General features: G+C 35.5%; 1 protein-coding gene across 1 annotated transcript; it reads left to right on the top strand.

The window, feature by feature from the left end:
• Positions 1-28,802: 28,802 nt before the first annotated feature.
• LOC141446746 (uncharacterized) lies at positions 28,803-32,542 on the top strand. Its single transcript, XM_074113462.1, has 2 exons — positions 28,803-29,002; positions 31,369-32,542. The coding sequence occupies exons 1-2, from the start codon at positions 28,991-28,993 to the stop codon at positions 32,389-32,391; spliced, it is 1,035 nt and encodes a 344-aa protein (XP_073969563.1). The 5' UTR covers positions 28,803-28,990; the 3' UTR covers positions 32,392-32,542.
• Positions 32,543-72,089: the final 39,547 nt, after the last annotated feature.

Genomic DNA, 72,089 nt, shown 5'->3' on the forward strand with positions numbered 1-72,089 from the left:
ACATAAAAGATTTTTTGAGAAGACTAGAAAGTTATTAAATCTATCTATAATCTAATCGTAACAAATCTACATGATATTTTCTCATGTAGCCAATATGTTTATTTATGTACATATGTTCGTGTTAACATGACAGCAATTTAAAATACACAACAATATATGTACCATGGAAATTCTCTTATTTATCAGTTGAATAAATAATACGTTGTTAAAAGAAAATGGTAAAGTAGCCAATCACTTTTATTCCTCGATCAGCTGTTTTAAAGCTTGGAGAAAATCGCAGAAAAAAAAAATAAGATGAAAATTCCTTTTTCAGAGAAAAATGTCACTTCCGGTTGAAAAGTTTTCTTTAAAAAACATTAATATCAGCCATGCAACTAATGCACTTTAGCGACAGGACTGCACTTTGCACTAGAAATGTACCCTTTAAAAGGGGTCATTAATTGGATTTTCCATGAAAATAATGTTTTAACATAATTATCGATGTTTTCCATGATCGGAAACTAACAAATAATTTTAAGAAAATTATTTGATGCTGTTATTTTTTTTCTTTTTAGAAACAATATCCTAAAGAGGGAAGAACTTTTCTATCCCGTGGGATAGCGCAATTTGATTCCCCCAGCCAACCTTTGATTACTTTTTAGCTAAATATTTATTTTATTTTATTTATTTATTTATTTGTTAAGTTACACCAGCGCTAGATACACTATTGGTAACAATGACAATAACTGACACTAATTGAGGGGAGAAGTTACCCAGTGATAACACTCCCTATAGTCGTCTCCCAGGATTAGCTACTCTCTTCAGAAGAGAGAAAATCGCGAGGCCACAGGCTGAATTTTATTGGTCTGGGAGGATGATCTGGATGGTGATGAGATGATCAAAATGGCGGACAAAGAGGATTGAAATGAGAGTGATGAAGTTCTGATGAAAACTTTTATAGGCGAGTTCGAGGCAACCTGGGGACCTACAAACGGAATTTCCAGGTCTACGGTGGATAGATAGATTTGAAACGTAAAATGGAGCTGTTTAACGATAGTGCGGAGAATTTTTAGACTGAAGAGATTGAATTCTGTGAAGATTGAAGCGTTTCGTTGAACCCCACAGTTCAATATCGTGCAGTCCAGGCGTGGTTTTTAGTATAGAATTGTAAATCAGTCGTTTGTTATTAAGTGAAAGTTTTGAACGTTGGTCTAGTAGTCTTTTAAGTAGTCGATAACGTCTGTTAACTTCAGTTCGTTTAAGTCTAGTGTGCGGGTGCTAGTAATCGTATAACGAAATTTTAATTATCTAAATTTCTTGGAATTATTTGCGGAAAAAAATGTTTTTGTTGAAATAATTGAACGATTTAATCATCATTCAAGGTAGGTGGTTATAATATCGTTCAGATGATTATTGTATAAACAGTTCTGAAAAAATAACAGTTTGCCGAATTTTTTCAAATAAAAAAATTATTGGTGGCAAGTTAACAAGGTATTCCTCTAAATCTTTATTGACACCTGTGGGCTATATATTTAAATTAGCCGAGGGGTGGCCCTAGTTATGCATAATTTCAGCTCATTATGCGTATTTATGTATTTTTATTTTTTAACGGATTTTTTTTTTCTTTTTTAATATTTTTTGAGCGCAATAATTTAGAGTTATCTGATTGTGCAATCTGGGTTCTTCCAGTATTCAGTTAAAAAGCCATAATTTCATGTGGAAACTCCCCCTTTTAATTTTTGCTTAACTGAAATCGCTATTCAGGGACTAATGGTTGAATTTGGAATGACCCCGCCCTCTTAAAAATAAAACTAAATTGAAAAAATAATGTTCAAATTTCTTTTAGTAATTCACGTATTTTTTCTTTAACTTAGAATTTTACTCAAAAGATAATTGGGTCAGTCCATGTCAAATCAACACGGGGTCTGAACCTCACCATCTTGGATTTTCTTGAAATTTGGCACATGTCTACTATTGGTATAGACTTGGAAAAATATGAAATTTTACTGTGATATGTCAACTGGTTTATGAGTTACAGGGCTGTAAAGTTGCCAAAAATGGGCTGAAAAACAGGGAACCCCGTGTTTTTGAATTACTGTGGAAGCTTTCCTAATTGAGCCACAGACTTGGGATTGGTGTCATTTTATAGCATATATAATGCCCTTTCCTGTGATATGCGACACCATATGGGTTAGGATAAATAAAGTTTGTTAAATTTAAATTTTAAATTTAAATTTTAAATTTTTTAAAAAGTACATATTTTAAAATTTTAAAATTAATTCCATGAATAGCTAGTTAGTGTTATGAATCACTGGGCAAAATATTAATTTGGGACGACAATGGCTTCATTGTTAAAAAAATTTAAGACTAAAGCTCCAATCCGATTAATTCAACTCTGAATTCATGTTAATACAATAATGCTAATAATAATTCCACTAATAAGTCCAAAGTTAAACATACTGTTAAGTAATAGGATCTCTTTATTATTTTAAGCTTGAAAAGGCTTCATTTGTTTGACATGCGTCACTTTCTAGTAGGACATATGTAAGTTCTTCCAGTCAGAGTCACAGGATCAATTTTTATCGAAACATCCACTACTGAGACCTACAAAGAATATCGGCATTTCTAAGATGCGAGATGATTTAGAGGGTCCAGCTGGATGAAGAAAAGTTACTTTTACTTCATCAAGTTCTTCATTTTTATCTTAAACATATCCAAGCCACCAGTTTGAATTTTGAATTCAACGTTGTCATAAAAACGGTCCAATGTTTCTATTGAAGTAAGAATTACATCATAGTTCTCCTAGAATCTTACTTCTTTTTTTTTCCTATCCCGCGACAGAGGCGTTAGGCCATTTTTTTTGTCTGGCAGCCCAATATTTTTCATATGGCGTATTCATGCCCTATTATGCCGGGCACTCGTCCAAATGCTTAAAAATCATTACGCCGTCATTGCACAATGGGCAAAATCGGGGAGTCCCTAATACCTATTTTGTGGGAGGGGTGCTTGCCGGTAATCGTGTCCCTCGGAAGAGCACGATAGACTCTTTTCTTGGGAGGACGGCAGGTATCCTGTCTTCTACTTCCGCTTTCCAGCGGCCATGCTCCTGAATTCCGCGTGTAATTTACCCCTTTATGTGTGGTGGTCGGGGCTTCGCAAGGTTATCCGGCTCCTGCTAGCTCCCTGGTAATCCACAATCTATGCTTGAATCCACTGGAAAGCCAGGTGATTCCCTTCTGTAAGTACCTTGTCAACACGCTCTTACAACAGCGGAAATTCCACTCTGAGCTCCCGTTTCGGCTATTAACGCAGCTTGCGAGTCACTGAGGGACAGTTATGACGTCACCCTGCCTTTCGCCGGAAATAAAAGAGAATGTACCTTTCTCTTGAAGATACGATATCTATTGCAAAGCTATCATTGTAAATATGTAACAATAAGTTAGATCTATGGGAATATGAACTATTTAAGATTATTGGTATTTATGCGATACTCAATGTAAACTGTAATTAATATATAAGGACATGCAATTATGAATATAGAGATTAGTAAACGTTTAGTCAGAAAGCAGTCAAGATTAGTCGAAGATTATTAGTATTATACGTTACTAGAAGTTAGCCTGTATATAAATGTTCTCAGTTTGTGTGTAACATATCAATAAAAGTTTTATTTGTGATTCTGCTAGTCGCGATTCTTTAATTGACCCTAGAATCTTACTGAAATAAACATTTATCTAGATAAAGACACTGACTAAAATGAAAAGCGTAAAATATTTTATATAAGTTCAAATTAAAAACAGTTTGGTTACATCCTAGGAAAATCACGGAAAAGCTAAAAAAAGAAATTGTCAATAGTCAGACTGGTGGATCGATTTTCTATCAAGTAAGAATTTTCCTCATAAATTTTATAGAAGCATTAGAACCCGTACAATGTACTGATTGAGCTTTTTAAAGTAGAGCTTAAATTGTTAAATGGAAAATTATTTTTATGAAAAGACAATTTAAAGATCAAACTTTTGAGATTTTCTCCATTTTTCTTTTTTAAGGTATAATGCAGACCAAAAATTGACAATAGATTTAAATGAACTCCTCCAAGGATTTCAAATCCAGTAACAGTTACAGGGAGCTTAAAAAAAAAAAGACTAAAGGCACCCTGGTGTGTCCCCTAAACAATAATGGGTCCCAATTAGTCAACCAAATATAAAAATCTGAATTACATAATCGATTGAATTGGTATTGTTCTCGAACAAAAGATTTCCAGCCTACGCTAAAATATTCAACCATAACTTTTGGTCTACTGTTTTATTAACACAAAATATAGCAAATCTAAATATTTAGATTATAAAAAAAAACCTTTATTTAATGGTTAATATGAGAAATTTATAGTAAAGTTTATTTGGTGGTAATAGGCTAGACCCGCAAAGCTAAGATGTATTGTTGGTTTAGTGGGTTCGATTCCCTATCTCTAAGTCTTGGATTTTATTTAATGGTTAATATGAGAAATTTGTAGTAAAGTATATTAGGCGGTTGTAGACTAGACCCGCAAAGCTAAGATGTATTGTTGGTTTAGTAGGTTCGATTCCCTATCTCTAAGTCTTGTATTTTATTTAATAGTTAATATGAGAAATTTATAGTAATGTTTATTTGGAGGTAATATGCTAGACCCACAATGCTGAGATGTATTGTTGGTTTAGTGGGTTCGATTCCCTATCTCTAAGTCTTGTATTTTATTTAATAGTTAATATGAGAAATTTATAGTAAAGTTTATTTGGTGGTAATAGGCTAGACCCGCAATGCTAAGATGTATTGTTGGTTTAGTGGGTTCGATTCCCCTGGTCTAGGCCTTGGATTTTATTTAATGGTTAATATGAGAAATTTACAGTAAAGTATGTTAGGCGGTTATAGACTAGACCCGCAATGCTAAGATGTATTGTTGGTTTAGTGGGTTCGATTCCCCTGGTCTAGGCCTTGGATTTTATTTAATGGTTAATGTGAGAAATTTATAGTAATCTATGTGAATCGATTGTAAAGCTACAATTACTATGATGACGTAATTAATGAAGCACCCATAAATGTTGGTTTTGTTTATGCTAGATCGTCCTTGTAAAAAATACTTTAACTGTGATTTTATTTTAATTTTATTTATTTTTTTATTGTTAAATTATAAGAGGCGTGGTCCATAATCTTGGAGTCTGTGGTTCAGGCTCTTCATTGAGTCGCCACTATTATTAACACGTGAACATCATTCTCGACTATGAAGTGACCTTGGGCAATCTTAACTGGACCAAAAACAAAAGCAGATTTAAAAAAATTAAAATGGAAATTAAAGAATATTGATTGTGGGAGGTTCTATTTAGGCCACATGACTAGATTATTGGCCAGAATTTATTGATTAATCTTTGAATACATTATTTTACGTATTTTTAATTAAAATTTATCGTCTCCCACCGGAAACCTGTAAAGGTTTTTAATTTTTAAATTAATGACTCTATTATATTAGTCGCAATATCGATTTGATTTGCATTTCTGTTCTGTTTTAAAAGAAACATCTGGACGACTACTCCTCGCACGACTTCCTTCGAACACCGAACGTTCGGATCTAATTCTTATCACGAATAGAAGGAAATCTACCCAACCTTCCTCACAGAATTATCCTTAAAAAGAGTTTTTAGCTACTAAGATTTAAAATAGTTTTTTTAATGAGAAGAAAAAATAAATAAATTGTCAATTAATGTTTGCAATAGTTTTTCTTGCAAACAGTAAAAGAAACTATTTTGAGTGGATTGCATATGCGTCATAATCAGGAAATGGCCATTAGTATGCAATCGCAGTTTTTTAGGAGAAACCCCATGTAGATTTTCACCCGCAAGGACTTAGCGAGTACTGCGGATAAAGTTACTATGACCAGCAATATCACTTTGAGAGGCTTCCCCGGGAGCCTGGAGGCAGTTGAACGTAATTACGCAAAACCAAGAGCGCGCGGAAGATGTGGCTTCCCTGTTGTATCTCCCCTAGTACTGGGTACCGGAGTTCATGTATCATCTAAAACTTTCAGCCATATGCATGTGTGTGGTGGTAATATTCACTGGGTATTATATAAGCACGCTCACATGCAGCGAGAGAGAGTGTGTCTGTCTGTACAGAACCCATGGGTTACGTAAACATTATATTAAGACCAATCTGTATTTATTAGCGACATTAGCGGGCAAGGCCAAGGATTACGACCTGGGACAATCTAGATATCCACACAAATCCCTTTGTTCCTGTTATTCTAAAGTTATTTTAAGTACAGCCACTTTACCCTGTTAAATTTTAAGCCAATTATTTGGTATTATTCAGAACTAACAATCACAATTGTTCAGTTAAATTAATTGTTAAATTCTAACTATAAAGTGTTATTGTGAACAAACAAATAATCTGGCGCGCACACTCATAGGACTTCCTTTTATTCAACTTCCCTTAAATTTATAATTTGTACTAAAAAGTAGTTGACTTCAAAACTATAAATTTTCACTTTAAATCCAATCCACCAGTTCAACTGAACGGTGTAACGATTCCTCCAGCTGACGTAGTACGATACTTAGGACTGTACATTGACAAGAGTCTCACTAGGAACCCACATACTCGACTGAAACGACAAGTCGTGAACAGACGCTACAAGCTACTTAGTAGACTACTTGAACTGCAGATCCAAACTCGACTTGAATCACAAACTGACAATCTACAAGACACTGTTAAGACCCATATGGACATACGGAGCAGAAGTGTGGAGCTCAACCTAACCCTCGTAACTCCAAAACGCCTGCAGACACTACATAGTCTAAAATCCTACAGGAAAATCCTGAATGCTCCATACTACATTTCTAACCTTACCTTCACATCCCTTTTGTCCCTGATCTAATAAAGTCTCGCTACCGCAACTTTCACAGCCTCCTAGCTCTCTCCATCCTAATCCTCTCGTCCAACATTTCTCCTCTCCTCACCTTCCCGACAATCCTCCAAAGTCGCTTGAAGCGGAAGTGGCCTAGGGACCTACTGATGTAAGTGTAATATCCACTGAGAAAAAGTAGCATCAATGGGTGGTTGCACTTACATGACATTCATGAGAACTTAACCCCAGTTTCATCAAATTTACTTGATGCATCATTTGTTGCAGTTGTAAATCTACTAATAAAGTGAAAAAAAATCCAACAATTACTAAAAAAAAGGTGCAAAAATCTATTCAATAAATGACACTTCGTATTAGACCCCCCTACGCGGAGATCATGAGTTCAAATCCAGCTGCTGGCCACCTTAGATTTTCTCTTTCTAGGAGCTTCTTACAGCTCACTTTTTTGGTGATGGGACAGTGTTGCCTGTAACGAGAGAACACTATCCGGTGGCCGTCAGTGCACTGGAAAAAGCTCTGGGCGCCCAATAACCTCTGATGTTGGTGCGCCTTCAATTTAAACAAATAAATAAATGGCGCTTCCGGTCGGCTGATTTCGTTTTTTATCGGCTTATTGTCGGTTCCGGTAATGGCAATTAAAGTAGGCATCAAGTTGAACTATTCAGACGGGTACACACTACCAAAAACCACACTGTTTTAGACGCGAATGAACCTGAATACCGTTACTTCCGGTGGTGCACGATTACATTACTTTCTCTGATCCTAGAAACAGGAAGTAAAGAAAAAGCATCATAATTATAATGGTACTTCTATTGATTGATTGATTTTTGGCCAAAATTTTATTTTTTCTTTGGAAATGAAATTTTTAGACTTAAACTTTTCACGATTTTCCGCTTTTCCGTTTAGCCGTTATGTTCAGCCCCCCCCCCCAAGAAAGAGGTGATTTAAGTAGCTACTTAAGCACAAGCAGATAATTGGAGGCGATGTTTACGTTCATGAAGAGAATGCAAGAATGAATCCTCAGTGAGCGATAGCTATGCAGTTTGGCGTCCTCATATATACTCCTCGGATGCATGCTGCAGCTTCTATTGCCCTGTACCAAACTGGCCACTAACCCTTTTTAAAAACTCTTCACAGCCAGTTTTTGTTATCTTTTGGAATTTTGGATTATTCAGAATAAAGATAAATCACAAGAATAATTTGGAACTGGGTAAAAATGAAGTGCCTTTTTAATACTAACTATGATGATGATATACATCTTTTATTATTCTAACAGAAAAATATTTATAGGTGATAAAAGGCCAGCACAAGGGTCTGGTGACATCTAATACATTCTAAAAAATTACTGAAAAGTAAGAATGAAATGTTAGGTACTTGCAGATTTGTGTACCTTTTGGCGTTTAATCAACCCTTATACTTCATTTTTTAAACTGTAAGTTTTTGTTAAGGAGACAGTAGAGTATGTTAAGCGGTTATAGACTAGACCCGCAATGCTAAGATGTATTGTTGGTTTAGTGGGTTCGATTCCCTATCTCTAAGTCTTTGATTTTATTTAATGGTTAATATGAAGAATTTATAGTAAAGTATGTTAGGCGGTTATAGGCTAGACCCGCAAAGCTAAGATGTATTGTTGGTTTAGTGGGTTCGATTCCCTATCTCTAAGTCTTTGATTTTATTTAATGGTTAATATGAAGAATTTATAGTAAAGTATGTCAGGCGGTTATAAGCTAGACCCGCAATGCTAAGATGTATTGTTGGTTTAGTGGGTTCGATTCCCCTGGTTTTAGGTCTTGTATTTTATTTAATGGTTAATATGAAGAATTTATAGTAAAGTATGTCAGGCGGTTATAGGCTAGACCCGCAATGCTAAGATATATAACTGGTTTAGTGGGTTCGATTCCCTATCTCTAAGTCTTTAATTTTATTTAATGGTTAATATGAAGAATTTATAGTAAAGTATGTCAGGCGGTTATAGGCTAGACCCGCAATGCTAAGATATATAACTGGTTTAGTGGGTTCGATTCCCTATCTCTAAGTCTTTGATTTTATTTAATGGTTAATATGAAGAATTTATAGTAAAGTATGTCAGGCGGTTATAGGGTAGACCCGCAAAGCTAAGATGTATTGTTGGTTAGTGGGTTCGATTCTCGGTGTCTAGGCCTTGTATTTTATTTAATGGTTAATAACACCGGACCAAACTAATAACATAGATAGTGGATTTGTAAAAAAATCACTTTTTCAAACTCCGTGGGTCTACAACACGTGCAATGGTCCAATGAACTCTCAGAATCTAAAAATCTACACGATCTATAATGCACTCTTTTGCCGGAGATGTAAAAAAAAAAATTAAAGGGATAAATATTTATAGACACCAAAGAATCTAACACCTGGTTAAGCGATGTTTATTCAACTCATTAAATCGAAAATATTGTAGTTAATTTTATAGTAAATTTTTTTAATTAATTTGATTTATTTTTTTTCTAAAAGCCCAGCTGTAATCATGTTTAAATTAAAAATAGAATTAACACCCACCCTTATTTACATAACTTTTGTTAAATAATTAGCCGAGTGAAAAATAACTTAATGTTATCTCATAACCATTGTTTACGAACTGGTTAAATAAGTGTTGTTTAACCAGCAAACTCAAAACTGTTTTTTGTACTTTTTAAACTAATTAAGTTTACAAAGGGCTTTGCAAAGTCCTCAGGCTGTACTGTACAAAAAAAAAAATGGCGGTTTTAAAAGTTTTACTTCATTTTATATAATCTTCTTCTTCTTTTTTTTTTGTTTTGGTCAAACAGGAAATATTGTTTTTCTTTTTAAAGAGTAAATATTGCGTAAAAGATATATCCGGAAGTGTGGTGTAATACCACTTTTAGGGAGAACGAATCAAAAGCTAAAAATAAGAAAACTTTATTCAAAAATTGTGATGAAAAAAAAATAAATGCCAATTTCAGTCATTTATTGTGTCGGAGCTTTCGACCTAGGGACTTAGGGTCTTCTTCTGGAGCATATTGTCTACAGACATGACCAGAGGATGCACCCAACTTAACAATAACCATATAGAAATATCATACAGACAATAAGCCCTGAAGATGATCTAGTTCCTAGGGACGAAAGCTCCGGCACAATAAATGACTGAAAAAGTAAAATAAAGTAATCGCCTATTTTTTCAGGCGGGGCTTAACGTCCAACTACCAAATTAGGTGTCATGGACGGAGGCGACTAGCAAACGTACTTTACTGCAAATTCCTCATATTAACCATTAAATAAAATCCAAGACCTAGAGACCGGGAATGGAACCCACTAAACCAACAATACATCTCAGCTTTGCGGGTCTAGTCTATAACCGCCTAACATACTTTACTATGAAGTTCTCATACTAAACATTAAATAAAATCCAAGACTTAGTGATAGAGAATAGAACCCACTAAACCAACAATACATCTTAGCATTGCGGGTCTAGCCTATATCCTCCTAACATACTTTACTGTAATGTTCTCATATTAAACATTAAATAAAATCCAAGACTTAGAGATAGGGAATCGAACCCACTAAACCAACAGTACATCTTAGCATTGCGGGACTTGCCTATAACCGCTCGGCTACCGTGGCGCCCAAATGACTGAAATTGGCATTTATTTTTTTCATCCTACTGAAATTATCAATCAGGCACCAAAAAAAAATGTATTAATTAATAATAAATTCATTTAAAATAATGTATTTCGATTAAAATTCTATTTATAGAGATTGATACGTTGTAGTAAACTTTGGGAAACGAAGCGGCAGATTTACTGGCCCGGGAAAGCTCTGCGAGACACTTCGTTGGCCCGTAACCCTGCTTTGGGGTTCCGAAGTGTGTGAAGTCTGCGGCCATTAACTTATGGGTGCAGAGTAGGTCTCAAGAGTGGTGGCTGGTCACCACTGGGCAGAGACAGACGAAGGAGTTCATTAAATTTTCCGTTTTTATGTTGCGGTGAATAAGGAGAGACAGATACACGGACCGTTTTCTTTAAAAAAAAAAACTAAAAAAAAACATCTTTTTGGATTCAAGGGACATCATAACGGACTTTGCCTATGAAAAATGAAGATGAAAAATCTGCACGCGATCGCAGCATCTTCTCTTATTACGGAGCAGAAAGAGAGAGACAGTAAAATAAAAACATATTCATAAAGTTTTTATGACAAAATATTTTTATTGCATACACACACACAGAGATGAGGTTTACATACTGCGGATTGCTGGGATAACTATGGGCGGAATGCTGTTCCCCTGAACACTTGGGATGCCATTCCTTGGCCATCTCATGCCGGCGCATAACTTTGTAATAAAAACCAGGAAAAATTAAATATTACATCTGTTATTAACTACTTATTTATTCTGAAATTGACAAATTAAAACTAATTTCACCCTGTCATCTACAATTGTAAGGTTATATCTATACCTAGTAATTAGTGAAACCGTCCAAGGATGAATTCTTTAAATTGCATTTCAGTTTGGCACGGTTTTTATTATTAATTCAAAATATTAATATTAATATCTGGCGCCACAATAGCCGAGCGGTTAAGAGGCTAGACCCGCTAAGCTAAGATGTATTGTTGGTTTAGTGGGTTCGATTCCCTATCTCTAAGTCTTGGATTTTATTTAATGTTTAATATAAGAAATTTATAGTAAAGTATGTTAGGCGGTTATAGGCTAGACCCGCAAAGCGAAGATGTATTGTTGGTTTAGTGGGTTCGATTGTTCGATTCCCGGGATAGCAAACCTATTACACGTTTAGTGACTGTAATTTCGCTATTTTTTATTCAATTAATAATAATAATATTATTATAATAATGTAAGTTATTAATAGAAATACAATATTTATAAATCTATAAACCCGTTGTGCACCTAATTACGTGTCTACCAGCGTTTTTCCTGGTCCATAAACGTTGACAAGTTTTATTGGTGTAAAATAATGGACTTGATAATTTAGCCGGCTATTATTGGCTAGCTTCATCAACGTGAATATCTGGTTTATTCCAGTGATTACATTATTAGTTAATTGCAATTTTACCACACAGTTCGATTATTGTGTATTATTATGGTCGTGGGTATGCTTTAATTATATTTTATAATAAATATTATTAATAGTAAAAAAAGAGATATTGAATAAAATGGCACTCCGATAAGCATCAATTCGGCGTCCTCTGTTTGTGCCTTAGTGAAATAGTCAAATTTGACTTTTGGTGATTTTTCAGGTTTTGAGTTAAGCCTGGACCTTCAGACCCAAAGAGCTTCTCTTTTTTTTCTTATAAACCACTTTTTCATGTTCATACATGCGCAACTCAAAAAATCTTGTATTTCTGGTGGGACCGTAAACCTTTACAAGGCAAAGGGAGAGATAACAATCCAGGTTATTCCTGTTTTTAATTAAATAAATAAATATGAAAGAGATTTATTGATTTCGAACTCTGATAGTTGCCCCCCGAGTAGGTGTCTATCTAAATTAGCTATGATCTCAAAGTAGTTAATTCCTCCACAGGGGGGTTGCAAGTTTCCTGATTGGTTCGCTAACAAGCTAAACTATGGTCCAACTTTGGTCCAGCTAATATAGATTGTTCAAATTAGAATCCCTCTAATAAATCAATTGTTAATCAATAAGAATATCACTTCTTGGCAGCTTTAGGATACAATTTTCCGGCGCCCAAGGAAAAAAGAAGAGTATAGTCTCTACTTCCATCTTCAGGTGACTCTGGGTTACTTAAGACCTCCTGCTCCAGCTGTACGAACGGAGAACTCTCAAATAGGGGAACAAAGTCTTCTTTTTTTTCCAGGCCTCCAACTACCAACTAGGGGTGTTGTAAACGAGAGCGGAAGTACATACTTTACTATAAACATTTTTTTTTTTTTCTGAGGATCTTCCTACTTACAAATCCATGCTACATAACCACTACACCTAAGTTGGTGAAACTACTGTTTCCGTATTTAAGGGGGGAAGTCCTCAAAAACGGGTATTTCCGGTGGACACTTAAAGTGGGAAATTAGCACGATTACAGTACACCTTCACGTGATAGCTAAGAGGAAGTTAAAGTACCATAACATCTAAGTTTAGTTATATATTTGATTTTTTTGTCTATACTTAGTATTTAATAAAAAAAAAGGTAAAGATGAACATTAAATTATAAAAATATTTGGCCCTCGAAAATATGCAAATAACAGACTCCAAGCGGTCTATCAGTGCCCACTTGATCTCCTATATAATTATACAGAACGCTGAAAAAAAAAATCCTAAATTATTTTTATCTTTATTCTATGCTATTATTATTTTATTTTATTTTTTTAAATTTTTTAACAAAAATTTATACTTTTTTTTTTAATATTAATAAATATTATCTTTATTTTCCATATAATTTTACACCTGTGCTATTAATAAATTACCTGTGTAATGAGCAAACATTTCCTCATTGCTCTACGGGTCATAATTAAATTGTCCACGATGTGTCGCTTCAGGTGTTTAAATAAAAAAATCGGACTGTTAAATCTATAAATTTTGCGATTAAAATTACTCGTGAAATATTTAAAAAAATACAAGTTGTTTGCGATAATTTTGTGTAACAAATTTTAAAAAAAAATAAATAAAATTAAGAACAAATAAAAATAACAAATAAATGATTTAAAAGTTATGATTTAGTCACTCTTGACTGTTGCAATTAAATTTTTACGGATGTATAGTGTTTATAACAGTCAGTGTGAAAGTTCAAGGTGTTCCGTCCGGCCACTCCTCCTAACACCGTGGGGGGGGTGTGCAATATGGGGTTATTATTTTTAAATAACACACATTCAACAAGTGTCTCTAATAACCCAAACTCTGCTCAAATAAATACGTATTAATAAAAACATTCTTTTCAAAAAATAAATTGCTCGCTTTTAGTCATTATTTATCGTAAGGCTGATAAAAACATGTGGTGTTCTCTCGTAACAGACACACAGGATAGTTTTGATTGTAAGAAGCTCCTAGCAAGGGAAAAAATCCAAGAGGCCAGCCGCTGGATTCGAACCTGTGACCTCTGTAATGAAATGCAGCATTCGCTAACCACTCGGCTATTTCGTTCCCTCCGTATACTACGTAGCAATAATCTTATTTTGTATTTATTGAGATATTAACTTGCAGTTTTTTTTAACATTATCAATACATTATTCAGATATAATTTCTTTTTTTATTACTATACATTTTGTCCTTGTTAACCATTTATTTATGTAATAAAAAGGAATGTAATAAAAATGATAATGATAAAATTGTTATTTTGGAATAATGCCAAAAATAAATGTATGTTAATGTATATTTACTGATTGTTGCTTGTTATTTTGAATACATTACGTACCATTATAAATGATGTAATCTTTGAAAAAATACAGTAGCAGTATATTTTCTTTTTTATCATTACGTAAAATAATTGTAAAAATCTAAATATAAAAGAGGCAAAAGTGTAAATGAGTTGGAATGGGAATCTTTCAATTTTAATGGGAATTCAGATTCTTTTTTATAATTATCGTTATATTCTTAAAGAAGTGAAGGGCAAAAACATAAAATATCAGATGTTGGTGTTTCAAAACTTATCTTCTTCGATTTTATGGCGCAAGATTTTGGGCCCTCCTCCAGTGTGGGTTAGTTTACTTTTTTAGATTCAAGAGAGGCTTTTATGATTATGTGGAGATTACACTCAGTTATGATTACAAGTATGGCGGCCTGTTTTGCCTCTGCTTTCTTGATTATGAGCTTTGATTATGTGATAATAAGTTTGGATATGGAGGGGGGGTCAGTTCTCCTTCGGGTTTGAATCAGCTGACCCTTTAGACTTTTCTTTTCCTTAGGAGCTTCTAGGACAGCACACTGTCCGACCGTCCGGTGATGGTGATGTGATTAACAAATATACAGGGTGTTCATTTTAAGACGGCTCAAATGCATTTCATGCTTAAACGGTTAATCTGAGCGAAAAATGATAAAGGAAAAAATTTGCTGCCAGTCACCTCTAGTTTCAGAATATGTGACTTGATTTTAGATTCCTGATCGCAAACGCGGTGAGAGTATGCAGTTAAACCCCATTTTCATATACACAGTTTTAAAGAGTATAAAAAGTTATGAAAAAAACCGGAAACCGCAATTCGATATCTTCAAAATTAAAGGTGCTAGGCCATTTCAAAATCTGGTATTTATTATTCATATTTCCATTTTTTTTAACTTGTTATCGAGGAGAAAGAAGATCACGCGATAGGTCATTTTTATGTATTTTTTCATCCCCTTTCTATTAAAAATATTGCCAAGGCAATAAAGCTAGTATTTTTCTTATTTATCAGGAAATAAGTCGTTTTCCGAGTGATTTTTTAAGCAATAATCAAATGTTAAGAGCTTTAGATTTTCTCAAGCTTACACAAAATGGCTAAAAATTAATTTTACATCTGTTACAAAAACAAGAAGGTTTAATAATTATTTGGTAATTTTGGGAGAGTTGCATTTTAATTACCAAAAAAAATTGGAAACCTGCCACCATATTTAAGTGATCAATATCTTTCATGTAAAGGATCAAACTTATTCCTAAATTTATCACAAATAATGCACTTTACTCAACTTGTGCAGCGTGTAGTGTGCCTTTAAAGGTGCCTCCTCAAATACAGAGAGCAGTTGATAACCTCCTGGCTAACCTGACTTGCGAGCCAGAACTGATTTTTTTTTTTTGTATTGAAGGGTTGCGGATTTAGTTTAATTTGGATTCAGTGGGCCCCTCCCACACCTAACATTAAAAAGAAAGAAACTGCAAAAGCTCTTTTCGGGTTAAATAGTATTGGGTCTAGAGCTGGGCTAGTGTGCTCTATGTCCATAGGTGAGAAGTACAAAGGGGAACCGGAAGAACAAAGTGAAAAAGAAATACCAACATTGGCCAAGAAGCAGATTTCTCTGGCTCCAGGGTGTAATTAAATTTAAAAAAAAAAGAAAAAGAAAAAACTTAAATGTAATTAAATTAAACACGCGCACGCGCAGAAGACCCTAATAAAATGCATTCCAGCATTCCAGGCAGAACCTTGGCTATTGTTTTAAAAAGGCAGCAAAAAAAAAGAAAAAAAAATATTAATTGTTCTTAGACCACACCTAATTTCTTCAATGTTAACGACCCAACAAAAAAAAAGAAAAAAAGATTGTCCACGGCGAAAGATCTCACAGGATTCTGTATTCGAGCTGACACACCTCTAAGAGGTCGTCACAGGAATGGGGATCTGAAGAGAGATACCGTCAAGATCCCTAAGTAAGAGGCGGAGCAAAGACCCGGATCCTAGACAGTTCCTCGTTAACCAGATCGGTCTTGGTTGTTTATTGAATCTCATGAATACATAAATATATAATATTTACATAATATTTTTAATTTACTTCTAATAATAAACACTAGCGTGTTTAATAGCTCTATCATAACTAGCTCTACTGAAAATGCAATCCTGATTTCAAGAACACATTGTAATTTATTTATATCACTTTTTCTTAATACAAAACAAAATTTAAGACTTATTGAAGTGAATTAATACAATTTAGATTGGTCAATTATTTTTTTACAAAATAATTGGGTATTAAAGGCTACGTTATCTTAAAAAGCCAAATCGTTCAGCTGTTGATTTCACGTTTTTAACGAAGTATCAAGGGACACACAGCCCTTGGGGGTCAAAGGGACTGGTAAGACCCTTCTACTCACAATTCCTTTTTCTTTTTTTTAACCAACACTGGTTCAGCTAGAAATTTGTACAGTATTTAGCTCCTAGAAGTTTTATAGATTTCTCTAGCATCTGCTTTGAATTGAAGGCAAATTGGTAAGTTGAAGGTATATGGACCTAGACCAGCGTTTCCCAACCTTTTTTGGCTAACCGTACCACTTGGTAGTACATCATGCTAAATTGTACCACCTTGGTAAAAATGATTGTATTTCGTGAAATTTGTTATTCCGAGCATTATTATTATCTTTATTTGTTTAGAGATAAAATGTATCTGTAACAAAGGAGTCCAAAGTTCATGTTCACTTTATAAACTTTGTAAAGTGTAAGATCTTAGTTTTAAAACGTTTTTAAATAATTAAAAATTGCGTACATATTTTTCTATTCAAACTTATTAATTAATTTACAAAGTTCTTCCTTTAGGATTATTATATTTGAGCCCAAATCTTCTAAAATAATTTCTTTTAGGCATTCCAACTACCTCAGTAAGAACCAATTAAATTTAATGTTGCTTCGATAGAGCTTACTCCATTACAATCCAGTCACTTTAAGCAGATCTTTACCTAGTTATCATTTATGGTTCTGTCACATGATAATTCTATTAAATTTTCTTTATCTTTTATTGGATAACGGCGTAGCTTTTCCTAAATTTTCTTAATAGAAGGGGGTTTGAAATCCGAATTATCATTTTTTGTTTTCGGGTTTTGGGGAAAATACTCCCATGAAAGACAATTTTAATCCCGTTAAATGTGCTACTATATTTTCTCGTATATCTTGAGACAGACCAACCTTATTACTGTGCATATTAACAACTTTACTGTATAATATTATTAATTAAAATAATTTTTATGTATTCTAGGAAAAACCATTTCTATGATATTTTTATGATTTAATTTTTTTAAATTTTTTTATGTCCGCCATTATTGTTTATTTTTCGCGTACCACCAACAGGATGGGAAACGCTGGTTTGAGTTATCATCGCCTTGGGTGCTTATTTATTTTAAGGGCAAAAACCTCTTTCCCCTTAAGTTAGATCATTCTGGAATCTAAAATCTTGAACCATGATCCTGAACCCACTTTTATGTACTACTTTTCATCCATAAATCCAAAGCAAAATTCTTCCTCCTAAATAGAAACATTTTTGTAACTATCCTCTCTCTTGGCCCTCAAGTTTTCTTTTTAAAGGATGCAAATTGACCCACACTTCCGGGACCCCGGAACTTTACAGTTCACTTGGTTTCCGCCCCCCCCCCCCGCTTTCTTACTAGGGTGATGTTAAGTGTGGCTTACTTTCAGCGCTTGGTTAAGGCCAAGGAATGGAAGTCATGCAAAGACTTTGCTCATTATAGATTCAGTTTCTAAGACAATAGTACGGGGTCTCCCCGGCACGTTGTCTAGCATACGCAACTTGCTTGTCAAAGCTGTATTGTGCTTGGCAACTCCTTCTGTACACTTTACTTAACCAACTGTTAACAATGATCTGATTTAATAAAGTGCTTCGTCTGTTTTATTTTATGCCTCCAAATAGTACAATATATATATCTCTCTCTCTCCACCGGAAGTAGTACTTTATGGAACAGATTTTCGCCGGAAATGGCTGCCATGATTTTCATTAAGCTTAGTACACGTTTTCCCAGGAAAATTTGGAAAAGTGTACTCTTTGACTCACCGGAAGTGCGCCATTTAGTGAATAGTTTTTTTTCGTACAATAATTTTCCCCAAAATAGTTATTTTTGAAGTGAAAAAGCACAATATTGAAGTCAACTAGTTTTTCTCAAAAAAAACAAAAAAAAACTGAAGCTTTTTGAAAACTTAATTACGGAAAACTATGGCAAGAGAAAGAGTCGTGTGAGTGCCCACAAATTGCAAAAATTTCCCAAATAATATCTTTATTTTTATTTTTTTAATTAGTCTAATTAAAAAAAAGTAGAGTACCATAATTTTATCTAATAGTATCATAAAATTTGATAAAGCCATCTTGCTAGCAATTAGCCAATAAAGTTAAGACAGCCTTTCTAATTATTTCAAGTGTGGAGGGGGTTTGGGCAATCCATTTCTCTGGTTTTCCTTAGTCAAGAATTATGAATGACGCAGCATTTTCTCGCTTTGCAGCTTCATTATTTAGCTTAATAATAATTTCCTTTATTGTTTATATGTGTCTTATTATGTTGAATTTTCCAGCTCTAAGTTTTTTCCCCTCTAAATTCAGAGTCTTTCACCAATTTTTCCAAGTATTAAACACAATTTTCATTATCCATAATGTCTTTCTACAGTTTACAAAATTGTTACAAAAAAATTTTAACATCAAATTACCTTAAAGTTTTCTCTGCATTTTCCACTACCCCCCCACACTCCTGGAAATTCCATTCTTTGATGTTTGAATCGTTCCTCCGCCCCACCCCCAAAAAACGGGGTTGGGAACGGAAACGACAAATAAAAGAATGAAGTGTTCATGTTAACAAAAGTAAATTCATTACGTGATACAGTTTTCTTTATTTTAAGTACATTTTCCTTAGAAAAGCGTTAATTTAAATAAGTTGTGAAAACAATTTCTTCTGGAATGACATCGCGAGTTGTTTTTCCCCCGAGAAACAGGATGTTTTCTTTGTTGATTCTCCTAAATTTTGTTATTATTTTAATTATCTTAATTATTTATTAATTATTTTGAATTACTTTAAATTTGATATTTATTTATTAACTTTCAGATCTCTAAATTGGGCACACTAATAAAAGTTAATTTGTTAGGTACAAATATTTATTTATTTTTAAACCACAAAATTGCAGGCGTTCACGGTAGCCGAGTGGTTAAGATACTAGACCCGCAATGCTAATATGTATTGTTGGTTTAGTGGGTTCGATTCCCCGGTCTCTAGGCCTTGGATATTATTTAATGGTTAATTGTGAAGAATTGTTTGATAATAAAACTAATAAATCTTTCGATGAATGTTACTATTAAACTACAAGCAATAAATTTAACGACCCCCCATAATAAAATTGGAATAAAAATACAGTAGAAATAAATCTTGAAATTAAAAGAAAAAAATAAATATGGCCACACCCTCTAATTTATATCCCTCTTATTTTTAGGGACTTAATAGAAATATTTTAAACAAATTGTTGACAATAAATTAATATAAATATTACAGGAATATTCCAGAAAGTATTTCCATCAACAATTTTATTGATTAATGAACTGGAATAATAAATTAATTTTTGGGAGAATTTTAATCCGTATAAAATAGTAATAGTATTTTTATTTATTTATTTATTTATTTTTTAAACATTTTTTCGATCTAGAAAGTCCTTCAAGTTTTGAAAGTTCAATAATAAATTTGGTAAGCATTAGTTAAGGTATAAAGCCCTAATTGGCATTCCTGGTACGCTTATCAGTTTAACTTTAATACCCTTCTCTTTATTTAAAGCCCAGCTTTATCGATTGTGATCGACTTTAATCGACCATAAAGCTGTGAATACAAATCTCTTTCTGATAATCTGTTCTCCCTCTCACAGACTTATAAAGAGTAAATAACTTAATCTGCTTTGTAAACTCATACGACCTTCCTCGTGTCTCCGCAAGTAATTTTTTTTTTTTTTAAACTATTTTTTGAAAAGAAAAAAGAATGGTTGAATTTCATATTATAATGGCCATTTTAAGAAAAATGGCATCACAGTTGTTCACCATTACACTATGTTATGCAAGTAAAGTAATCGCCTATTTTTTCAGGCAGGCTTTACGTCCAACTACCAAATTAGGTGTCGTGGACGGAGGCGACTAACAAACATACTTTACTATGAATTCCTCATATTAACCATTAAATAAAATCCAAGACTTAGAGATAGGGAATCGGAACCCACTAAACCAACAATACATCTTAGCTTTGCGGGTCTAGCCTATAGCCACCTAACATACTTTACTATAAATTTATTTTTATTAACCATTAAATAAAATCCAAGACTTAGGGATTGGGAATCGAACCCACTAAACCAACAATACAACTTAGCTTCGCAGGTCCATTACACTATGTTCTATGCTTTATAGTTTCAAACCTGACTGATAAAACGCGCTAAAACACGAGAAAGTTGGGGAACTGTCCAGAAAAAAAAAAACCACACACACACACACACACATTTAGTTTACAAAAAATTGTAACATTTAGAGTGTAGCTTCACTAAATCTTCGACGGAGAATCATGCACACATTATGCATTGTTCTGCTGGAAAACGTGTTTTAGTACGACATTATTTGTAAGACACGTTTTAAGAAAATCGTAGGAGCCGTTCTTGGAAAAAAAAAAAACATGAAAAACTGCAACTTCCGGTTCGCAAAAAAAGCTTTTTAGTGAATCCGGAAAATCAAAATTAGAACTTCCTGCGACTTTATTTTTTTTTTTTGGAGTTCGACAGACAGACACAATACCCAAACATAAACAGATATATTTCCGGTGGAAACTGAAATGCGATCACAATACTTCCTTAATTTAAAATATAGTAAAAAAAAAATTAATAAATAAATAAAATGGCATAGCTTGTTTTGATGGAATTTTTGATAAGAATAATTAGACTAGAACCGACTGAATGTGGCTATTCAACCGGAATGATTGAATTTCCTGTAAAATTTTGAATCACTCACCATATTTTTTTTTGTTTTTGTTTAAAAGAGTGAGCTTTTAAAAGCTTTTTGTAGGAAATAATTTTATTTACCAATTTTTTTATTCTGTCAGTTTCATTACCTATGTAGTAAGCTTCTTGTTTATTTTAATGAGTGAAAAACAGAACAAAAGCCTAACTTTGTCTGTATTATTGTTCCGGTGGTCATTTTGATTGTTCTACGAAGTAATAACAAAAGAAACACAATCAAAACTTTCAAGCTGATATTTTTATAAGCTTTTGAGTACACATTTGTTGAATATTATATGTAGTATAAACTGGATGGTAATTTAGTTAGAGTTTTGATTATAAAGAGACATTAATTCGATTAAAAAATTTTGAACTTTAAGGGGTGCATGATTGAACTTGTAGATATAAAAGGGTTTTAACCGTTTTGTTTCAGCCCTTTTTCAATAAACGGAAGGTTAGGGCATAAGATTAGCATATTTTATTTTTACTAAAAAGGGCTGATACGGATCACAGCAGTTGTAAAGAGAAGAGAAAAAAAGGTAAGGATTCAATGTTGCCCTTAAAAAAAAAAATAGAAGGGTTGTTTTAATTTAATTTGGTGATTTTAAAGCTTTTTCTTCTTTTTAAGTTGATCTATTCATTTAGGGACGCTTTCCCGGAATATGGCGGGTTATTCAAGCGTGAGTTTTTCTTTAGAGTTTGGAAGTTTTCCTTTTTCTTTTTTTAGGGCAATTAAATGGTGGGAAATCTTGAACGACTGAATCTTTCCTTCTTCCTCTTACTGCACATGGGGGGCTATTTCCCGGTTCAGAACGGAAACATGTCTGTGTGGACACCAATTCAAGAAGCTCAACAACGTGTATCTAATCTTGGCGGTACCTGCTTGAAAATTCAGTGGATTGTCGATGCAAAAATCGATTTTTTTTTTTTTTTTTTTTTTTTTACATTGATCAAGGGTCAATCAACTGACCAATGATCCAGTGATTGCCAATCCATTTCTGCTATTGTTATCCAGATCATTGAACTGCAGATTACCCGGAAATTATTTTTTTAAATCCTCCTCATAATAGCCCATAACAGATCTTTGTAGTAAACTTATTTTGAAATAAAAATTACAGACCTACGTACTTACTAAGTCAGAGATGGCGAACCTTTTTGAGACTTATTTTCAAATGGGTCAAATTTTGTTCATTTTTTTTAGTACTAGCTCTTGGGTCACTAATGCCCATTTGCACAAGAGTTAAGTTTAAAAATTTTAAACTGAATATTTTCAAAACTAAACATCTTTAAAATTCTAGTTGGCTTAACGGTTAAAACGGGACGAAACAAGTGGCTATGTCTTTTTTTTGACAAACATAACTGAACAAAACCTGAACAAAAGAGTGTTTTATCTTAAGAAAAAAATCTAAATATGGTTATTTGCTTTGGGTTGTCGATTTTTTTTGTAACAAACATAATATGAGTAAAATTATACATCTTAGTAGTATGTAGTTGGGCGTTCTGGGTCCTTTTTTGCGCCGGAAGTGATGACGTCACATTACGTCATAATGACGTCACAAGACATACCCCTCATCCTAGAGGATAGGGGCGTGACGTCACCACTACGTCACAATACGTCACGATGACGATTTTTGTTATTTTGTAAACACTTGCTTTATTTCAAATACTACAAAAGCATTTGTTTGTAATGATCAAACTAAAGGTTATAGATAGCATTTAACCTGCTTTTGTGTCAATGCGTAGAATAAAAAATGCAGATAGAATAAAAGTAAAAGTAAAGTAAAGTAATCGTCTATTTTTTCAGGCGGGGCTTAACGTCCAACTACCATTTACTAGTTGTCGTGGACGGAGGCGAATTGCAGATAGAATATAAATTTTATCCACACAATTAATTAGAAAATCTAAATCAACCCTCGTAAACAAACAAATGGTTGCCTAGCAATTGTGGGTCAGTGAAAAAGCTTGCGTGGGTCAGTGTCTGACCCGCGGGTCATAGGTTCGCCATTACTGTACTAAGTTATTAGAAAGACTAAGGACCTGAGTGAAACTACATTAATCTTTCCCAACTTAGAAAGCCCACATGAAAATTTTTCCAAGCTTTATAAGCAAAAAAAAATCCCTGAAAGCTTTGAATATTTCTGCAGTAAGAGTTGACGAAGAAATTCCCCCTTTTTTTTTTATAAAAAGGGATAAAATGATGATGAAAAAAGGAGTGCGTAGGTTGACCTTTCTCCTCGACCCTGGGAAAAAAGAAGATTCTTCACTTTAAAAAAAAGGATGCTGTATCCCAGAGTGGATGAAGCAGAGTAATTCACTAAGCTTATTATGAATAGATGGTGGGTGGTTTAAAGATGATATAGCCGGTGTTAATAAACATCATTTTGCTTATTATATATTTAGTAAACGTGGACTATTTTAGAGTGGTCCATCCGAGCAGTTTTTGGTTTTCACCTTTTTAGCTAAGAGTAAAAGCTCTAGTCAGGTACAAGGGTGCCGTAAGATTAGTTGTCCAGCGAGCTGTTCTGCTATAAAATCTGCCATAAGATTGTACAACATGGAATGGCGAGTTTATTGTTGGTTACTTCTTAAAAGGTTTTATTTATTTTTATTTTTTATTTTTAGAAGGATTGGGACAAACATTCGGATCCAACTACCTCTGCAGGAATTGGGCTTCACTAGAATCTTGCCCAGAGGCGGTCAAATATACCCTAATTCCCAGAACATCTGGGATGAAGTTGTTAGATTAGATTAGGGCGGCCTCAAGACCTACACGCCACTGCAACCCCTTTGGATCTATTGTGGCTCCGCCCACTCTGAAGCTCGCCCTCCCAGACCCGTCCCCGTTTAATCAGACTCTCAATTCTGGCGAGCGACTCTTGGGTAAAGGCTCTCAAGGCCTTGGTTTTTCCTCCCCGGAGGAGTAATATCCTTAGCCATACGATGAAGTTGTTTAAGGTAAAGAAAAGGCGAACATCCGAAGCTACTTAGCGAGATATCCCAGACGGATGTTCCTCTTTCTTCCCAGTTATTCCATTGCTTTTTCCCAAGGTGTCACTATCTCTGAATCACAAATCACCTCCTAGAACTTCCCAAGGGTGCCTGGAGGATTTGCTATAAACACTCCGGGGGATGCTGCAATGTACTCGTATCTAATGAAACATATAGATCAATATCTTTTATTTGGACAGATTGACTAGGAAATTATGTTTTCTACAACATTTTGAGGATTTTTTACAGACATTTGAAGCTATTTGTACAGTTTTATTTCGTACATAATTTCACTAATTAGATTTGATTAAAAATATTCTCGAGTTTGTGATAAAAATGGATAAATTAGAGAGTCTAGAGAGTCGCAGTAAGAGAAAAATCAGGTGATTGCTTGCTGTCTTCAGATTTTTAATTAGGTACAGGTAAGAGCAAGCTGATGACGTAGCGCTGGGACAGGAAGTCAGTACGGTAGTGTATTACACTGACAAACAAAGTAACAGATTGTGTGAGTATATTTTACAAAATTTAATGTGCTGCCGGTTTAAGTAGATGTGGAGGTGGGGGGTAATTTAATTAACTAAAGGAAGTAGGACAGATGTAGCACGAAGCGTGGCAGGAAAATGTTTGACGTCAGTATGTGTGTATGACGATTTAATAATTTTCTCTTTCCCTCTCTCTCTGACAAAAGCACACCCTCACAGACGGAAGTCCTCTGGGGAAAACAACCACCAATATTCACTAATATCTCACGAAGTTCCGACATCGAGGTAGCACACATCGATTTCTCCATTCAATGTGCAGATCGCCGCAAAAGATAAGCAGAATCATTGTAATAGTAGAGATGACAGTCTGCAATCAGTCTAATTTCCCATTTTACCCGCTATGTTCATCGATTGGTTCTCCCTTTTTAGTGTTGTTAAAAACAACGATTTGTCCGTTGTTTGTAGACGAATTGAAGTAGACCCCCGATCACTCTAGTCAATAGAGGTCGCCAAAGTGGTCTACATAAGACCCCCAGGGGTCTATTTAACAAAATTAGGGGGGTCGATCTGAACCTGGGGGGGTCGAAGGAAAAACAATGTTGAACCCAATATAGTTCCTTGCAAAGAAACACCAGGCACACCCATCTCATTGATTAAGAAACAATACTGTAGTTACTTTCCTTATTATAAGGTATTTAAATTTCAACACTAAGATATTTTTCATAAAACTATTTGTAACACAACGTAAAATTACTTTAATAAATGTTTAAAATCATAAAATAAATTGTACAAAACACCAGTACCTAATAGATAGTTTTATTTTTAATTAACTGAAAATTACATTTATGGGGGGGTCGTCCTTGATCAAAAAAAAAAGTTTGGCGACCCCCTGCATTACTGGAGTGCAGACAAAGACAAACGTCGGTGCTTGCAAGTGAAGATGGGTAAAAAAAAAAAACTATAGAAGGCATTGAGCAAGCTTTCTTTTTCCGGCGGAAGATGGATTTTATTGAGCAGCAATCATATAGTCACTTCCGGAGTTTTAGCATTTAAACAATAAGGTTTTACTGTTTATTATTTTTGGTGACTGAATCATAGTTTCAATAGGATGAAAAATTAATGCCAGTTTCGGTCATGATATATTTCTTTATTATGCCAGGCTTTCGAACAGACAAGACAAGAAGACACAGCAACCCTTTAATGATGTAAATTAGCCCTGAAGATGGACCTAGTCCCTAGGGTCGAAAGCTCGCGGCATAATAAATGAATATTATGGCAGTTATTTTTTCATCCTATTAAGGAATTAGTTCGAAAATTCCACCAAGTAAAAGTTTGCCTCAAAGATCATGGAACACGACAGTTTATAGGGATGCTGGGGGAAGATATTCCTGTTACAGATCTAGGAGGGAGTAGCAAAATTAGACCCGGAAGTGAACAGTATGAGATTCTAAGTTAGGAAAATAACGGAAATTTTTCAGCCGGTAGTACCAGCTTACCTGGTAAGAGGAAGTAAACCAACATCCGGTCAGACATCGATCTATTCAAGCGGAAGAGCCAAAATACATGCAGACACAAAATGATGGTAAAGCTTGAACGAAATTTAATGTTTTAGAGCTTTTTCATGAATTATTATAATTTGTTTTTAATTATTAAATCCTTAGCTAGAAACTTTAGCTTTTTAAATTAAAAGACCTCGTTAAGACTGAGCTTAAAATAGGTCCGGTCTTAACGAGAAGGACAGAACTAAAAGAATTTAATGAAAGATACAGACTCTGGTAGTGTTTATATCAAAAGAATCTTCAAGGATGTTTAGTTCTAAAAATAGCTACTCAGCTACACAACAATTATGGCTGAGATGTAGCGGACTTTTTTAAAGAGTGAACCGTCCTGGAGAAGTACCTGTTCTGTGTTTTTCTAATTATCTTATTTTCTTGTACTTTCGACGAAGTGGAAAACTAGATGAAGTCTGAAGAACTAATTGGACGAAAAATGAACACTTTGCCTGGAAGTTGCCGAATCGAATTACCTGTTAGAAAATGTTTAAAGTAGAAGTTCAATAGAACTATTTTTGAGCAATATGGATGGCCCCCCCCGGTTTAAGAGGAAATTCTAGTAAACTGATAGTAAAATGGATTCATTTCGTGTAAAATATGTGGATAACTAATTTTTCGTACAAGATTTTGGCGCTAAATAGATTAAAGCGAAAAATCAGCTAGACTATGACATTTTTCTTTGACGAATGAGTAGGAAAAAGTGAAAATTCTAATTCTCTGTACGATTTTCTACGGCTGAAATTTCCCCAGTGGGAAATCTGTACGGAAAAGTGGCACTACTGAGCTTTAGGACTAGTTTCAGGAAGATTCATGGCTATAGTCGGAAGTGATTTAAGCTTGGAACTTGATTCGCTTCTAAAATGGTTATTTCCGTTTTTTGTAAAAGATATTGGCGCTGAAAAGATTAAAGCGAAAAATCAGCTAGACTATGACATTTTTCTTTAAAGAGTGTGTAGGAAAAAGTGAAAATTCTAATTCTCATGTGTGGCTAAGGATTTTACTTCTCGGGGAGGAAAAACCAAGGCCTATGAGCTTTACCCAAGAGTCGCTCTCCGGAATTAAGAGTCTGATTAAACGCGCAGGTCTGGTGCCACAATAGATCCAAAGGGAATCGCAGTGGCGTAGGCCTTGAGGCCGCCCTAGTTTAATCTAATCTAATTCTCTGTACGATTTTCTCCGGCTAAAATTTCCCCAGTGGGAAATCTGTTTTCGGAAAAGTGGTACTACTTAGCTTTAGGACTAGTTTTCAGGGGAAGGTTCAAGTCGGAAGTGGTTCAATCAGGACTAGTTTCATTGCGGGTCTAGCCTCTAACTGCCTAACATACTTTACTATAAATTTCTCATATTAACCATTAAATAAGATCCAAGACCTAGAGTTAGGGAATCGAACCCATTAAACCAACAATACACCTTAGCATTGCGGGTCTAACCTATAACCGCCTCACATACTTTACTATAAATTTCTCATATTAACCATTAAATAAAATCCAAGACTTAGAGATAGGGAATCGAACCCACTAAACCAACAATACACCTTAGCATTGCGGGTCTAGCCTCTTAACCGCTCAGCTATCGTGGTGCCTAACAGAACACTATTTTAAACACTTTCACTTTAATGAAAATCAGAAAACTATAGCCACGGAAGAGTGGTTCAAGCTTGGAACTTGAATGCCTTATAAAAATGGTTATTTCCTTTTAAAACCGGATATAAATGTGGACATTTAAAAAAATAAAATCTAACAACTATTCTGAATTCTGTAGTAGCAAAATTAATAAACGAAGAGTACATAAATAATTTTTGTATGTAACCCTAGTCTTTAAGTTTAGTTATAGAGTGTGTAATGTACGAGTATGTGCGTATCTTAAGGAGGTGTGTCTGTCAGTCGTAAATTTAAGGTACGTAGGTTGTATTTTATTTAGCGTTTTATCAGAACAAAATTTCACGTTATTTTCAGTTCTGTAAATCAGTCGTATTTCAGCCAATAGAAAAGGTGTGATTTTTTGGTTTACTTAAAAAATTAAAAAAAAGAAGCTTAAAGCTAATTTGGTGCATCCCTATTGAAGCTCCTCCCCTCTATTCCCGCCCAATTACGGAAAAAGAAAATCATAATAATTTTCTTACCTTTGGCAAGACACGATTTCCCAAAATGCCAATATTTTTTAGTTTTCATCTTACTATTGATTGGAGTAAAAAAAAATAGTATTCTAAGTTGAACAACTATTCAGCAAAATATGAAGGAGGCGTTTAACAACTGCGATTTGAATTATGCAATCCCGTTGTAACATTGAAAAATAAAAAATTAAAAACCCGCACGCCCCGCCAATCAACTTTTTAGCATCATCTCCCGCCAGTCGATTTCAGCTGCAGGTGTGTCAATGAGTGTGTGTGAGGTAGGGAATAGAAAAAAAGCACATTACCCAGGAACGTAGTGTGGTTCCCCCTCTTCCAGAGATCTATCAAAGAGCGCCTCCCCAACTAAAAAAAAAACAAAAAGCCCCACTGAAGGCGGGGAGTTGTACTCAAAGTCTAGGCTGGGTGTATATATAAAAGCCAAAGTAGTCCCCCAGACACTAAATCATATCGTGAATCCCAGTACTTCGTTTTTCCCATTTCTGCGCGGGTCAATTCCGCCCTAGTTGTGAAAAAAAAGAAGGGAGCTTTGATTAAATCTTTACTTTTTTTTTAGGGGAAGATTCTGTGTGTGATTTTTTTTAATTTTTTTGGTTTAAACTTGCACAAAGAAGAAAAATGAAAATTCTAGTAAGTATTCTCTAAATACTTTTTTTTTTGGTGAAAATTTTTTTTCTTTAATTTTTCCTTAAAGTGAAAGTGTTTAAATAGTGTTCTGTTAAGCGCCACGATAGCCGAGCGGTTAAGAGGCGAGACCCGCATAGCTAAGATGTATTGTTGGTTTAGTGGGTTCGATTCCCCTGGTCTAGGTCTTGCATTTTATTTAATGGTTAATATGAGAAATTTACAATAAAGTATGTCAGGCGGTTATAGGCTAGACCCGCAATGCTAAGATGTATTGTTGGTTTAATGGGTTCGATTCCCTATCTCTAAGTCTTGGATTTTATTTAATGGTTAATATGAGGAATTTATAGTAAAGTATGTTAGGCGATTATAGACTAGACCCGCATAGCTAAGATGTATTGTTGGTTTAGTTGGTTCGATTCCCCGGTCTTAGGCCTTGGCTTTTATTTAATGGTTAATATGAGGAATTTATAGTAAAGTATGTTTGCTAGTCGCCTCCGTCCTCGGCACCTAATTCGGTAGTTGGACTTAAAGCCCGCCTGAAAAAATAGACAATTACTTTAATTTACTTTAGTGTCCTGTTTGAACTTATGACGTGTAATTGTTTACCCAAAGCCATCTGAAATTTTATTATTAGCATTAAGTTGACACTGAAAATACAAATTTTTTTTTTGAGATCAATTTGAGTACGAAAAAGTGTGTGTGTGTGTTTTTAGGGGGTGGGGGTAAATGTCTCAAACAGGAAGTGCATCATTTTGGCCCAACAGTAAACTTTGGGACCACAAATACTTAGACCGGATGTAGGCGCCACGGTAGTCGAGCGGTTAGAGGCAAGACCTGCGAAGCTAATATGTATTGTGGTATTGGGTTCGATTCCCAGTCTTAGGCCTTGGATTTTATTTAATGATTAATAAAAGAAATTTATAGTAAAGTATGTTTGCTAGTCGCCTCCGTCCACGACACCTAATTGGTAGTTGGACGTTAAGCCCCGCCTGAAAAAATAGGCGATTACTTTACTTTACTTACTTAGACCGGATGTACCACTTTACAGGAACAATTTTTTTTCAATGTTTTGAGCTTTTTGGGAAGAGTTTTCACCCTGATGTCCCATTTCAGTATAATTTGAGTTTCGAGCGCTTGTGTACTGTTAAGTAGGGCTGAATTTGGTACTTGAAAATCCTGAATTGGAAGTTAATTCTTAAACTGGAAGAACTATGTTATTTAATTTTTTTTGTGGGGGGTTTGTTTGAAATGAAGTTTGAACTGTTTTCTTTCTAGCAGCAGTTATGTGGAAAGTAGATTGCTCTCTAACGTGCCATTTTCTTAATTATGGCAGTCCTACCACATGTATTATCAAAGGTTAAAAGATGTGTTTTTCAGGAAAACGTCTGGCCAGATGTGCGAATTTTCTGTAAAAAAGGTTTATAAGTTATACGCGATTGTTCTGTTTAAATATACTGTTTACCATTCGGGCGAGTTAGTGTAAGTTAAATGGTTGATTCAATTTATGTTAGGGGAGTGTGTTTTGAAATTCCCGTTGTGGAAGAGGGAACGAAGGAACTTAGCGATTCTGTTCCGGTAATAAATTCTTTCTTCCTCTTTAATTTAAAATTTGTAACTGAATATTGTGCGATTACAAAGCCAGATAACGGTGGGCTGGAGAAATAAACATTGGCAATAATCCAGCATGGAAATTGCCTAAAATTGAAGAAAGCCCTTACTTAAGATAAGAACAATGCAATCCTCGCAGTCAGCCAGGCTCTTCTAAAAAAATTAAGTGCTACTTATGGTCCTTCGTCTGGAAGCTAAACGAGATTACCCTAGGTGCAATGTTGTTCCCGTTGAAAGGTTAGACCTTAGAAGTGGTGCCGGGTCATGTTAGCTTCAAGAGTAGGGCCAGAACCTTGTCTGTAAGGGCTGCGTTCCTCCTCAAGGTCCTGTATTATCCTGGAGCTGTTGTGCTGTATAAGCCAGAAGCAGCAGGAAACAAATTAACAGATCTGTTGCGGTAACATGTGATCTTTGGCTATTTGAGTCCTGTGGGTCCCCAGATCTTGAAGGGACATTGCTGGAATGAAGAGGAGAAACCCAAAAGGAGCAGTTCTAGGGGTTGAGCACCCATTCCAAGGTTGAATCTTAGTCTTAGGTATAATTGAATGTATAAGTAAAAACAGAATGTGCTCTTAAAAAATCTGGGTTTGAAGCAATTTAATGGTAAAGAAGGTATCAAAACAGCTTTTAACATGGAAAATTTTGGGTTTAAAACCTCAAGATCTCCTCAAAGCTGTAGCTTTTACGTAACTACTCAATATCACGTTGAAGCCAACTTTAAGTAAAGCTTGGCTAATATTTTGTTTTCTTAATTGTTTCAGATCTTACTCGGATTGGTAGCTGCATCACAAGCAGTTTCACCGTGGTGGCCATTCGCCCACGTCTACGGAACTGCCCCACTGAATCCTGACGGTACAGTAGCTGAAACGCCGGAAGTGTTACAAGCCAAAGCTGTTCATTACGCTGCCCATTTACAAGCTCGTGCCCAAGCCGGCGTACCCTCTGTACACCCGACTGGCTATTGGGGACCACTGTTTGGTGCCCCACTGAATCCTGATGGTACAGTGGCCGAAACGCCGGAAGTACGTGCCGCAAAAGCTGTTCACTTGGCCGCCCATGCTCAAGCATTGTCCAGACATGTCCGTCAAGCGCCATTGAATCCAGATGGTACTGTGGCCGACACGCCGGAAGTGGCCGCCGCTAAAGTCGCCCATTACAGTGAAGTGGCTAAAGCTCGCGGTCTGCCATTCGTGTACTCACCGTACTGGTACTCCGGACTGTACGCACCCTTGAATCTTGACGGTACTGTGGCCGACACACCGGAAGTGCGTGCCGCTAAAGCTGTACACTTTGCCGCCCATGCTCAAGCTCGTGGATACCCATTGTTTGGCGCGCCAGGCGTGCTAGAGACACCGGAAGTGGTGGCTGCTAAAGTGGCACATTTCGCCGCACATCAACAAGCCTTGACCAGACAGAAGAGATGGGCGCCGCTGAATCCTGACGGTACAGTGGCTGAAACGCCGGAAGTGCGTGCCGCTAAAGCTGCCCATTTTGCTGCTCATGCCCAAGCTAGAGGCGGAGTTCCGTTGGTCTACGCTCCTTACTGGTACGGAACAGCGCCTCTAAACGCTGACGGAACTGTGGCCGATACACCGGAAGTGCGCGCCGCCAAAGCTGTACATTTTGCTGCTCATGCCCAGGCTAGATCTGGCCTGCCGGTCACACCATACCTTGGATACTATCCGTACTCGCCGTTGAATCCCGTTGCAGATACACCGGAAGTGGCGGCCAAGAAACTGGAACATTTCGCTGCTTACGGTGAAGCTCTCGCCAGACAAGGATAGAAAAGACTTGATATTGTTTAATTTTAAGAGTTACCCTCAATTTGGTGCCAATAAATACCCTCCCTCCTCATGTTTTAATTTTTTTGTTTTCACAAAACTTTTTTTACTTTGTTATTACGTTGCTCAAATAAATGTTTTTTTAAAAAATGCATTTTCAACTGATTTATTCTTTAAGGATCCCAAATTCAACCCAGAACTTGATTCGCAATATCTCGTCTTGTAATGTTGCGAAATCTATGGATGGAGTTTTCTCAATTGAAGGCAACAACAAGCTGTACTAATTGTGAATATATATATTGGTTTCGTGACCGAAAATTATTAAACTAAGGATTCAAAATTGGCGAGGAATCGGTCAAAGAAAAACAACAACTTGTCTTTTTTTTTTTGGCCAACGTTTCGACAAAATATATTGTCTTCTTCAGGGCGTGGCTATGCAGGTTGTTTGAGTTACAGTAAACTGTTTTCTGTAACTGTGTTACAGTTTTTCTGTAACTCGACCAACCCGCACAGCCACGTCCTGAAGAAGGCAAAAAGACGAGTTGTTTTTTTTCTCGGCGCATCGACAGCTTGGTCATCAGCGCCGTCTCATCACTTCAAAGCCCCTCGTACTCGGATGGCACCTCCTCCTCCTCCCTCGTTACATCCTTTACTGCTTCCATCGGGAAGCAGTTTGTAGCCGAGGGACACTGGAGCACATCTTCCCTCCTTCAACCCTTTGACCATCGACTCCAGTCGACGGAGGGGAGAGAGTTGCTGATACGTTGGCAGCATCCTCTCTTTTCTTATATACAAGACGAGTTGTTTGTTTTTTATTTGACATTCCTCGCCAATTTTGAATACTTAATCTATTAATTGTGTAAAATTTTGTCCTAAAAGATTCAATAAGGGTGGAGATATAGCATGTTGAAATTTAAGAATCTTACATTCCATGCAAAATTTTGAGTTTCTTTATATCGTTTCATTAGACGGTTAGTACCACTCTCTTCTCTTGAGAGGAAATCACAAGGCCACACTGTCTTTTAAGACGTCTTGTCCGGGTTATCAGAAAGAGTTCTTGAAGAAAGATTTTGTGAGCTAGACAGGATTTATATGAGATTGCAGGCTGAAGTGGAGTTTTCTGTATCGTGTTTTCAGCGACTTGGGTGACAAAAGGAATGTTAAGGTCAGTGTGTATAGTCCAGGTTGGGAGACATAAAATGGAGCATTTACGATAGTTCGAAGTTTCTTAGATTGTAGCGATTGAATCCTTTGGAGATTGGAGCGTTTGATTTGAACCCCACAGCTCTATTCCATAAGCCCAGATGGGTTTTCAAAATAGAAGTATAAATCAGTCTTTTTGTAGTCCAGAGAGAGTTTTGATCTATCGTCTACGAGTCTTTTAAGTAGTCGATAGCGTCTGTTCAGTTCTGTTCTTTTAAGTCTAGTGTAGGGATTTTGCTCAATTAAAACAGCAACATCATCAATAGGTATATGAAGTTGGAATTGTTTGTGTAGTTTAGCTTGGATGCCCGTAGTAACATTGAGTTCCTTAAACAATGATCTGAACACTATTATATACGTAGGATATGACGTAATTAGGCAAATAGCTATTCAAAGAAAACATTTTAAAACGTTTCATATACTAACGATGTACATACAAAGTTTTGTAGGTCGCCTTGTTCGTACAATATGTACGATTAAATCTGAACAGGATTAAAGTGTTTATACGGATAATGGGATTAAAGTTATGGGGGATACATGAGTTTGGCGTGTGTGCGTGCTCGTGGAAAAGTGGGATCCTCAAAATCTGTCCCTTTCCTTCTCTCTTTCTGGGGTAATTAGGGGAAAACTCTCTGGGTAATTAACATATGAAGTTTTGACATCTTTACTACACTGACGTAGTGAGTTCTTGATTACAGGAAGTACACGGCCACACACACACACACACACACACACACACACACACACACACACACACACACACACTGACAAACTGAGACCCAACCGGAAACTTGTAACTTCCTTTTTCCTCGCCGCCTACAACAGGAAAACACTCAAAAAAAAAAGAACTGCCTCCAAAAAATTTCAATAAACTTATAAGCTTACCTTGGTCATGAAATTGTGCCCGCAACATCATCTCCCGTTAAACCAACATATTGGTATATGTTGTCCTCTTGTACACTATACTTTTCTCAGTATAAAGGCTACAGTATTATTTGAACAGTACTGGATTCGATTCCCTATCTCTAAGTCTTGTATTTTATTTAATGGTTAATATGAGAAATTTACAGTAAAGTATGTTAGGCGGTTATAGGCTAGACCCGCAATGCTAAGGTGTATTGTTGGTTTAGTGGGTTCGATTCCCTACCTCTAAGTCTTGTATTTTATTTAATGTTAATATGAGAAATTTATAGTTAAGTATGTTAGGCGGTTATAGGCTAGACTGGCAAAGCTAAGATGTATTGTTGGTTTATTGGGTTCGATTCCCTATCTCTAAGTCTTGTATTTTATTTAATGGTTAATATGAGAAATTTACAGTAAAGTATGTTAGGCAGTTATATGCTAGACCCGCAAAGCTAAGGTGTATTGCTGGTTTAGTGGGTTCGATTCCCTACCTCTAAGTCTTGTATTTTATTTAATGTTAATATGAGAAATTTATAGTTAAGTATGTTAGGCGGTTATAGGCTAGACCCGCAAAGCTAAGATGTATTGTTGGTTTAGTGGGTTTGATTCTCTATCTCTAGGTCTTGGATTTTATTTAATGGTTAATATGAGCTTATAGTAAAGTATGTTAGGCGGTTATAGGCTAGACCCACAAAGCTAAGATATATTGTTGGTTTAGTGGGTTCGATTCCCTACCTCTAAGTCTTGTATTTTATTTAATGTTAATATGAGAAATTTATAGTTAAGTATGTTAGGCGGTTATAGGCTAGACCCGCAACGCTAAGATGTATTGTTGGTTTAGTGGGTTTGATTCTCTATCTCTAGGTCTTGGATTTTATTTAATGGTTAATATGAGTTTATAGTAAAGTATGTTAGGCGGTTATAGGCTAGACCCGCAAAGCTAAGATATATTGTTGGTTTAGTGGGTTCGATTCCCTACCTCTAAGTCTGGTATTTTATTTAATGTTAATATGAGAAATTTACAGTAATGTATGTTTGCTAGTCGCCTCAGTCCACAACAGCTAATTGGTAGTTGGACGTTAAGCCCGCCTGAAAAAAGTAGGCGAATAGGCGATCATTTCTTTTTGTAACCAACATATTGGTATGAAATTTTTTATTCCTATCTTATCCATTTCCGTTTGCAAAAGTAAATATTACGTAAGAAAAATCTTCTTTTTATTTGTGCCTTTTTTTAGAGATTATTCTCGCAACTTTGATGTACATGTTCGTTTGTTTACATATTAAAAGCTGTGTAAGTACCCAATAAATCTGGGTAAGATTAAAATCAAACGGATATCCACTAGAATTGGTGCTAAATTTAACGGAAATAGACTTTCTAGGTCAAGTTGACTAGCAGAGATCGAAACCATGTTTTTCTATGAATAAACAAAGAAAACTATTTCTACAAAAACTATTAGAAAGTTAAATTTTCTATTAGTTTTTATTTTTAGTTACTAATTTTGATTTGATTAGTAATAAATCTGGTTTAGGTCCCTTTCAAGATCTCTTCACTATTCTCCTGGTTCTATCAATCGCTTTTTCTTCCAACTCAGGACTTGAGATAAATCCTAGTTTTATTCTCCATTTTGTTACAATCTTACCAAAATAAGATCAACCCAAGTTGTACAATATAACCACGGACTTTTTAACAGAATTGAGAAACAGAAAACCTCATTGATTTTGGTAAATTCAATTTTAACCATTTTGTCCCACCGCATTAGTTTAATTATGTCTGCGTTCCTTAACCACCGGATGCGGGACACTGATCTATTGGGTCTTACTTAGGCTTGGATCTGCTATGATCCCAGCTTTAAAGCTTGAAGACTTTAGAAGTTTACGGAAGTAATGTACTCGTAATATGATTAAAATTGCCAATGTTAAACTTTAGACGGAAGGAAATAATTTAGTCTTGGCGTGGTGTAGCGTGTCTAACGCTGCACTTAATGTTACTGTTGTCTGACAACATATTATTAATTTCATGAATGAACGTTTATTGTTATCAATAACACAATTAAGAAAAAAAAAGGATAATCTAATGGATGAGTTAATAGATTCCGTATTGTCTTGACTTCAATACAATACGCGCATGCGTACATCAAGCTAGATGGTAATCCATTATTAACTCCCACCTCACCTGTAGCTGTTATTGTGATAAATTGTGTAGAACGTTTTATTGTTTATTCATTATTATTGAATAAAAACTTTATTATTTAGTGCTGGTAAATTTGGTTGGACTGTTTCCTGGCAAAATGAATTTATCCCTTGCTCTAGTTATCCCAAAAACTGGCATTCTCCTCCGGCTCTAGCCGCGATCGTCCCACATCCTGGACTAGTGTTTCTGGTTGTAATTGCGCAATTGCAGACATTTACAAAATTGAGGCTATACCGGAAATGTCTGTTTTGATGCCCCTTCCAATCGGATAGGAAGGAAGTTCATTTTGGTTTTTCAAATTTTCTCGCAAATGGCGGCTGCGATTTCATTTAAACTTCGTGTAGTGATTACAAATACACAAATCTACCATAAGTTTTAGTGGATACAGTTTAACCTAACCTAACCTAACCTAACCTAACCTAACCTATCCTAACCTAAACTATCCAAACTAACCTAAACTAACCTAACCTAACCTAACCTATCCTAACCTAAACTAACCTAAACTAACCTAAACTAACCTAAACTAACCTAAACTAACCTAAACTAACCTAAACTAACCTAAACTAACCTAAACTAACCTAACCTAACCTAACCTAACCTAACCTAAACTCAACTAACCTAACCTAACCTAACCTAACCTAACCTAACCTAACCTACCCTAACCTAACCTAATCTAACCTAACCTAACCTAATCTAACCTAACCTAACCTAACCTAACCTAACCTAACCTAACCCAACCTAACCCAACCTAACCTAAACTAAACTAAACTACCCTAACCTAACCTAACCTAACCTAACCTTTCGATTAAGGGTACTTCTCTGAGGGGCTCTTTATGAAATGATAAGAATTAAATGTTAAACTCAAACCTTCGGAGTTAGAAGAACGTTTGTTTATTGGGACTTTATAGGTTGGGCTCTGTAGTACCGTATCCAATATAAGGTCTTAAATATATCGTCTTAATTATAGTAAGATATATCAATGCATCGCTACAAAATCGATTTGGAAAATCAATTCTCAAAATTTGAAAATTTTACAGCATAGACCGGTCATTTTTTTTCTGAAGTTTCATCGATAATGAATGACTCCCGTGTTAGATTCGATAATTAAAGAGTCGACGTTTTTATTTTATTTCTAAGTTACATTAACCAAAAAGGGAAAAAAATGGTCGAAATCGTCGATTTCAAATCGAATCAGTGTGTGTATGGTGATCAAGAAATAAGATCGATTTTATAAAGGAGCCAAACTCTGAATAGCAAAAAGAGAAATGCAAGTGAAGTAGTAAATTATTCACAAGCTTGTGACCGTCTCCTTCCGGTCCCCTGTAGATTTTTGTGGGAGGGGGAGCACCAGGGTGCCCCTCACTTAAAAAAAAAAAAACCTTCTACAATTATAATTTTAAATTTATACCCAATACTGTTTGACTTTGCTTTTTCCTCCTCTATCTGTCTCTCTTTCTCGCTTTATTTGATTCTACCAGTGCTTAGTTTGAAATTCAAATCTATAAAAAAATATAGTGAATAATTTAATCTTTATATACATATATTATTATTATTATTTTCCAGTAATAAATATTTTATTGCGTCTAAATAAATAATTTAAAAAGTTTTATATATGTAATATATAATCGTTATATTTATATATACCTGCGAAGCTATTATGTATTGTGATACTGGGTTCGATTCCCTATCTCTAAGTCTTGGATTTTATTTAATGGTTAATATGAGAAATTTACAGTAAAGTATGTTAGGCGGTTATAGGCTAGACCCGCAATGCTAAGATGTATTGTGGGTTTAGTGGGTTCGATTCCCCTGGTCTAGCTCTTGGATTTTATTTAATGGTTAAAATGAGAAATTTACAGTAAAGTATGTTAGGCGGTTATAGGCTAGACCCGCAATGCTAAGATGTATTGTGGGTTTAGTGGGTTCGATTCCCCTGGTCTAGCTCTTGGATTTTATTTAATGGTTAATATGAGAAATTTACAGTAAAGCATGTTTGTTAGTCGCCTCCGTCCACTGTCACCTATTTGGTAGTTGGACGTTAAGCCTCGCCTGAAAAAATAGGCGATTACTTTATTCGTTTTATGTCCACATCGATATGTCATTTCCGGTAAGTTTTAACACTTAAAATAGAAAATCTATATCTCTCATTTTTAGAGGAAATAAGAAAAACTGTAAAATTACATTTAATTTTGTAACTTTTAATTATTTCTCTTGATTTCCTGTAAGCAGTAAAGTGTACTTAACTTAAGTAAAGTGTACTGTGTAATTAACGCCGTTTTGTGACTGAAATATTAAGCACTTCTGCTGTGCAAGTTTGCTGAATGTTGACAGCTGACGAGCTGTCACACGTGACTCTGTACACCCTAACACATCTCTACACACGTGTACGCACAAAAAGTAATACATTACTTCCCGTTAATGAGCAGTAGCACTAAGAGTTTCATTACCAGAAAACCAACCAATGAGAGAGTGTTCCGTTATTTCCGTTCTGTTGATAAATAGTTTAAGGAAAATCTTTTTTTTTTAATTACATCAACAGTTTTTCAAGTAAAAATAGTTTTCTAGATTGTTCTTTTCTTTCCTCTTTCTATTACCGCTTTGTTTTACAAAATCTTCAATTTCCTTATGTTATTTTCTTTTAATGAGGAAGAGTTCTCGGAAAATTCTTAAAACATTTTTCCTTATGAGATTTCTTTGCATATATTTGTTTCTAGCATAGTGTGAGCTTCACTTTTAGAGCTACAACTAAAGACTGACAGATTCACTATACGAACTATCACTTCCTGTGGACTGATTTAGTTCAAACTCAGTGCAGATCTAGTACCCACTAAAATAGTGCAGAATACTGAATTTTATTGATATTGGTCGATTACTTTCGGAGCTATAACTAACTAAAGACTGACAGACTCACTATTCGAACTATAACTTCCAGGGGGCTGATTTAGTTCAAACTTAGTGCAGTTCTAGTACCCACTAAAGTAGTGCAGAATACTGAATTTTATGGATATTGGTCGATTACTTTCGGAGCTATAACTAACTAAAGACTGACAGACTCACTATTCGAACTATAACTTCCAGGGGGCTGATTTAGTTCAAACATAGTGCAGTTTTAATACTCACTAAAATAGTGCAGAATACTGAATTTTATGGATATTGGTCGATTACATTCGGAGCTATAACTAACTAAAGACTGACAGACTCACTATTCGAACTATAACTTCCAGGGGGCTGATTTAGTTCAAACTTAGTGCAGTTCTAGTACTCACCAAAATAGTGCAGAATACTGAATTTTATGGATATTAGTCGATTACTTTTGGAGCTATAACTAAAGACTGACAGACTCACAATTCGAACTATAACTTCCAGGGGGCTGATTTAGTTCAAACTTAGTGCAGTTCTAGTTCCCACTAAAATAGTGCAGAATACTGAATTTTATTGATATTGGTCGATTACTTTCGGAGGTATAACTAACTAAAGACTGACAGACTCACTATTCGAACTATAACTTCCAGGGGGCTGATTTAGTTCAAACTTAGTGCAGTTCTAGTACCCACTAAAGTAGTGCAGAATACTGAATTTTATGGATATTGGTCGATTACTTTCGGAGCTATAACTAACTAAAAACTGACAGACTCACTATTCGAACTATAACTTCCAGGGGGCTGATTTAGTTCAAACTTAGTGTAGTTCTAGTTCCCACTAAAATAGTGCAGAATACTGAATTTTATTGATATTGGTCGATTACTTTCGGAGGTATAACTAACTAAAAACTGACAGACTCACTATTCGAACTATAACTTCCAAGGGGCTGATTTAGTTCAAACTTAGTGCAGTTCTAGTACCCACTAAAATAGTGCAGAATACTGAATTTTATTGATATTCGTCGACTACATTCGGAGCTATAACTAACTAAAGACTGACAGACTCACTATTCGAACTATAACTTCCAGGGGGCTGATTTAGTTCAAACTTAGTGCAGTTCTAGTACTCACCAAAATAGTGCAGAATACTGAATTTTATGGATATTAGTCGATTACTTTTGGAGCTATAACTAAAGACTGACAGACTCACTATTCGAACTATAACTTCCAGGGGGCTGATTTAGTTCAAACTTAGTGCAGTTCTAGTTCCCACTAAAATAGTGCAGAATACTGAATTTTATTGATATTGGTCGATTACTTTCGGAGGTATAACTAACTAAAGACTGACAGACTCACTATTCGAACTATAACTTCCAGGGGGCTGATTTAGTTCAAACTTAGTGCAGTTCTAGTACCCACTAAAATAGTGCAGAATACTGAATTTTATTGATATTGGTCGATTACATTCGGAGCTATAACTAACTAAAGACTGACAGACTCACTATTCGAACTATAACTTCCAGGGGGCTGATTTAGTTCAAACTTAGTGCAGTTCTAGTACTCACCAAAATAGTGCAGAATACTGAATTTTATGGATATTAGTCGATTACTTTTGGAGCTATAACTAAAGACTGACAGACTCACTATTCGAACTATAACTTCCAGGGGGCTGATTTAGTTCAAACTTAGTGCAGTTCTAGTTCCCACTAAAATAGTGCAGAATACTGAATTTTATTGATATTGGTCGATTACTTTCGGAGGTATAACTAACTAAAGACTGACAGACTCACTATTCGAACTATAACTTCCAGGGGGCTGATTTAGTTCAAACTTAGTGTAGTTCTAGTTCCCACTAAAATAGTGCAGAATACTGAATTTTATTGATATTGGTCGATTACTTTCGGAGGTATAACTAACTAAAAACTGACAGACTCACTATTCGAACTATAACTTCCAGGGGGCTGATTTAGTTCAAACTTAGTGCAGTTCTAGTACCCACTAAAATAGTGCAGAATACTGAATTTTATTGATATTGGTCGATTACATTCGGAGCTATATCTAACTAAAGACTGACAGACTCACTATTCGAACTATAACTTCCAGGGGGCTGATTTAGTTCAAACTTAGTGCAGTTCTAGTACTCACCAAAATAGTGCAGAATACTGAATTTTATGGATATTAGTCGATTACTTTTGGAGCTATAACTAAAGACTGACAGACTCACTATTCGAACTATAACTTCCAGGGGGCTGATTTAGTTCAAACTTAGTGCAGTTCTAGTTCCCACTAAAATAGTGCAGAATACTGAATTTTATTGATATTGGTCGATTACTTTCGGAGCTATAACTAACTAAAGACTGACAGACTCACTATTCGAACTATAACTTCCAGGGGGCTGATTTAGTTCAAACTTAGTGCAGTTCTAGTACTTACTAAAGTAGTGCAGAATACTGAATTTTATGGATATTGGTCGATTACTTTCGGAGCTATAACTAACTAAAGACTGACAGACTCACTATTCGAACTATAACTTCCAGGGGGCTGATTTAGTTCAAACTTAGTGCAGTTCTAGTACCCACTAAAATAGTGCAGAATACTGAATTTTATTGATATTGGTCGATTACTTTCGGAGGTATAACTAACTAAAAACTGACAGACTCACTATTCGAACTATAACTTCCAGGGGGCTGATTTAGTTCAAACTTAGTGCAGTTCTAGTACCCACTAAAATAGTGCAGAATACTGAATTTTATTGATATTGGTCGATTACTTTCGGAGGTATAACTAACTAAAAACTGACAGACTCACTATTCGAACTATAACTTCCAGGGGGCTGATTTAGTTCAAACTTAGTGTAGTTCTAGTTCCCACTAAAATAGTGCAGAATACTGAATTTTATTGATATTGGTCGATTACTTTCGGAGGTATAACTAACTAAAAACTGACAGACTCACTATTCGAACTATAACTTCCAGGGGGCTGATTTAGTTCAAACTTAGTGCAGTTCTAGTACCCACTAAAATAGTGCAGAATACTGAATTTTATTGATATTGGTCGATTACATTCGGAGCTATAACTAACTAAAGACTGACAGACTCACTATTCGAACTATAACTTCCAGGGGGCTGATTTAGTTCAAACTTAGTGCAGTTCTAGTACTCACCAAAATAGTGCAGAATACTGAATTTTATGGATATTAGTCGATTACTTTCGGAGGTATAACTAACTAAAAACTGACAGACTCACTATTCGAACTATAACTTCCAGGGGGCTGATTTAGTTCAAACTTAGTGCAGTTCTAGTTCCCACTAAAATAGTGCAGAATACTGAATTTTATTGATATTGGTCGATTACTTTCGGAGGTATAACTAACTAAAGACTGACAGACTCACTATTCGAACTATAACTTCCAGGGGGCTGATTTAGTTCAAACTTAGTGTAGTTCTAGTTCCCACTAAAATAGTGCAGAATACTGAATTTTATTGATATTGGTCGATTACTTTCGGAGGTATAACTAACTAAAGACTGACAGACTCACTATTCGAACTATAACTTCCAGGGGGCTGATTTAGTTCAAACTTAGTGCAGTTCTAGTACTTACTAAAGTAGTGCAGAATACTAAATTTTATGGATATTGGTCGATTACTTTCGGAGCTATAACTAACTAAAGACTGACAGACTCACTATTCGAACTATAACTTCCAGGGGGCTGATTTAGTTCAAACTTAGTGCAGTTCTAGTACCCACTAAAATAGTGCAGAATACTGAATTTTATTGATATTGGTCGATTACTTTTGGAGCTATAACTAAAGACTGACAGACTCACTATTCGAACTATAACTTCCAGGGGGCTGATTTAGTTCAAACTTAGTGTAGTTCTAGTTCCCACTAAAATAGTGCAGAATACTGAATTTTATTGATATTGGTCGATTACTTTCGGAGGTATACCTAACTAAAAACTGACAGACTCACTATTCGAACTATAACTTCCAGGGGGGTGATTAAGTTCAAACTTAGTGCAGTTCTAGTACCCACTAAAATAGTGCAGAATACTGAATTTTATTGATATTGGTCGATTACTTTCGGAGGTATAACTAACTAAAAACTGACAGACTCACTATTCGAACTATAACTTCCAGAGGGCTGATTTAGTTCAAACTTAGTGCAGTTCTAGTACCCACTAAAATAGTGCAGAATACTGAATTTTATTGATATTGGTCGATTACTTTCGGAGGTATAACTAACTAAAAACTGACAGACTCACTATTCGAACTATAACTTCCAGGGGGCTGATTTAGTTCAAACTTAGTGTAGTTCTAGTTCCCACTAAAATAGTGCAGAATACTGAATTTTATTGATATTGGTCGATTACTTTCGGAGGTATAACTAACTAAAAACTGACAGACTCACTATTCGAACTATAACTTCCAGGGGGCTGATTTAGTTCAAACTTAGTGCAGTTCTAGTACCCACTAAAATAGTGCAGAATACTGAATTTTATTGATATTGGTCGATTACATTCGGAGCTATAACTAACTAAAGACTGACAGACTCACTATTCGAACTATAACTTCCAGGGGGCTGATTTAGTTCAAACTTAGTGCAGTTCTAGTACTCACCAAAATAGTGCAGAATACTGAATTTTATGGATATTAGTCGATTACTTTTGGAGCTATAACTAAAGACTGACAGACTCACTATTCGAACTATAACTTCCAGGGGGCTGATTTAGTTCAAACTTAGTGCAGTTCTAGTTCCCACTAAAATAGTGCAGAATACTGAATTTTATTGATATTGGTCGATTACTTTCGGAGGTATAACTAACTAAAGACTGACAGACTCACTATTCGAACTATAACTTCCAGGGGGCTGATTTAGTTCAAACTTAGTGTAGTTCTAGTTCCCACTAAAATAGTGCAGAATACTGAATTTTATTGATATTGGTCGATTACTTTCGGAGGTATAACTAACTAAAAACTGACAGACTCACTATTCGAACTATAACTTCCAGGGGGCTGATTTAGTTCAAACTTAGTGCAGTTCTAGTACCCACTAAAATAGTGCAGAATACTGAATTTTATTGATATTGGTCGATTACATTCGGAGCTATAACTAACTAAAGACTGACAGACTCACTATTCGAACTATAACTTCCAGGGGGCTGATTTAGTTCAAACTTAGTGCAGTTCTAGTACTCACCAAAATAGTGCAGAATACTGAATTTTATGGATATTAGTCGATTACTTTTGGAGCTATAACTAAAGACTGACAGACTCACTATTCGAACTATAACTTCCAGGGGGCTGATTTAGTTCAAACTTAGTGCAGTTCTAGTTCCCACTAAAATAGTGCAGAATACTGAATTTTATTGATATTGGTCGATTACTTTCGGAGGTATAACTAACTAAAGACTGACAGACTCACTATTCGAACTATAACTTCCAGGGGGCTGATTTAGTTCAAACTTAGTGCAGTTCTAGTACTTACTAAAGTAGTGCAGAATACTGAATTTTATGGATATTGGTCGATTACTTTCGGAGCTATAACTAACTAAAGACTGACAGACTCACTATTCGAACTATAACTTCCAGGGGGCTGATTTAGTTCAAACTTAGTGCAGTTCTAGTACCCACTAAAATAGTGCAGAATACTGAATTTTATTGATATTGGTCGATTACTTTCGGAGGTATAACTAACTAAAAACTGACAGACTCACTATTCGAACTATAACTTCCAGGGGGCTGATTTAGTTCAAACTTAGTGCAGTTCTAGTACCCACTAAAATAGTGCAGAATACTGAATTTTATTGATATTGGTCGATTACTTTCGGAGGTATAACTAACTAAAAACTGACAGACTCACTATTCGAACTATAACTTCCAGGGGGCTGATTTAGTTCAAACTTAGTGCAGTTCTAGTACCCATTAAAATAGTGCAGAATACTGAATTTTATTGATATTGGTCGATTACTTTCGGAGGTATAACTAACTAAAAACTGACAGACTCACTATTCGAACTATAACTTCCAGGGGGCTGATTTAGTTCAAACTTAGTGTAGTTCTAGTTCCCACTAAAATAGTGCAGAATACTGAATTTTATTGATATTGGTCGATTACTTTCGGAGGTATAACTAACTAAAAACTGACAGACTCACTATTCGAACTATAACTTCCAGGGGGCTGATTTAGTTCAAACTTAGTGCAGTTCTAGTACCCACTAAAATAGTGCAGAATACTGAATTTTATTGATATTGGTCGATTACATTCGGAGCTATAACTAACTAAAGACTGACAGACTCACTATTCGAACTATAACTTCCAGGGGGCTGATTTAGTTCAAACTTAGTGCAGTTCTAGTACTCACCAAAATAGTGCAGAATACTGAATTTTATGGATATTAGTCGATTACTTTTGGAGCTATAACTAAAGACTGACAGACTCACTATTCGAACTATAACTTCCAGGGGGCTGATTTAGTTCAAACTTAGTGCAGTTCTAGTTCCCACTAAAATAGTGCAGAATACTGAATTTTATTGATATTGGTCGATTACTTTCGGAGGTATAACTAACTAAAGACTGACAGACTCACTATTCGAACTATAACTTCCAGGGGGCTGATTTAGTTCAAACTTAGTGTAGTTCTAGTTCCCACTAAAATAGTGCAGAATACTGAATTTTATTGATATTGGTCGATTACTTTCGGAGGTATAACTAACTAAAGACTGACAGACTCACTATTCGAACTATAACTTCCAGGGGGCTGATTTAGTTCAAACTTAGTGCAGTTCTAGTACTTACTAAAGTAGTGCAGAATACTAAATTGTATGGATATTGGTCGATTACTTTCGGAGCTATAACTAACTAAAGACTGACAGACTCACTATTCGAACTATAACTTCCAGGGGGCTGATTTAGTTCAAACTTAGTGCAGTTCTAGTACCCACTAAAATAGTGCAGAATACTGAATTTTATTGATATTGGTCGATTACTTTTGGAGCTATAACTAAAGACTGACAGACTCACTATTCGAACTATAACTTCCAGGGGGCTGATTTAGTTCAAACTTAGTGCAGTTCTAGTTCCCACTAAAATAGTGCAGAATACTGAATTTTATTGATATTGGTCGATTACTTTCGGAGGTATAACTAACTAAAGACTGATAGACTCACTATTCGAACTATAATTTCCAGGGGGCTGATTTAGTTCAAACTTAGTGTAGTTCTAGTTCCCACTAAAATAGTGCAGAATACTGAATTTTATTGATATTGGTCGATTACTTTCGGAGGTATACCTAACTAAAAACTGACAGACTCACTATTCGAACTATAACTTCCAGGGGGGTGATTAAGTTCAAACTTAGTGCAGTTCTAGTACCCACTAAAATAGTGCAGAATACTGAATTTTATTGATATTGGTCGATTACTTTCGGAGGTATAACTAACTAAAAACTGACAGACTCACTATTCGAACTATAACTTCCAGAGGGCTGATTTAGTTCAAACATAGTGCAGTTCTAGTACCCACTAAAATAGTGCAGAATACTGAATTTTATTGATATTGGTCGATTACTTTCGGAGGTATAACTAACTAAAGACTGACGGACTCACTATTCGAACTATAACTTCCAGGGGGCTGATTTAGTTCAAACTTAGTGTAGTTCTAGTTCCCACTAAAATAGTGCAGAATACTGAATTTTATTGATATTGGTCGATTACTTTCGGAGGTATAACTAACTAAAGACTGACAGACTCACTATTCGAACTATAACTTCCAGGGGGCTGATTTAGTTCAAACTTAGTGCAGTTCTAGTACTTACTAAAGTAGTGCAGAATACTAAATTTTATGGATATTGGTCGATTACTTTCGGAGCTATAACTAACTAAAGACTGACAGACTCACTATTCGAACTATAACTTCCAGGGGGCTGATTTAGTTCAAACTTAGTGCAGTTCTAGTACCCACTAAAATAGTGCAGAATACTGAATTTTATTGATATTGGTCGATTACTTTTGGAGCTATAACTAAAGACTGACAGACTCACTATTCGAACTATAACTTCCAGGGGGCTGATTTAGTTCAAACTTAGTGCAGTTCTAGTTCCCACTAAAATAGTGCAGAATACTGAATTTTATTGATATTGGTCGATTACTTTCGGAGGTATAACTAACTAAAGACTGACAGACTCACTATTCGAACTATAATTTCCAGGGGGCTGATTTAGTTCAAACTTAGTGTAGTTCTAGTTCCCACTAAAATAGTGCAGAATACTGAATTTTATTGATATTGGTCGATTACTTTCGGAGGTATACCTAACTAAAAACTGACAGACTCACTATTCGAACTATAACTTCCAGGGGGGTGATTAAGTTCAAACTTAGTGTAGTTCTAGTTCCCACTAAAATAGTGCAGAATACTGAATTTTATTGATATTGGTCGATTACTTTCGGAGGTATAACTAACTAAAAACTGACAGACTCACTATTCGAACTATAACTTCCAGGGGGCTGATTTAGTTCAAACTTAGTGCAGTTCTAGTACCCACTAAAATAGTGCAGAATACTGAATTTTATTGATATTGGTCGATTACATTCGGAGCTATAACTAACTAAAGACTGACAGACTCACTATTCGAACTATAACTTCCAGGGGGCTGATTTAGTTCAAACTTAGTGCAGTTCTAGTACTCACCAAAATAGTGCAGAATACTGAATTTTATGGATATTAGTCGATTACTTTTGGAGCTATAACTAAAGACTGACAGACTCACTATTCGAACTATAACTTCCAGGGGGCTGATTTAGTTCAAACTTAGTGCAGTTCTAGTTCCCACTAAAATAGTGCAGAATACTGAATTTTATTGATATTGGTCGATTACTTACGGAGGTATAACTAACTAAAGACTGACAGACTCACTATTCGAACTATAACTTCCAGGGGGCTGATTTAGTTCAAACTTAGTGCAGTTCTAGTACTTACTAAAGTAGTGCAGAATACTGAATTTTATGGATATTGGTCGATTACTTTCGGAGCTATAACTAACTAAAGACTGACAGACTCACTATTCGAACTATAACTTCCAGGGGGCTGATTTAGTTCAAACTTAGTGCAGTTCTAGTACCCACTAAAATAGTGCAGAATACTGAATTTTATTGATATTGGTCGATTACTTTCGGAGGTATAACTAACTAAAAACTGACAGACTCACTATTCGAACTATAACTTCCAGGGGGCTGATTTAGTTCAAACTTAGTGCAGTTCTAGTACCCACTAAAATAGTGCAGAATACTGAATTTTATTGATATTGGTCGATTACTTTCGGAGGTATAACTAACTAAAAACTGACAGACTCACTATTCGAACTATAACTTCCAGGGGGCTGATTTAGTTCAAACTTAGTGCAGTTCTAGTACCCACTAAAATAGTGCAGAATACTGAATTTTATTGATATTGGTCGATTACTTTCGGAGGTATAACTAACTAAAAACTGACAGACTCACTATTCGAACTATAACTTCCAGGGGGCTGATTTAGTTCAAACTTAGTGTAGTTCTAGTTCCCACTAAAATAGTGCAGAATACTGAATTTTATTGATATTGGTCGATTACTTTCGGAGGTATAACTAACTAAAAACTGACAGACTCACTATTCGAACTATAACTTCCAGGGGGCTGATTTAGTTCAAACTTAGTGCAGTTCTAGTACCCACTAAAATAGTGCAGAATACTGAATTTTATTGATATTGGTCGATTACATTCGGAGCTATAACTAACTAAAGACTGACAGACTCACTATTCGAACTATAACTTCCAGGGGGCTGATTTAGTTCAAACTTAGTGCAGTTCTAGTACTCACCAAAATAGTGCAGAATACTGAATTTTATGGATATTAGTCGATTACTTTCGGAGGTATAACTAACTAAAAACTGACAGACTCACTATTCGAACTATAACTTCCAGGGGGCTGATTTAGTTCAAACTTAGTGCAGTTCTAGTTCCCACTAAAATAGTGCAGAATACTGAATTTTATTGATATTGGTCGATTACTTTCGGAGGTATAACTAACTAAAGACTGACAGACTCACTATTCGAACTATAACTTCCAGGGGGCTGATTTAGTTCAAACTTAGTGTAGTTCTAGTTCCCACTAAAATAGTGCAGAATACTGAATTTTATTGATATTGGTCGATTACTTTCGGAGGTATAACTAACTAAAGACTGACAGACTCACTATTCGAACTATAACTTCCAGGGGGCTGATTTAGTTCAAACTTAGTGCAGTTCTAGTACTTACTAAAGTAGTGCAGAATACTAAATTTTATGGATATTGGTCGATTACTTTCGGAGCTATAACTAACTAAAGACTGACAGACTCACTATTCGAACTATAACTTCCAGGGGGCTGATTTAGTTCAAACTTAGTGCAGTTCTAGTACCCACTAAAATAGTGCAGAATACTGAATTTTATTGATATTGGTCGATTACTTTTGGAGCTATAACTAAAGACTGACAGACTCACTATTCGAACTATAACTTCCAGGGGGCTGATTTAGTTCAAACTTAGTGTAGTTCTAGTTCCCACTAAAATAGTGCAGAATACTGAATTTTATTGATATTGGTCGATTACTTTCGGAGGTATACCTAACTAAAAACTGACAGACTCACTATTCGAACTATAACTTCCAGGGGGGTGATTAAGTTCAAACTTAGTGCAGTTCTAGTACCCACTAAAATAGTGCAGAATACTGAATTTTATTGATATTGGTCGATTACTTTCGGAGGTATAACTAACTAAAAACTGACAGACTCACTATTCGAACTATAACTTCCAGAGGGCTGATTTAGTTCAAACTTAGTGCAGTTCTAGTACCCACTAAAATAGTGCAGAATACTGAATTTTATTGATATTGGTCGATTACTTTCGGAGGTATAACTAACTAAAAACTGACAGACTCACTATTCGAACTATAACTTCCAGGGGGCTGATTTAGTTCAAACTTAGTGTAGTTCTAGTTCCCACTAAAATAGTGCAGAATACTGAATTTTATTGATATTGGTCGATTACTTTCGGAGGTATAACTAACTAAAAACTGACAGACTCACTATTCGAACTATAACTTCCAGGGGGCTGATTTAGTTCAAACTTAGTGCAGTTCTAGTACCCACTAAAATAGTGCAGAATACTGAATTTTATTGATATTGGTCGATTACATTCGGAGCTATAACTAACTAAAGACTGACAGACTCACTATTCGAACTATAACTTCCAGGGGGCTGATTTAGTTCAAACTTAGTGCAGTTCTAGTACTCACCAAAATAGTGCAGAATACTGAATTTTATGGATATTAGTCGATTACTTTTGGAGCTATAACTAAAGACTGACAGACTCACTATTCGAACTATAACTTCCAGGGGGCTGATTTAGTTCAAACTTAGTGCAGTTCTAGTTCCCACTAAAATAGTGCAGAATACTGAATTTTATTGATATTGGTCGATTACTTTCGGAGGTATAACTAACTAAAGACTGACAGACTCACTATTCGAACTATAACTTCCAGGGGGCTGATTTAGTTCAAACTTAGTGTAGTTCTAGTTCCCACTAAAATAGTGCAGAATACTGAATTTTATTGATATTGGTCGATTACTTTCGGAGGTATAACTAACTAAAAACTGACAGACTCACTATTCGAACTATAACTTCCAGGGGGCTGATTTAGTTCAAACTTAGTGCAGTTCTAGTACCCACTAAAATAGTGCAGAATACTGAATTTTATTGATATTGGTCGATTACATTCGGAGCTATAACTAACTAAAGACTGACAGACTCACTATTCGAACTATAACTTCCAGGGGGCTGATTTAGTTCAAACTTAGTGCAGTTCTAGTACTCACCAAAATAGTGCAGAATACTGAATTTTATGGATATTAGTCGATTACTTTTGGAGCTATAACTAAAGACTGACAGACTCACTATTCGAACTATAACTTCCAGGGGGCTGATTTAGTTCAAACTTAGTGCAGTTCTAGTTCCCACTAAAATAGTGCAGAATACTGAATTTTATTGATATTGGTCGATTACTTTCGGAGGTATAACTAACTAAAGACTGACAGACTCACTATTCGAACTATAACTTCCAGGGGGCTGATTTAGTTCAAACTTAGTGCAGTTCTAGTACTTACTAAAGTAGTGCAGAATACTGAATTTTATGGATATTGGTCGATTACTTTCGGAGCTATAACTAACTAAAGACTGACAGACTCACTATTCGAACTATAACTTCCAGGGGGCTGATTTAGTTCAAACTTAGTGCAGTTCTAGTACCCACTAAAATAGTGCAGAATACTGAATTTTATTGATATTGGTCGATTACTTTCGGAGGTATAACTAACTAAAAACTGACAGACTCACTATTCGAACTATAACTTCCAGGGGGCTGATTTAGTTCAAACTTAGTGCAGTTCTAGTACCCACTAAAATAGTGCAGAATACTGAATTTTATTGATATTGGTCGATTACTTTCGGAGGTATAACTAACTAAAAACTGACAGACTCACTATTCGAACTATAACTTCCAGGGGGCTGATTTAGTTCAAACTTAGTGCAGTTCTAGTACCCACTAAAATAGTGCAGAATACTGAATTTTATTGATATTGGTCGATTACTTTCGGAGGTATAACTAACTAAAAACTGACAGACTCACTATTCGAACTATAACTTCCAGGGGGCTGATTTAGTTCAAACTTAGTGTAGTTCTAGTTCCCACTAAAATAGTGCAGAATACTGAATTTTATTGATATTGGTCGATTACTTTCGGAGGTATAACTAACTAAAAACTGACAGACTCACTATTCGAACTATAACTTCCAGGGGGCTGATTTAGTTCAAACTTAGTGCAGTTCTAGTACCCACTAAAATAGTGCAGAATACTGAATTTTATTGATATTGGTCGATTACATTCGGAGCTATAACTAACTAAAGACTGACAGACTCACTATTCGAACTATAACTTCCAGGGGGCTGATTTAGTTCAAACTTAGTGCAGTTCTAGTACTCACCAAAATAGTGCAGAATACTGAATTTTATGGATATTAGTCGATTACTTTTGGAGCTATAACTAAAGACTGACAGACTCACTATTCGAACTATAACTTCCAGGGGGCTGATTTAGTTCAAACTTAGTGCAGTTCTAGTTCCCACTAAAATAGTGCAGAATACTGAATTTTATTGATATTGGTCGATTACTTTCGGAGGTATAACTAACTAAAGACTGACAGACTCACTATTCGAACTATAACTTCCAGGGGGCTGATTTAGTTCAAACTTAGTGTAGTTCTAGTTCCCACTAAAATAGTGCAGAATACTGAATTTTATTGATATTGGTCGATTACTTTCGGAGGTATAACTAACTAAAGACTGACAGACTCACTATTCGAACTATAACTTCCAGGGGGCTGATTTAGTTCAAACTTAGTGCAGTTCTAGTACTTACTAAAGTAGTGCAGAATACTAAATTTTATGGATATTGGTCGATTACTTTCGGAGCTATAACTAACTAAAGACTGACAGACTCACTATTCGAACTATAACTTCCAGGGGGCTGATTTAGTTCAAACTTAGTGCAGTTCTAGTACCCACTAAAATAGTGCAGAATACTGAATTTTATTGATATTGGTCGATTACTTTTGGAGCTATAACTAAAGACTGACAGACTCACTATTCGAACTATAACTTCCAGGGGGCTGATTTAGTTCAAACTTAGTGCAGTTCTAGTTCCCACTAAAATAGTGCAGAATACTGAATTTTATTGATATTGGTCGATTACTTTCGGAGGTATAACTAACTAAAGACTGACAGACTCACTATTCGAACTATAATTTCCAGGGGGCTGATTTAGTTCAAACTTAGTGTAGTTCTAGTTCCCACTAAAATAGTGCAGAATACTGAATTTTATTGATATTGGTCGATTACTTTCGGAGGTATACCTAACTAAAAACTGACAGACTCACTATTCGAACTATAACTTCCAGTGGGGTGATTAAGTTCAAACTTAGTGCAGTTCTAGTACCCACTAAAATAGTGCAGAATACTGAATTTTATTGATATTGGTCGATTACTTTCGGAGGTATAACTAACTAAAAACTGACAGACTCACTATTCGAACTATAACTTCCAGAGGGCTGATTTAGTTCAAACATAGTGCAGTTCTAGTACCCACTAAAATAGTGCAGAATACTGAATTTTATTGATATTGGTCGATTACTTTCGGAGGTATAACTAACTAAAGACTGACAGACTCACTATTCGAACTATAACTTCCAGGGGGCTGATTTAGTTCAAACTTAGTGTAGTTCTAGTTCCCACTAAAATAGTGCAGAATACTGAATTTTATTGATATTGGTCGATTACTTTCGGAGGTATAACTAACTAAAGACTGACAGACTCACTATTCGAACTATAACTTCCAGGGGGCTGATTTAGTTCAAACTTAGTGCAGTTCTAGTACTTACTAAAGTAGTGCAGAATACTAAATTTTATGGATATTGGTCGATTACTTTCGGAGCTATAACTAACTAAAGACTGACAGACTCACTATTCGAACTATAACTTCCAGGGGGCTGATTTAGTTCAAACTTAGTGCAGTTCTAGTACCCACTAAAATAGTGCAGAATACTGAATTTTATTGATATTGGTCGATTACTTTTGGAGCTATAACTAAAGACTGACAGACTCACTATTCGAACTATAACTTCCAGGGGGCTGATTTAGTTCAAACTTAGTGCAGTTCTAGTTCCCACTAAAATAGTGCAGAATACTGAATTTTATTGATATTGGTCGATTACTTTCGGAGGTATAACAAACTAAAGACTGACAGACTCACTATTCGAACTATAATTTCCAGGGGGCTGATTTAGTTCAAACTTAGTGTAGTTCTAGTTCCCACTAAAATAGTGCAGAATACTGAATTTTATTGATATTGGTCGATTACTTTCGGAGGTATACCTAACTAAAAACTGACAGACTCACTATTCGAACTATAACTTCCAGGGGGGTGATTAAGTTCAAACTTAGTGTAGTTCTAGTTCCCACTAAAATAGTGCAGAATACTGAATTTTATTGATATTGGTCGATTACTTTCGGAGGTATAACTAACTAAAAACTGACAGACTCACTATTCGAACTATAACTTCCAGGGGGCTGATTTAGTTCAAACTTAGTGCAGTTCTAGTACCCACTAAAATAGTGCAGAATACTGAATTTTATTGATATTGGTCGATTACATTCGGAGCTATAACTAACTAAAGACTGACAGACTCACTATTCGAACTATAACTTCCAGGGGGCTGATTTAGTTCAAACTTAGTGCAGTTCTAGTACTCACCAAAATAGTGCAGAATACTGAATTTTATGGATATTAGTCGATTACTTTTGGAGCTATAACTAAAGACTGACAGACTCACTATTCGAACTATAACTTCCAGGGGGCTGATTTAGTTCAAACTTAGTGCAGTTCTAGTTCCCACTAAAATAGTGCAGAATACTGAATTTTATTGATATTGGTCGATTACTTTCGGAGGTATAACTAACTAAAGACTGACAGACTCACTATTCGAACTATAACTTCCAGGGGGCTGATTTAGTTCAAACTTAGTGCAGTTCTAGTACTTACTAAAGTAGTGCAGAATACTGAATTTTATGGATATTGGTCGATTACTTTCGGAGCTATAACTAACTAAAGACTGACAGACTCACTATTCGAACTATAACTTCCAGGGGGCTGATTTAGTTCAAACTTAGTGCAGTTCTAGTACCCACTAAAATAGTGCAGAATACTGAATTTTATTGATATTGGTCGATTACTTTCGGAGGTATAACTAACTAAAAACTGACAGACTCACTATTCGAACTATAACTTCCAGGGGGCTGATTTAGTTCAAACTTAGTGCAGTTCTAGTACCCACTAAAATAGTGCAGAATACTGAATTTTATTGATATTGGTCGATTACTTTCGGAGGTATAACTAACTAAAAACTGACAGACTCACTATTCGAAGTATAACTTCCAGGGGGCTGATTTAGTTCAAACTTAGTGCAGTTCTAGTACCCACTAAAATAGTGCAGAATACTGAATTTTATTGATATTGGTCGATTACTTTCGGAGGTATAACTAACTAAAAACTGACAGACTCACTATTCGAACTATAACTTCCAGGGGGCTGATTTAGTTCAAACTTAGTGTAGTTCTAGTTCCCACTAAAATAGTGCAGAATACTGAATTTTATTGATATTGGTCGATTACTTTCGGAGGTATAACTAACTAAAAACTGACAGACTCACTATTCGAACTATAACTTCCAGGGGGCTGATTTAGTTCAAACTTAGTGCAGTTCTAGTACCCACTAAAATAGTGCAGAATACTGAATTTTATTGATATTGGTCGATTACATTCGGAGCTATAACTAACTAAAGACTGACAGACTCACTATTCGAACTATAACTTCCAGGGGGCTGATTTAGTTCAAACTTAGTGCAGTTCTAGTACTCACCAAAATAGTGCAGAATACTGAATTTTATGGATATTAGTCGATTACTTTTGGAGCTATAACTAAAGACTGACAGACTCACTATTCGAACTATAACTTCCAGGGGGCTGATTTAGTTCAAACTTAGTGCAGTTCTAGTTCCCACTAAAATAGTGCAGAATACTGAATTTTATTGATATTGGTCGATTACTTTCGGAGGTATAACTAACTAAAGACTGACAGACTCACTATTCGAACTATAACTTCCAGGGGGCTGATTTAGTTCAAACTTAGTGTAGTTCTAGTTCCCACTAAAATAGTGCAGAATACTGAATTTTATTGATATTGGTCGATTACTTTCGGAGGTATAACTAACTAAAGACTGACAGACTCACTATTCGAACTATAACTTCCAGGGGGCTGATTTAGTTCAAACTTAGTGCAGTTCTAGTACTTACTAAAGTAGTGCAGAATACTAAATTTTATGGATATTGGTCGATTACTTTCGGAGCTATAACTAACTAAAGACTGACAGACTCACTATTCGAACTATAACTTCCAGGGGGCTGATTTAGTTCAAACTTAGTGCAGTTCTAGTACCCACTAAAATAGTGCAGAATACTGAATTTTATTGATATTGGTCGATTACTTTTGGAGCTATAACTAAAGACTGACAGACTCACTATTCGAACTATAACTTCCAGGGGGCTGATTTAGTTCAAACTTAGTGCAGTTCTAGTTCCCACTAAAATAGTGCAGAATACTGAATTTTATTGATATTGGTCGATTACTTTCGGAGGTATAACTAACTAAAGACTGACAGACTCACTATTCGAACTATAACTTCCAGGGGGCTGATTTAGTTCAAACTTAGTGTAGTTCTAGTTCCCACTAAAATAGTGCAGAATACTGAATTTTATTGATATTGGTCGATTACTTTCGGAGGTATAACTAACTAAAGACTGACAGACTCACTATTCGAACTATAACTTCCAGGGGGCTGATTTAGTTCAAACTTAGTGCAGTTCTAGTACTTACTAAAGTAGTGCAGAATACTAAATTTTATGGATATTGGTCGATTACTTTCGGAGCTATAACTAACTAAAGACTGACAGACTCACTATTCGAACTATAACTTCCAGGGGGCTGATTTAGTTCAAACTTAGTGCAGTTCTAGTACCCACTAAAATAGTGCAGAATACTGAATTTTATTGATATTGGTCGATTACTTTTGGAGCTATAACTAAAGACTGACAGACTCACTATTCGAACTATAACTTCCAGGGGGCTGATTTAGTTCAAACTTAGTGTAGTTCTAGTTCCCACTAAAATAGTGCAGAATACTGAATTTTATTGATATTGGTCGATTACTTTCGGAGGTATACCTAACTAAAAACTGACAGACTCACTATTCGAACTATAACTTCCAGGGGGGTGATTAAGTTCAAACTTAGTGCAGTTCTAGTACCCACTAAAATAGTGCAGAATACTGAATTTTATTGATATTGGTCGATTACTTTCGGAGGTATAACTAACTAAAAACTGACAGACTCACTATTCGAACTATAACTTCCAGAGGGCTGATTTAGTTCAAACTTAGTGCAGTTCTAGTACCCACTAAAATAGTGCAGAATACTGAATTTTATTGATATTGGTCGATTACTTTCGGAGGTATAACTAACTAAAAACTGACAGACTCACTATTCGAACTATAACTTCCAGGGGGCTGATTTAGTTCAAACTTAGTGTAGTTCTAGTTCCCACTAAAATAGTGCAGAATACTGAATTTTATTGATATTGGTCGATTACTTTCGGAGGTATAACTAACTAAAAACTGACAGACTCACTATTCGAACTATAACTTCCAGGGGGCTGATTTAGTTCAAACTTAGTGCAGTTCTAGTACCCACTAAAATAGTGCAGAATACTGAATTTTATTGATATTGGTCGATTACATTCGGAGCTATAACTAACTAAAGACTGACAGACTCACTATTCGAACTATAACTTCCAGGGGGCTGATTTAGTTCAAACTTAGTGCAGTTCTAGTACTCACCAAAATAGTGCAGAATACTGAATTTTATGGATATTAGTCGATTACTTTTGGAGCTATAACTAAAGACTGACAGACTCACTATTCGAACTATAACTTCCAGGGGGCTGATTTAGTTCAAACTTAGTGCAGTTCTAGTTCCCACTAAAATAGTGCAGAATACTGAATTTTATTGATATTGGTCGATTACTTTCGGAGGTATAACTAACTAAAGACTGACAGACTCACTATTCGAACTATAACTTCCAGGGGGCTGATTTAGTTCAAACTTAGTGTAGTTCTAGTTCCCACTAAAATAGTGCAGAATACTGAATTTTATTGATATTGGTCGATTACTTTCGGAGGTATAACTAACTAAAAACTGACAGACTCACTATTCGAACTATAACTTCCAGGGGGCTGATTTAGTTCAAACTTAGTGCAGTTCTAGTACCCACTAAAATAGTGCAGAATACTGAATTTTATTGATATTGGTCGATTACATTCGGAGCTATAACTAACTAAAGACTGACAGACTCACTATTCGAACTATAACTTCCAGGGGGCTGATTTAGTTCAAACTTAGTGCAGTTCTAGTACTCACCAAAATAGTGCAGAATACTGAATTTTATGGATATTAGTCGATTACTTTTGGAGCTATAAACTAAAGACTGACAGACTCACTATTCGAACTATAACTTCCAGGGGGCTGATTTAGTTCAAACTTAGTGCAGTTCTAGTTCCCACTAAAATAGTGCAGAATACTGAATTTTATTGATATTGGTCGATTACTTTCGGAGGTATAACTAACTAAAGACTGACAGACTCACTATTCGAACTATAACTTCCAGGGGGCTGATTTAGTTCAAACTTAGTGCAGTTCTAGTACTTACTAAAGTAGTGCAGAATACTGAATTTTATGGATATTGGTCGATTACTTTCGGAGCTATAACTAACTAAAGACTGACAGACTCACTATTCGAACTATAACTTCCAGGGGGCTGATTTAGTTCAAACTTAGTGCAGTTCTAGTACCCACTAAAATAGTGCAGAATACTGAATTTTATTGATATTGGTCGATTACTTTCGGAGGTATAACTAACTAAAAACTGACAGACTCACTATTCGAACTATAACTTCCAGGGGGCTGATTTAGTTCAAACTTAGTGCAGTTCTAGTACCCACTAAAATAGTGCAGAATACTGAATTTTATTGATATTGGTCGATTACTTTCGGAGGTATAACTAACTAAAAACTGACAGACTCACTATTCGAACTATAACTTCCAGGGGGCTGATTTAGTTCAAACTTAGTGCAGTTCTAGTACCCACTAAAATAGTGCAGAATACTGAATTTTATTGATATTGGTCGATTACTTTCGGAGGTATAACTAACTAAAAACTGACAGACTCACTATTCGAACTATAACTTCCAGGGGGCTGATTTAGTTCAAACTTAGTGTAGTTCTAGTTCCCACAAAAATAGTGCAGAATACTGAATTTTATTGATATTGGTCGATTACTTTCGGAGGTATAACTAACTAAAAACTGACAGACTCACTATTCGAACTATAACTTCCAGGGGGCTGATTTAGTTCAAACTTAGTGCAGTTCTAGTACCCACTAAAATAGTGCAGAATACTGAATTTTATTGATATTGGTCGATTACATTCGGAGCTATAACTAACTAAAGACTGACAGACTCACTATTCGAACTATAACTTCCAGGGGGCTGATTTAGTTCAAACTTAGTGCAGTTCTAGTACTCACCAAAATAGTGCAGAATACTGAATTTTATGGATATTAGTCGATTACTTTTGGAGCTATAACTAAAGACTGACAGACTCACTATTCGAACTATAACTTCCAGGGGGCTGATTTAGTTCAAACTTAGTGCAGTTCTAGTTCCCACTAAAATAGTGCAGAATACTGAATTTTATTGATATTGGTCGATTACTTTCGGAGGTATAACTAACTAAAGACTGACAGACTCACTATTCGAACTATAACTTCCAGGGGGCTGATTTAGTTCAAACTTAGTGTAGTTCTAGTTCCCACTAAAATAGTGCAGAATACTGAATTTTATTGATATTGGTCGATTACTTTCGGAGGTATAACTAACTAAAGACTGACAGACTCACTATTCGAACTATAACTTCCAGGGGGCTGATTTAGTTCAAACTTAGTGCAGTTCTAGTACTTACTAAAGTAGTGCAGAATACTAAATTTTATGGATATTGGTCGATTACTTTCGGAGCTATAACTAACTAAAGACTGACAGACTCACTATTCGAACTATAACTTCCAGGGGGCTGATTTAGTTCAAACTTAGTGCAGTTCTAGTACCCACTAAAATAGTGCAGAATACTGAATTTTATTGATATTGGTCGATTACTTTTGGAGCTATAACTAAAGACTGACAGACTCACTATTCGAACTATAACTTCCAGGGGGCTGATTTAGTTCAAACTTAGTGCAGTTCTAGTTCCCACTAAAATAGTGCAGAATACTGAATTTTATTGATATTGGTCGATTACTTTCGGAGCTATAACTAACTAAAGACTGACAGACTCACTATTCGAACTATAATTTCCAGGGGGCTGATTTAGTTCAAACTTAGTGTAGTTCTAGTTCCCACTAAAATAGTGCAGAATACTGAATTTTATTGATATTGGTCGATTACTTTCGGAGGTATACCTAACTAAAAACTGACAGACTCACTATTCGAACTATAACTTCCAGTGGGGTGATTAAGTTCAAACTTAGTGCAGTTCTAGTACCCACTAAAATAGTGCAGAATACTGAATTTTATTGATATTGGTCGATTACTTTCGGAGGTATAACTAACTAAAAACTGACAGACTCACTATTCGAACTATAACTTCCAGAGGGCTGATTTAGTTCAAACATAGTGCAGTTCTAGTACCCACTAAAATAGTGCAGAATACTGAATTTTATTGATATTGGTCGATTACTTTCGGAGGTATAACTAACTAAAGACTGACAGACTCACTATTCGAACTATAACTTCCAGGGGGCTGATTTAGTTCAAACTTAGTGTAGTTCTAGTTCCCACTAAAATAGTGCAGAATACTGAATTTTATTGATATTGGTCGATTACTTTCGGAGGTATAACTAACTAAAGACTGACAGACTCACTATTCGAACTATAACTTCCAGGGGGCTGATTTAGTTCAAACTTAGTGCAGTTCTAGTACTTACTAAAGTAGTGCAGAATACTAAATTTTATGGATATAGGTCGATTACTTTCGGAGCTATAACTAACTAAAGACTGACAGACTCACTATTCGAACTATAACTTCCAGGGGGCTGATTTAGTTCAAACTTAGTGCAGTTCTAGTACCCACTAAAATAGTGCAGAATACTGAATTTTATTGATATTGGTCGATTACTTTTGGAGCTATAACTAAAGACTGACAGACTCACTATTCGAACTATAACTTCCAGGGGGCTGATTTAGTTCAAACTTAGTGCAGTTCTAGTTCCCACTAAAATAGTGCAGAATACTGAATTTTATTGATATTGGTCGATTACTTTCGGAGGTATAACTAACTAAAGACTGACAGACTCACTATTCGAACTATAATTTCCAGGGGGCAGATTTAGTTCAAACTTAGTGTAGTTCTAGTTCCCACTAAAATAGTGCAGAATACTGAATTTTATTGATATTGGTCGATTACTTTCGGAGGTATACCTAACTAAAAACTGACAGACTCACTATTCGAACTATAACTTCCAGGGGGGTGATTAAGTTCAAACTTAGTGTAGTTCTAGTTCCCACTAAAATAGTGCAGAATACTGAATTTTATTGATATTGGTCGATTACTTTCGGAGGTATAACTAACTAAAAACTGACAGACTCACTATTCGAACTATAACTTCCAGGGGGCTGATTTAGTTCAAACTTAGTGCAGTTCTAGTACCCACTAAAATAGTGCAGAATACTGAATTTTATTGATATTGGTCGATTACATTCGGAGCTATAACTAACTAAAGACTGACAGACTCACTATTCGAACTATAACTTCCAGGGGGCTGATTTAGTTCAAACTTAGTGCAGTTCTAGTACTCACCAAAATAGTGCAGAATACTGAATTTTATGGATATTAGTCGATTACTTTTGGAGCTATAACTAAAGACTGACAGACTCACTATTCGAACTATAACTTCCAGGGGGCTGATTTAGTTCAAACTTAGTGCAGTTCTAGTTCCCACTAAAATAGTGCAGAATACTGAATTTTATTGATATTGGTCGATTACTTTCGGAGGTATAACTAACTAAAGACTGACAGACTCACTATTCGAACTATAACTTCCAGGGGGCTGATTTAGTTCAAACTTAGTGCAGTTCTAGTACTTACTAAAGTAGTGCAGAATACTGAATTTTATGGATATTGGTCGATTACTTTCGGAGCTATAACTAACTAAAGACTGACAGACTCACTATTCGAACTATAACTTCCAGGGGGCTGATTTAGTTCAAACTTAGTGCAGTTCTAGTACCCACTAAAATAGTGCAGAATACTGAATTTTATTGATATTGGTCGATTACTTTCGGAGGTATAACTAACTAAAAACTGACAGACTCACTATTCGAACTATAACTTCCAGGGGGCTGATTTAGTTCAAACTTAGTGCAGTTCTAGTACCCACTAAAATAGTGCAGAATACTGAATTTTATTGATATTGGTCGATTACTTTCGGAGGTATAACTAACTAAAAACTGACAGACTCACTATTCGAAGTATAACTTCCAGGGGGCTGATTTAGTTCAAACTTAGTGCAGTTCTAGTACCCACTAAAATAGTGCAGAATACTGAATTTTATTGATATTGGTCGATTACTTTCGGAGGTATAACTAACTAAAAACTGACAGACTCACTATTCGAACTATAACTTCCAGGGGGCTGATTTAGTTCAAACTTAGTGTAGTTCTAGTTCCCACTAAAATAGTGCAGAATACTGAATTTTATTGATATTGGTCGATTACTTTCGGAGGTATAACTAACTAAAAACTGACAGACTCACTATTCGAACTATAACTTCCAGGGGGCTGATTTAGTTCAAACTTAGTGCAGTTCTAGTACCCACTAAAATAGTGCAGAATACTGAATTTTATTGATATTGGTCGATTACATTCGGAGCTATAACTAACTAAAGACTGACAGACTCACTATTCGAACTATAACTTCCAGGGGGCTGATTTAGTTCAAACTTAGTGCAGTTCTAGTACTCACCAAAATAGTGCAGAATACTGAATTTTATGGATATTAGTCGATTACTTTTGGAGCTATAACTAAAGACTGACAGACTCACTATTCGAACTATAACTTCCAGGGGGCTGATTTAGTTCAAACTTAGTGCAGTTCTAGTTCCCACTAAAATAGTGCAGAATACTGAATTTTATTGATATTAGTCGATTACTTTTGGAGCTATAACTAAAGACTGACAGACTCACTATTCGAACTATAACTTCCAGGGGGGTGATTTAGTTCAAACTTAGTGCAGTTCTAGTTCCCACTAAAATAGTGCAGAATACTGAATTTTATTGATATTGGTCGATTACTTTCGGAGGTATAACTAACTAAAGACTGACAGACTCACTATTCGAACTATAACTTCCAGGGGGCTGATTTAGTTCAAACTTAGTGTAGTTCTAGTTCCCACTAAAATAGTGCAGAATACTGAATTTTATTGATATTGGTCGATTACTTTCGGAGGTATAACTAACTAAAGACTGACAGACTCACTATTCGAACTATAACTTCCAGGGGGCTGATTTAGTTCAAACTTAGTGCAGTTCTAGTACTTACTAAAGTAGTGCAGAATACTAAATTTTATGGATATTGGTCGATTACTTTCGGAGCTATAACTAACTAAAGACTGACAGACTCACTATTCGAACTATAACTTCCAGGGGGCTGATTTAGTTCAAACTTAGTGCAGTTCTAGTACCCACTAAAATAGTGCAGAATACTGAATTTTATTGATATTGGTCGATTACTTTTGGAGCTATAACTAAAGACTGACAGACTCACTATTCGAACTATAACTTCCAGGGGGCTGATTTAGTTCAAACTTAGTGCAGTTCTAGTTCCCACTAAAATAGTGCAGAATACTGAATTTTATTGATATTGGTCGATTACTTTCGGAGGTATAACTAACTAAAGACTGACAGACTCACTATTCGAACTATAATTTCCAGGGGGCTGATTTAGTTCAAACTTAGTGTAGTTCTAGTTCCCACTAAAATAGTGCAGAATACTGAATTTTATTGATATTGGTCGATTACTTTCGGAGGTATACCTAACTAAAAACTGACAGACTCACTATTCGAACTATAACTTCCAGGGGGGTGATTAAGTTCAAACTTAGTGCAGTTCTAGTACCCACTAAAATAGTGCAGAATACTGAATTTTATTGATATTGGTCGATTACTTTCGGAGGTATAACTAACTAAAAACTGACAGACTCACTATTCGAACTATAACTTCCAGGGTTCTGATTTAGTTCAAACATAGTGCAGTTCTAGTACCCACTAAAATAGTGCAGAATACTGAATTTTATTGATATTGGTCGATTACTTTCGGAGGTATAACTAACTAAAAACTGACAGACTCACTATTCGAACTATAACTTCCAGGGGGCTGATTTAGTTCAAACTTAGTGTAGTTCTAGTTCCCACTAAAATAGTGCAGAATACTGAATTTTATTGATATTGGTCGATTACTTTCGGAGGTATAACTAACTAAAAACTGACAGACTCACTATTCGAACTATAACTTCCAGGGGGCTGATTTAGTTCAAACTTAGTGCAGTTCTAGTACCCACTAAAATAGTGCAGAATACTGAATTTTATTGATATTGGTCGATTACATTCGGAGCTATAACTAACTAAAGACTGACAGACTCACTATTCGAACTATAACTTCCAGGGGGCTGATTTAGTTCAAACTTAGTGCAGTTCTAGTACTCACCAAAATAGTGCAGAATACTGAATTTTATGGATATTAGTCGATTACTTTTGGAGCTATAACTAAAGACTGACAGACTCACTATTCGAACTATAACTTCCAGGGGGCTGATTTAGTTCAAACTTAGTGCAGTTCTAGTTCCCACTAAAATAGTGCAGAATACTGAATTTTATTGATATTGGTCGATTACTTTCGGAGGTATAACTAACTAAAAACTGACAGACTCACTATTCGAACTATAACTTCCAGGGGGCTGATTTAGTTCAAACTTAGTGTAGTTCTAGTTCCCACTAAAATAGTGCAGAATACTGAATTTTATTGATATTGGTCGATTACTTTCGGAGGTATAACTAACTAAAAACTGACAGACTCACTATTCGAACTATAACTTCCAGGGGGCTGATTTAGTTCAAACTTAGTGCAGTTCTAGTACCCACTAAAATAGTGCAGAATACTGAATTTTATTGATATTGGTCGATTACATTCGGAGCTATAACTAACTAAAGACTGACAGACTCACTATTCGAACTATAACTTCCAGGGGGCTGATTTAGTTCAAACTTAGTGCAGTTCTAGTACTCACCAAAATAGTGCAGAATACTGAATTTTATGGATATTAGTCGATTACTTTTGGAGCTATAACTAAAGACTGACAGACTCACTATTCGAACTATAACTTCCAGGGGGCTGATTTAGTTCAAACTTAGTGCAGTTCTAGTTCCCACTAAAATAGTGCAGAATACTGAATTTTATTGATATTGGTCGATTACTTTCGGAGGTATAACTAACTAAAGACTGACAGACTCACTATTCGAACTATAACTTCCAGCGGGCTGATTTAGTTCAAACTTAGTGCAGTTCTAGTACTTACTAAAGTAGTGCAGAATACTGAATTTTATGGATATTGGTCGATTACTTTCGGAGCTATAACTAACTAAAGACTGACAGACTCACTATTCGAACTATAACTTCCAGGGGGCTGATTTAGTTCAAACTTAGTGCAGTTCTAGTACCCACTAAAATAGTGCAGAATACTGAATTTTATTGATATTGGTCGATTACTTTCGGAGGTATAACTAACTAAAAACTGACAGACTCACTATTCGAACTATAACTTCCAGGGGGCTGATTTAGTTCAAACTTAGTGCAGTTCTAGTACCCACTAAAATAGTGCAGAATACTGAATTTTATTGATATTGGTCGATTACTTTCGGAGGTATAACTAACTAAAAACTGACAGACTCACTATTCGAACTATAACTTCCAGGGGGCTTATTTAGTTCAAACTTAGTGCAGTTCTAGTACCCACTAAAATAGTGCAGAATACTGAATTTTATTGATATTGGTCGATTACTTTCGGAGGTATAACTAACTAAAAACTGACAGACTCACTATTCGAACTATAACTTCCAGAGGGCTGATTTAGTTCAAACTTAGTGCAGTTCTAGTACCCTCTAAAATAGTGCAGAATACTGAATTTTATTGATATTGGTAGATTACTTTCGGAGGTATAACTAACTAAAAACTGACAGACTCACTATTCGAACTATAACTTCCAGGGGGCTGATTTAGTTCAAACTTAGTGTAGTTCTAGTTCCCACTAAAATAGTGCAGAATACTGAATTTTATTGATATTGGTCGATTACTTTCGGAGGTATAACTAACTAAAAACTGACAGACTCACTATTCGAACTATAACTTCCAGGGGGCTGATTTAGTTCAAACTTAGTGCAGTTCTAGTACCCACTAAAATAGTGCAGAATACTGAATTTTATTGATATTGGTCGATTACATTCGGAGCTATAACTAACTAAAGACTGACAGACTCACTATTCGAACTATAACTTCCAGGGGGCTGATTTAGTTCAAACTTAGTGCAGTTCTAGTACTCACCAAAATAGTGCAGAATACTGAATTTTATGGATATTAGTCGATTACTTTTGGAGCTATAACTAAAGACTGACAGACTCACTATTCGAACTATAACTTCCAGGGGGCTGATTTAGTTCAAACTTAGTGCAGTTCTAGTTCCCACTAAAATAGTGCAGAATACTGAATTTTATTGATATTGGTCGATTACTTTCGGAGGTATAACTAACTAAAGACTGACAGACTCACTATTCGAACTATAACTTCCAGGGGGCTGATTTAGTTCAAACTTAGTGTAGTTCTAGTTCCCACTAAAATAGTGCAGAATACTGAATTTTATTGATATTGGTCGATTACTTTCGGAGGTATAACTAACTAAAGACTGACAGACTCACTATTCGAACTATAACTTCCAGGGGGCTGATTTAGTTCAAACTTAGTGCAGTTCTAGTACTTACTAAAGTAGTGCAGAATACTGAATTTTATGGATATTGGTCGATTACTTTCGGAGCTATAACTAACTAAAGACTGACAGACTCACTATTCGAACTATAACTTCCAGGGGGCTGATTTAGTTCAAACTTAGTGCAGTTCTAGTACCCACTAAAATAGTGCAGAATACTGAATTTTATTGATATTGGTCGATTACTTTCGGAGGTATAACTAACTAAAAACTGACAGACTCACTATTCGAACTATAACTTCCAGGGGGCTGATTTAGTTCAAACTTAGTGCAGTTCTAGTACCCACTAAAATAGTGCAGAATACTGAATTTTATTGATATTGGTCGATTACATTCGGAGCTATAACTAACTAAAGACTGACAGACTCACTATTCGAACTATAACTTCCAGGGGGCTGATTTAGTTCAAACTTAGTGCAGTTCTAGTACTCACCAAAATAGTGCAGAATACTGAATTTTATGGATATTAGTCGATTACTTTTGGAGCTATAACTAAAGACTGACAGACTCACTATTCGAACTATAACTTCCAGGGGGCTGATTTAGTTCAAACTTAGTGCAGTTCTAGTTCCCACTAAAATAGTGCAGAATACTGAATTTTATTGATATTGGTCGATTACTTTCGGAGGTATAACTAACTAAAAACTGACAGACTCACTATTCGAACTATAACTTCCAGGGGGCTGATTTAGTTCAAACTTAGTGTAGTTCTAGTTCCCACTAAAATAGTGCAGAATACTGAATTTTATTGATATTGGTCGATTACTTTCGGAGGTATAACTAACTAAAAACTGACAGACTCACTATTCGAACTATAACTTCCAGGGGGCTGATTTAGTTCAAACTTAGTGCAGTTCTAGTACCCACTAAAATAGTGCAGAATACTGAATTTTATTGATATTGGTCGATTACATTCGGAGCTATAACTAACTAAAGACTGACAGACTCACTATTCGAACTATAACTTCCAGGGGGCTGATTTAGTTCAAACTTAGTGCAGTTCTAGTACTCACCAAAATAGTGCAGAATACTGAATTTTATGGATATTAGTCGATTACTTTTGGAGCTATAACTAAAGACTGACAGACTCACTATTCGAACTATAACTTCCAGGGGGCTGATTTAGTTCAAACTTAGTGCAGTTCTAGTTCCCACTAAAATAGTGCAGAATACTGAATTTTATTGATATTGGTCGATTACTTTCGGAGGTATAACTAACTAAAGACTGACAGACTCACTATTCGAACTATAACTTCCAGCGGGCTGATTTAGTTCAAACTTAGTGCAGTTCTAGTACTTACTAAAGTAGTGCAGAATACTGAATTTTATGGATATTGGTCGATTACTTTCGGAGCTATAACTAACTAAAGACTGACAGACTCACTATTCGAACTATAACTTCCAGGGGGCTGATTTAGTTCAAACTTAGTGCAGTTCTAGTACCCACTAAAATAGTGCAGAATACTGAATTTTATTGATATTGGTCGATTACTTTCGGAGGTATAACTAACTAAAAACTGACAGACTCACTATTCGAACTATAACTTCCAGGGGGCTGATTTAGTTCAAACTTAGTGCAGTTCTAGTACCCACTAAAATAGTGCAGAATACTGAATTTTATTGATATTGGTCGATTACTTTCGGAGGTATAACTAACTAAAAACTGACAGACTCACTATTCGAACTATAACTTCCAGGGGGCTTATTTAGTTCAAACTTAGTGCAGTTCTAGTACCCACTAAAATAGTGCAGAATACTGAATTTTATTGATATTGGTCGATTACTTTCGGAGGTATAACTAACTAAAAACTGACAGACTCACTATTCGAACTATAACTTCCAGAGGGCTGATTTAGTTCAAACTTAGTGCAGTTCTAGTACCCTCTAAAATAGTGCAGAATACTGAATTTTATTGATATTGGTAGATTACTTTCGGAGGTATAACTAACTAAAAACTGACAGACTCACTATTCGAACTATAACTTCCAGGGGGCTGATTTAGTTCAAACTTAGTGTAGTTCTAGTTCCCACTAAAATAGTGCAGAATACTGAATTTTATTGATATTGGTCGATTACTTTCGGAGGTATAACTAACTAAAAACTGACAGACTCACTATTCGAACTATAACTTCCAGGGGGCTGATTTAGTTCAAACTTAGTGCAGTTCTAGTACCCACTAAAATAGTGCAGAATACTGAATTTTATTGATATTGGTCGATTACATTCGGAGCTATAACTAACTAAAGACTGACAGACTCACTATTCGAACTATAACTTCCAGGGGGCTGATTTAGTTCAAACTTAGTGCAGTTCTAGTACTCACCAAAATAGTGCAGAATACTGAATTTTATGGATATTAGTCGATTACTTTTGGAGCTATAACTAAAGACTGACAGACTCACTATTCGAACTATAACTTCCAGGGGGCTGATTTAGTTCAAACTTAGTGCAGTTCTAGTTCCCACTAAAATAGTGCAGAATACTGAATTTTATTGATATTGGTCGATTACTTTCGGAGGTATAACTAACTAAAGACTGACAGACTCACTATTCGAACTATAACTTCCAGGGGGCTGATTTAGTTCAAACTTAGTGTAGTTCTAGTTCCCACTAAAATAGTGCAGAATACTGAATTTTATTGATATTGGTCGATTACTTTCGGAGGTATAACTAACTAAAGACTGACAGACTCACTATTCGAACTATAACTTCCAGGGGGCTGATTTAGTTCAAACTTAGTGCAGTTCTAGTACTTACTAAAGTAGTGCAGAATACTGAATTTTATGGATATTGGTCGATTACTTTCGGAGCTATAACTAACTAAAGACTGACAGACTCACTATTCGAACTATAACTTCCAGGGGGCTGATTTAGTTCAAACTTAGTGCAGTTCTAGTACCCACTAAAATAGTGCAGAATACTGAATTTTATTGATATTGGTCGATTACTTTCGGAGGTATAACTAACTAAAAACTGACAGACTCACTATTCGAACTATAACTTCCAGGGGGCTGATTTAGTTCAAACTTAGTGCAGTTCTAGTACCCACTAAAATAGTGCAGAATACTGAATTTTATTGATATTGGTCGATTACTTTCGGAGGTATAACTAACTAAAAACTGACAGACTCACTATTCGAACTATAACTTCCAGGGGGCTTATTTAGTTCAAACTTAGTGCAGTTCTAGTACCCACTAAAATAGTGCAGAATACTGAATTTTATTGATATTGGTCGATTACTTTCGGAGGTATAACTAACTAAAGACTGACAGACTCACTATTCGAACTATAACTTCCAGGGGGCTGATTTAGTTCAAACTTAGTGTAGTTCTAGTTCCCACTAAAATAGTGCAGAATACTGAATTTTATTGATATTGGTCGATTACTTTCGGAGGTATAACTAACTAAAAACTGACAGACTCACTATTCGAACTATAACTTCCAGGGGGCTGATTTAGTTCAAACTTAGTGCAGTTCTAGTACCCACTAAAATAGTGCAGAATACTGAATTTTATTGATATTGGTCGATTACATTCGGAGCTATAACTAACTAAAGACTGACAGACTCACTATTCGAACTATAACTTCCAGGGGGCTGATTTAGATCAAACTTAGTGCAGTTCTAGTACTCACCAAAATAGTGCAGAATACTGAATTTTATGGATATTAGTCGATTACTTTTGGAGCTATAACTAAAGACTGACAGACTCACTATTCGAACTATAACTTCCAGGGGGCTGATTTAGTTCAAACTTAGTGCAGTTCTAGTTCCCACTAAAATAGTGCAGAATACTGAATTTTATGGATATTGGTCGATTACTTTCGGAGCTATAACTAACTAAAGACTGACAGACTCACTATTCGAACTGTAACTTCCAGGGGGCTGATTTAGTTCAAACTTAGTGCAGTTCTAGTACCCACTAAAATAGTGCAGAATACTGAATTTTATTGATATTGGTCGATTACTTTCGGAGGTATAACTAACTAAAAACTGACAGACTCACTATTCGAACTATAACTTCCAGGGGGCTGATTTAGTTCAAACTTAGTGTAGTTCTAGTTCCCACTAAAATAGTGCAGAATACTGAATTTTATTGATATTGGTCGATTACTTTCGGAGGTATAACTAACTAAAAACTGACAGACTCACTATTCGAACTATAACTTCCAGGGGGCTGATTTAGTTCAAACTTAGTGCAGTTCTAGTACCCACTAAAATAGTGCAGAATACTGAATTTTATTGATATTGGTCGATTACATTCGGAGTTATAACTAACTAAAGACTGACAGACTCACTATTCGAACTATAACTTCCAGGGGGCTGATTTAGTTCAAACTTAGTGCAGTTCTAGTACTCACCAAAATAGTGCAGAATACTGAATTTTATGGATATTAGTCGATTACTTTTGGAGCTATAACTAAAGACTGACAGACTCACTATTCGAACTATAACTTCCAGGGGGCTGATTTAGTTCAAACTTAGTGCAGTTCTAGTTCCCACTAAAATAGTGCAGAATACTGAATTTTATTGATATTGGTCGATTACTTTCGGAGGTATAACTAACTAAAGACTGACAGACTCACTATTCGAACTATAACTTCCAGGGGGCTGATTTAGTTCAAACTTAGTGTAGTTCTAGTTCCCACTAAAATAGTGCAGAATACTGAAT

This window comes from Rhodnius prolixus, unplaced genomic scaffold, assembly GCF_049639745.1.
Source record: "Rhodnius prolixus isolate KJV_2025 unplaced genomic scaffold, Rpr scaffold_7, whole genome shotgun sequence".
NCBI classification, from domain to species: Eukaryota; Metazoa; Arthropoda; class Insecta; order Hemiptera; family Reduviidae; genus Rhodnius; species Rhodnius prolixus.